The sequence below is a fragment of the Hirundo rustica genome, chromosome 12 (assembly GCF_015227805.2).
Source record: "Hirundo rustica isolate bHirRus1 chromosome 12, bHirRus1.pri.v3, whole genome shotgun sequence".
Taxonomy (NCBI): Eukaryota; Metazoa; Chordata; class Aves; order Passeriformes; family Hirundinidae; genus Hirundo; species Hirundo rustica.
The window spans coordinates 8,667,756-8,729,018 of NC_053461.1; the positions used below are offsets into that span (position 1 = coordinate 8,667,756).

Below are 61,263 nucleotides of genomic sequence, written 5' to 3' on the forward strand. Positions count from 1 at the left end.
GCAGCGCTTTGTCACTGCTGTGGAACCGGGGCAATGGCAAGCGCCCAGGGCCATTCAGCCCCAGAGCCTGAGTAAGCAATAAGCCCATGGCCAAGATGTGATTCAGCCACCTTGGGTGAACTCAGCTCCTCTATCACATTGTGCTGCTGAACACCTGGATGTAAATAATTATTTTCTTAATGAATTCTGTGAATTCTGCAAAAGTCAAGGCCACCAGAACAAGTGTGAGGGGTGGGAGGGGGCTGTGTGTGTGACCAGCACAGGGAATGGTGAGAAGGGGTCAGCTTGCCTACAAGGTGCTGGGTGGTGGTGAGGAAAGGTACAATGTGCTTCTGCATCCTCTCCATGACTGCAACTCCTGGCCAAGTGAAACTATAGGTAGAAACAGGCAATACAGGCAAGCTGCCCTTTACAGCAGGATCCATCCTGCAGCTTTCCAGGTGTGGTCACTCACTGCCTGTCCCAGGGACAGAACACTGGTCCCAGTCTCAGGCAAGACTGATGGGTGCTGGAGGGCAAGGTGGTGCATGGTGCCCTCAAAGGCAAAGCAGCAGGTGGCTGTCATCCCTCAGTTACCCCCAGCCCTCCTCAGGGGGTGACTGGGTGCTGTTAGAATGTCCCTCCCCCTGACTGGAAACACAGGCTTGTGGTGCTGACAGCTTCCTGAGGTACCCGGATCTGTACATACGTCTGAAACTCCCCATCAGCTTCTTGGCTCTTTTTAAGAGAAGAAACATTGTTCTTTTAGAAATATAGAAATTTGCTGTTAATTGCTTAGTTACTGTTTCTACTAAAGGAGTTTATTTAAAAAAAATGCTGGAGTTTTATGTGATAAAACCCAGAAAAACTTGTTCGGTATCTATATGGTTTCTCATGCCACAGATTGCTGTTTGCAAAGGATTTATATGGCTATTAAAATCTAGTGATTTAAGCAGTCCATAGTGCAATGGCTGTTTTTTTCCTTTCAAGAAGGTGGTGGCTGTGGTGTGGGATGATACAGGGGTCTTGCTCTGCTGCTTCTTTCCTCCCCATATTTCTGGGAGATGCAGGTTTTGGCTCAAGGAATATTTTTTAATGGAAAGAAAGATGTTGAAGACCCAGAAGGCTCAAGTCTCATTTCTTCAATGACAACACACATTTTCCTTTTCTTCATTTTATTAGAAGGACGTGGCACCAAAGACTCAAGAAGGAAAATAAAACCTTGAGAGGCAAGGGAATTAGATTTTAAGCACCAAGATTCCTCCTAAAACCCTTGCAAGCATGTTAAATACTAATTTCAACTATAATTTCAAGTCTTACTGAATTTGTACACTGTGCTAGGAATAGCATTACATCAATTTACAGGCAAAAGTATTTGCATTTCTCCTTTCCCCAGCAGCTGCATTGTTTGCCAGAGGAGCTGCAAGGGGGGCTGAGAAGCATCTTCTTGGCTTCTGATTCCCCTGCCCATGCCCTGCCACTGCTCCACTGCTGCAGTGATGCATGCATCAAGGTGACCCTATTAATGCTCACAGCACAGAGGTGGGAGGTGGCTTCGCCTACCTGGTAGGGGCGGAGGTTGGGGTGGTTCAAGGAATCTGCATCATGTGTTGCAGCCTCTAGTAGTTCAGCAATAAAACCCCTCAGATCTATATTGAAGGGCCCCCAGACTGGCCCCACAGCAGCTGAGCCTATTGGAGAGGAAGGGATGTAAGCTACCTGCTCCTGCAAACACACCTGGCTGCTGCTCCCATTAACCCTCATTTCCTGCTGCCAGCCAGAAAATCCCCACACCAAACAAGGCATGCTCCCTTGGTTATGGCTGCTGTCCCCCTGGCACTGAGTCCCCAGTGAGCCCTGGTCACCCTCCAGGTACAGTGTCTCTAGGCTGGTTACGGAGCTTGGAAAGGGGCAGAGGCTTCGGCTCCTCCTGGTGGGTTTTTGTGTCTTGAGGGCAGAACTGATGGAACCATAAGGAAACTACTGGATCCCAGTTGTGGCAAACCCAGGTACAGGGAACCTGCACATAGCTTGAGCATCTTTGCATGTCAGGAGGGTGGAGGTGTATTTTTGGTTTGTTGCCTCATGTATAAGTATTGCTTTCCCCGTAACCACATGGCTAAACCAGGTCTGTGCTGGGGCTGGGCTGGGTGGTGAGGCTCATGGAGGTAAAGCTTCCCATAGAAGCTTAACGAGCAGTAGGCCCTTGTTGTGGATCTTGATTAGGCTGTTGTAACTGTATCCTGAAAAGAGGCTCCAAAATGCAACAGTGCTGTTTTGAAATAAATCTAATACTGCCTCTGAGCAAGCTATTTTGCTGCTGAGCATCCAAGTCTGTGGTGGTACTGTCTCCTGGAGTGTCACTGGGAGCAGGAGGGAGAGAGCTGATGGCAGCCAAGTAGTTGGGTACTTGGTGTGTGCCCAGCTGGTGCTGAAAGGAAAAATGTGATAACTTTGAAACATGGACCTTCAGGGTAAGCTGGGCTATGTCCTGTTCCACACAGCTGCAGACAGATGCTTGTCTGAAGTGAAAAAGCATCTTTCTCCCTTTTTTCCCCAGCAAAGGGGAATTAATATTTGCTGCCCTGTGGGAGGGTTTCACCAGCACAGGCCTGCACAGAGCATCCTCTGAAGGGCAGAGTGATGCTCAGGAGGTCTGGCAGTATGGTATGGGTGCTGTCGTGGGTGTTCCTCACTCTGGCAGGCCACCATTCAGCTGAACCTTCCCCTGACCCAATGTGTGTTGCAGTCCTCTTAGATGCATTATTCTTCTCACGGAAGCCTGCATGAGAGTGCCCTGGAGGATGACTCCCGTCGCCCACTGCAGCCCCAAACCCCTGTCCCTGTAGTCATGGAGTAAGTGCTGCCCGTGGCTACCTTGTGACATGACGAAGGTCCCCTGTCAGGACCCTCCAGCTGAGACTTGCAGCAAATGCAAGAAAAAACACACAGGATCTGGCAGGGAGTTCGGGTTTGGTTATTTTTCCTTCTAGGAGGCCGTTTTCCGAACAGGAGCCTCTTGGGGCCGGTTTGGGATTGCTCATTAAGCACTTGCTGAACCGCTAGTAGTCGGTGACTTCTGCCTACCATTCCCTGCCCGACAGCGCTGCCTGTCTGCTGCCTCTGCCCGCGGCTCCAGACAGGGAGAGCAAACCTCCGTTTTCCTTTCATATGGGGAAGGCAGGCTCCTAGACTGATAGCAATCTTGCTAAGGCTGTTTCACTATATCCTGGAAAGAGGCTTCAAAACACAAAAAAGATCTAATACTGCCTCTGAGCAAGCTGTTTTGCTGCTGAGCATCCAGGTCTGTGGTGGGACAAAAGTGGTAGAAAATAGCCATGAGCAGCATGCTCTGACAAGGTGAGAAGGGCTCTGGCAGTTGCCAGGAGTCAGGAACACAGCAGCCGGTGGCATCTCACCCCTCTCAGAACCCCATTCTTTCCCAGAAACCTCTGTTTCGCTCTGGAGAGCAGGACCAACACCCAGCCCCGGTGTGCTGCTCTATTGATTTTGTTTTGTTGTTTTCTGGGAAAGCTGCACAGAAGCACTGGATGAGTGGGGAGGTTTCTGGCAACAGCACTGGGATTTGTGCTTCCATGTGGGTTTGCACAGCATTCTTGGCCCTGGGCTCTGGCAACCTCTGTGAAGGTGACCTGCATTCCTGGGTGAATAACAAAAAGTCCTCTCAAAGGACAGGCACATTCAGCTGCAGGGGAGGCTTCAGTCAGGTCTGCCATGACCTCTGCCACCCATTGGGAATGCCCAGGAGGGCTTGCGTACCAGCTTGGTGTCTGTGCACTGAAGGAACAGCCAGTGCTGCTCCAAAGCCATTTCATGGGATAGTAGTAAAGTAGAGCTGGGAGAAATCTTCAGACACCATCCGGGCCATCCCTAGATCCTCTCGTACATGAGCCATGGATGTTCTCACTGGTCTTAGACACCCCACCACAGTTTCCCAGGAGCTGATGGGCTCAGAGGGCATCCTAATGAATAACCTGAAACTGTCGAAGTTTAAGCTTATTACTTCTCCTATTCCCATTGGATGCTGGCAGAGTGTTCACAGCTCCTTGCAGCTCCCTCTTTCGTGTTCAGAGATCTCCTGTGTTCAGAATAAAATCCCGCAGGCTTTGCCGGCTGCTCTTGTACCTGGAGGGTTAATGCAGGCAGCTGGGCACGAGATCTGGGCTTACACTTTGCTGGCTTCGAACAGGGGGTATCTTGCAACCGTGTTTTAAGGGCAAACATCCCTGTCAGTTTAGTTTAAAAGAAATAGTAACAATAACAACCCCTCTACCATCCCCCACCCCAAATGAGGTGGCTCAGCCTATGAGCCACCATATGTCCTATGAGTCATCCTTTCCTTCGACCTTGATCCCCCAGCCTACTTTTGCACAATGGTTATTCATACCTGGAAGCAGAATACTGCATAAGTCTTTCCAAAACAGCATCCTCCTTTGCCCATCCACCCCCCCCCCTCCCCCTGGTTTTTTTTTTTTTTGGTGGTGTTTTTTTTTTTTTTTTTTTTTTTTTTTGCCAAGATCATCTGTATTCTACCACACCCCTCCAGCACATCCCCTCGGGGCAGTCTCATCTGAGCCACTGATGGAGCTGTGGGAATCTCCCTCTGCCTCCTCCCCCTTCCACAGGGAACCACAGGTAACTAATGGAAAGAGTTTTGCTGCATGTTTTGCAGCTATTTGCAGATTCAGTGAATCTTGAATATTTTTCCAGCGGGAATGACAGAGTCTTGCTAAGCAAAAACCTCACTAAAGAAACACTGTCCTTGCTGCTCTCTCTGCTTCTGGGGCCTGTTGCCCTATTGCAAAAGAAAATTGATTTGGACATGACTAATTCTTGTTATTGACCACCCCGACTGTTTCTAGGTGCTTTGTACTTCTGTTCCCAAGCTGTTCAGGGATGCCATGGGGATCAGATCCAATGCCTGGAACATATTTGCCTTAGCATAAATAACCCATGGTGGTGTCCATGAGGTTGGGAAATATTTGGAATCCTGCCTTTGACCCTGTAGGCAGGAGAGGTCACTGGCTTGTTTGCAGATCCAGGTGAAGGCTGGAGGACGTGGAGCTGCTTAGGACCATGGGTGTTGAGGATGGGGACCCCTGAGTACAAAATCACCTGTGAGGTCCCCATTCTCAACACCCGTGGCATCCTAAATTTCAACATCCCAGCTCTCCAGCAGTTGTGGCGAGATGGCACCAGGTGGCAGCAAGGGACAAGCACGGGGAGATGTGCAGCGCTCTGAGGGGAGCAGAGAGACCTGCAATGCTGCACCCCCTGCTCCAAACTGCACCCAGATGGGGTCCAGCTCGTTGCTTGGGGCTGATGTCCGGGCAAAGTCTAGTCTCTCTCCGTGAGAGCTGGGTCCTCCATGCGTCCACAAGCCATGTGTAACCTGTCCAAGGGCAAAGCCCAGCATTCCTGTCTCACGCTTGGAACTGGGTGCTCTTGGGGTCAAATTCTCTCCTAACATAAGATGACCAGACTTGGAGGTTTAAGGGCAAGTCATCCCTGCAAGGAGTTAAATAATTAACCTGTTTTGCTAGAGCCTCAATTTGGCCTGCAAGCAAACTCCTCTGTGCTCCTGGGGATGCTGTCACCACCTCACAAATGTTGGTCTTGGGAGAGGGGTGATGTGAGGGATGTGGAAGAAGAAAACTAGGTGGTGCTGGGCCAGGCCACCACTAACAGAGGGATGGGAGAGGGATGTGGGATGGAAGTAGTGTCAGTTCATGTATCCCATTCTAGGGGGGCTGGAGGAGATGGGGGTGATGTATCTACCCCCTTTGTCCCTGGAGAAATTATGTCAGGCCTCCCATCCCACATGGCTCAGGAGAGCCTACGCAGCATTCTCCTCTCCTCTCTGCATCTCTCTTCAGAATTCACTCCCCTGCCAGTAGTTCCTATCTGAGCAGCCAGGGATCTGTGGTCAGAAGGGCTCCTGCAATTTTCCCTGCAGTGCTCAAGAGCTACTGACCTGGATTCAGTAAGTGGGAGACACACCTGCCCACAGGTTACCTGGCAGTATTCTCTGTCTCAGTGCCTGACTTTGGTTTAGCTGTGTTTGAAGCCTGAGCAGGCGGCTCTGGGTGGAGGCCAGTGTGGTGCCAGCACACAGAAATGGGATCAACAGCTTCTTCCTGTTGTGCAACTGCTGCACAGCCCACACAGAGAATTTTTGAGAGATTTGTCAGCGTTTTTGTTTTTTTCAGTTAATATTTATTTGCTTGTTTTGGGTCTTGCTTTCACAAACAAGGAATTTAAATAGTACAGGCTGAGAGGGGGCACAAACCTTGCCTAGCCTGCCCTGAAGTGCTGTGTCCTGCTCCAGGAGCTCCCTGTGCCCACCCCAGCTGCCCTCACCTGCCCAGCCCTGGCTTCCCCTGAGCACAACTCCCCAGTCCCACTGGCTGTGGAGCTGTGATTCTGGCACAAACATTATATACAGTTTTGCCTGGCAGCCCGCACGTGTTTCTGCTCTTAGGTAATAGTTCAGTCCAAGGTATGAGCCCACTCATCCAACCCCTACACACACAGGGTTCTGGGCCTTAGGTACTAACACCTCTGCTTCAGACCTTGTGCTGGAGACAAGGGATAGCTGATCTCATCCCACTTGTGTAGCGCCGCATGTGAGCCCTGCCCGTGGGGCTTCAGGCTCCTGGCTGGACAGGACTGAGATGTGAGCTCCACTGTGCTCTGAAACCTGCAAAATGCTACTTCTTTATTCCCCACTTCCAGTTTGGTCCTCTCCTCGCTGGTCCTGGGGTGAAGCTGGGGAGAGGAGTAAGGCACAGCACTGTGCTCTAACCAGCATCTTTCTAGCAAGACCCATATTTACTGGATTTCAGGCATTTTCTCTGTGTGTACCCCCGATCTTACTGTGTTTCTGTTTGTGGTTTCCAGAGCAGGCACAGGGATGCAGGGTGTAGGCATTGAGCTTCCTGAGCTGAAGCTGTGTGTGATGTGTACGGGGAAAGCAGGGAAAAGTTGCAAAACCCAGGGGCCAGAGCAAAAGATGTGCAGCTGACATGCTGTCCATAGTTCAGAGGACATCAGGGCATGGGCAGCATTTGGAAAAACAGTCCCTGGAGAGGTTGCTAATGCTGGCAGGAGCCTGGCATCCTGGCCCTTGAGGGATGAAGCCCACATGTTCAATGTGCCATCCCTGGGCTGGGGTGCTCTGTCACCAGTGGGAGGTAGGGCAACCCCCTCCCCAACTATGTGCTAGGCACCAAGAGCTGGTGGCCTCACCAGCTGTGGAGAGGGACCTCTTTGTGGCTGGCACTGAGGGGCTGTGAGATGGGGTAGGTGCTCTCCTTGGCCTCTTGCTGTTGGGTGGGTGCCATGGGGAAGGAGTGCTCTCCCCTCACTGCCTCGAGCCCTTCCCACCAGTGAAAGGCAGCTCCTGGGAGGTGTCCATGGCTGGGTTGGGAACGGTGGATCAGATGAGGCAGTGAGTATCTGTCTGCAAAAACTTTTTCAGGCTGTTATTTAGGTCATCCGTAGGGTCCCCAGGAGCCAGGTGACTGTGCCCTCATGCTGGGCATGCCACAAACCAAACACTTGTCACTTGACTTCACCACAGCCCTGGGACACTCTGGGTTTGCCTTTAATTGAGTGGGCAAGGTGCCTGCCAAAGATCAGCTCGGGGTCAGTTCCAGATCTCCTGGGTGCAATCCTGTGCCAGGCAGGGAAGCAGGGAGCCTGATATCTTGCCCTGATGACCGAGGGAGGCTGGTGTGCAAAAGGCCACCAAGGCTGACAGGCAGTGTGCCCAGGCACCACCCTCCTGCCTGCTCAGGGCTACACAGGAGGGATCATGTATTTAAAACTCTGTGTGTCAGCACTGGGGCTGTGAGTTGCTCCTACACCCTGGAAAGTTATTGACAGTGCCAGTGGGTTCAGCTGCAGTTATTCACATTGCTTCAAGAAACTGAGGGATCCCCAGGCAATGGAGCAAACTACTGCAGTGGCATCAGCCAGCTCCTGGGATGGGAACATCACACTGCTCTGGAGAGGACAAACCCTGTCTTGGTTTTGAAAGACAGTTGTCTGTCAGGGAAAACTAGAGCGTCTCTTGGAATGGAGAATGTAAACCCCCTTCCATCTAAATTATTAGAATTTTGCAATTAGGGGCTTTCAAGGCAAAGATATGGGAATAGGAGTAACAGTTCTTTACTAGGAATATTAAAAAAAAAATAATATATATATATTATATATATGTATATATACACAACTGTAGTAGTAAAAAAAACAAAAACAAAAGCAACAAACACAACAAACAAAACAACAACAACAACACAAAAAACCCAAACAAACAAACAAACAAACAAACAAACAAAAACAACAAAAAAAACCACACAAAACCAAGCAAACAAAAAACCACCACCAACCAAGCAAGGAAGCAAACAAAGATCCTGGAAAAAAACCCTGACAGAGTCAGGGATACGACCTGGCACCCTGGTGGTCAGGGTGTTGGAAGCAGTCCAAATAAGTCCTCCTGGAGTAATGGATGTGGTTTTGTGGAGTAGAGATGGTCCTGTAGAAAGTCCAGTGGTGACAAGATGGATCCAGTCTTCCTCCGGGAATCCAGTGTAAAAACAGGATCCCTTGTGTCCTTCAGTCCCAGTTTTTATCTAGCTAGGAACAGCTGGCTCCTCCCCCACTGTGTGGAGCATCTCTCAATGGGATGATGGAATGTGTCATGTCATTGGTGGGCCCTAATGGCCCATTATCAGAAGATGTCCCCTGGAGGATGGAGGATGGAAAGAGATAACAAACACTGCCACACCTGGTTTTAATGGCTGGGCCATTATCAGAAGGCATCCTCCTCCCTCCCCCCTGGAGTAAGGAGGATAACACATCTCCCAAAAAACGGCTTTTAACAGATGAAATAGAATACCCATTTTTAGGTTACATAATCGAAGACAAACCCTTAGGGAGATGAGTATGAGAGTAGCCCTGGAAGGTGCCAGCCTCTCAGTGGTGGTGCTGGGAGGGACTGAAAGAGTAGCAAAAACCTTTGTACAGTCCTATCTGTGTTTTCCCCATTATAAAGAGCACAGAAAGTTTTCTTGGTAAGAGCTGCCATAAATCAAAAGCTGAACCACAACCAGGATCTCTCCTGAGATGTGCCCTTGAGTCCCAGACGGCAGGGATGAGATGTGACACTGATGTTACTCTGCAGCATGTTTGTGGTCCAAGTTTGGTCCCACCATACTCACACCTCTCCTTGTGCGGAGGTCAGCAGGTGTCCTGTCCCCTTCCCTTTCTTGGGAACAAGGTTGGTGTTGGTGGTGAGAGCAGGGCCTTGCTGTTTCCCTCCCAGATACCAGCAGCAATGAGGTTCTCAGAGCTCCTTTGGGGAAATCAGAAGTTGATTGTGTAAAATTTAGTCATCAGGGTGGGGATCAGCCTCCTGGGACCATTACTGCAGTTGGAGTTACTCTTCCAACTTTGTCACCAGTGGGAGCTGGTTCCCCATTTCCAGGCTCTGAGCCACCTCCCATCCTTAATGATCACCATTTCCTTCAGAAATATGCCCAAAAGTAATTCCAGATCCTATGCCAGAGCTGACAACACCCAAGACCTGGTGCTGGACACCCATCCCCTTGCAGCCCTGCCTTCAGGGTGTGCCTTCAGCATGACCAAATTTTGACCATTAAACTTCTCCAAGCGCTTGAAAAGCAATCCCGTTGCCACAGGCTGGGCTGACTGGCACCATGTGGTGTTACAATTGCCCAGAAATTGCCTTTTTGAAACTTTTATTTGCAACTGTCTGCTTCTTTACCCTGTCTCAGCTGTAGGGCTGGCAGCGTATTAAGACAGGTCACTGCCTGGGGCAGTTGTTTCTTAAATCATTTTAGATGTGTCCAAACCTAGTCACATCATCACCTCTGCATATAAAATCCAAGAGCAAATATAAGATATTATGGCATTACAGGCCATAATATCACAACAGCCTGTGGGATGAGTCTGGCCTGACCTGTGGCATCCTCTTTCTTCTCCCAGACCCTGGCCTGCTGGGACCCTGCGTCCCCGGGTTCATGCAGGGAGCTGAAGCAAAGGGAATATGCAGCCACAGAGAAGCTGTCTGCCCCGCTTCCTAAGTTGTGGTTTCACTGGAGCATTTTAGAGAACATGGTGACTCCATGAGCTTTCCCAATAGAAAAAGCCTCTCTTGCTTTGGTTTTTCCTGGTGGTTCTCTCTGCTCAATGCCGTCTTACAGGGTGAGTTAGTATTTTTGATATTTTTAGATGCCTCTCAGCCAATGTCAGGACTCTGTAATTAAAGGAACTGTTCTGGTAGCTGGATGTTGCCAAGCTGGAGCTCTTGGTTTGAAACTGCCTTACCAGAAGTACGTGCAGTACCAGCATCCTATCCCAGTGAGGGGATGGCCATGCTGGGAGGAACAGGATGCTTTGGGCACCTGGCCACCCTGTCAGGAGGGATGGAGGGGCTTGAGAGGCACAGATGTGGTGGGCTCTGTTTTTTTTTGAGACCTGAGATTCTGGAGCTGTGCTATTGCTCCCTCGATGAAGGTGGCAGGTAGGGTGGCACAATGGAGACCAGTGCATCAAAGCCTCTTCTACTGCATCCTCTGTGCCCTCATTGTGTCCGGAGTGTGTACCTTCTCCAACCCCACCATTGGGGTCACTTGTCCCAGAACCTGACTGTGCCTCGACAGGTTAGGCAGTGCCTGTCTGAGCCAGCAAAGGCTATTCCCTTCACAAGCTGAGAGATAAACCTGAAAATAACTTTATTATCTTCCACTTGATCCAAATCAACATCAGTCCCAGCTATAAATAGCCATGCATATATCGAGGTGGGTTGCAGGGTGTAGAGCACGATGGGGGCACTGTCCCCTGTTGGGTGCTGACCCCACTGCAAGGGGACGTCTCTGCACCAGGCTGCAAAGTTGCTGCTTTGGCCCGACCATGCTGGCCATGCTGAGGAGGGCTGTGCCCCCAAGGTAGCTGCAGGCCAATAGGTGCAGAGGCTTTGTGCCATTGAAAAACAGGTCCCAGAAATAGCTTCATAAACACTACCCCATGTACCCTCTCTGACATGGAGCCTTGCCCAACGCATTACTCAAAAATCCTCTGGCACCATTACAGCTGCAGGGCCTGGCCCAGAGGGGTTGCTGTGTGGGTCTTACCCAGCTTCCTCCTGCCCATGATCTCACTCACACTGATGTGCTGTGCTGTGCCATGCTGTGCCATCCAGGGTTTGCTGCCGTCCCTGCGGTGCTCCACGGTTGCCAGGGCTGGGCTCCTGATACCCTATAATTTAATACTTTTGCCCCAGAATTTACTGCTCCCCTGTGCCATCCTTCCCCATCCTCAGGGAGCTGTGCATTCTCCCAGCTTCAAATGCGGAGGATTTTTGGGATGGAGGCAGCAAAAGAAACTGTCTGAGGGGAACATGGTAGGGCTGGGTGGGTCAGTGAAGCGGGTGGGCAACTAACTGGGCATTTGGCATAGAAACCTGTGGTGTTCCCTCCAGGTTAGGAAGAAATTGTTACACTGGTTAACCTCTTGTCTTAGCCAATTGGAACAGCCAAACTGGGACAAATCCCTTCTTTTTCAACTGCATGTGCTTGCTGGGAAGGGGTGCCATCCCCTCACAGCATGGCCATCTGTCCTAATACACATCACCGGGCTGTGATGCCAAGCTGGCACATTTTACCCCAGCTCCAAGGTGTAGTTTCCTCTGGCCTGGCTGGGTGATGCCTATGGCAGCGGCAGCCACATGTCTGCCCACCTGTCTTTCTCCCCAGCTTCTCCAGATTGGGAAACATCTCTCGTGGCATGCTAAGTGAGGGAAAAGATGCAGTGATTTGCAGTGTACCAGTTGGGAACCTGGCCCTTGTCCTGGCACCAGCAGGCATGTGTAACAGCAGTGCAGGGACAGAGCAGGCTGGTTCTGCACCAACTGCTGTGCCACTGGTCAGTAGGTTTGGAAACTAGAAATGTAGGTGCTGATGTTGGAGTGATACTCCAACTTGGGGCTGTTTTGGGGCTCAGGGTCACAAGCAGCCCTTTGCAGTCTTTGAAGAAGTGGCAGGGCAGGGAGCCCACAGTGTCTCCAGTGCATCATGCTGGGCTCCGGCCAATGCCCTTGTGCTCGCTTCTCTGAGCATTCAAATTAACCACCAACATCAAAGAGGATGGGCGTTAAAAAAAGAGAGGAGAGGTTTTGTTTACTTTAATCAAAAATAATTTGTGGCAACGCATCTTCTTCCAAGGCAAACAGTGCGGGAGCCTGTCCATGCTAATTTGGGAAACGGAAAGGGAGTTAAATAAAAACATGAATGTCTGACAGAGAAACAACTGGTCTTGAGCACCAAAATAGAGCCAGGGATGCCAGCTGGAGCTGGAGGAGCTGGGGCAGGCCTGAGAGGGAGGGGTGAAATCCAGGGCAGCAGAAGGGAGGAAACCTGCTGTGCTCCAACGTTGTGCAATAAAGGATAATACACTCTGTGCTGAGCCTTGCGCCAGCAGCCAGGTGCAACCTGCATCCTGGGTGGGCATGGCTGGGCTGCTTGCAGGGAGGAGATCTATTTATGTGCTATACAAGGGGTTTATATGTTGTGTGTCTGCCCACTGTGCTCAGGACTGAAGCTTGGGACCCAAATGGGCCATGTATGGAGACACACAGACCCCCCCAAACTCATGTGTGTGGCCATAATTGCAGGAAGAGAATTGTCACCTCCCACCACTCTCATGATACCCTAAATGGCTGTTGTCCCCAGCATGGATGTTGGCACTGGTAACGTGTCACCACCCTCTGTAGCAGTAACTTGGGGATCGACACACCCTGGGGATCCCCTTGCAAAGACTGCAGGAGGATGTGTGGTGGTGATGCCCCTGGCCTGGCAGCAGACATGGTGTGGGAAGGGGTCCAGGTGCTGCTGCTGCAGGACATCCCCTTCAGCTGTGTTTCTGCTGCAGGTCTTTTGTGTGCCCCAGGCAGGGAGGGCCTGAGGCAATGCTGCTGCATGGTGCAGAGCAGGCAGCCAAGCTGCAGCAGAGGTGGCTCCAGCTCCCCATGCTGCCAGGTGAGGTGGCAGAAAGTGCCACCTCCAGCTGATGCTGAGCATCACCACAAGGCTCCTGAAAGGCCTCTGGCGTGCCACCGTGCCGCTGGCATCTGCCTACGGAAGGGTGACCACAAGGAGCCGGATATGAAAACCAGCTGCTTTAGTGAGCACGGTGATGTGTTTGGGCAGCGGGGAGGAGTGTGCAACATCCATACCTGCTTGTGGGAACGGCACGGGCTGTCCTGAGCTGCAAACCTGTTCTGGCAAGTTTCCATATGCTCTCAGGGAGACCTGGGAAATGCTCCTCGTGGCACCTCTACCAGGAGCTGAGGGGCTTCCCAGTGCTGCAAGACACTGACAGAAGTCCCTGCAGTGTATTAAAGAGGATTGGACCCAATCGAGCCTGCTGGGGTAGGACAGGGATGGGGAACCAGCCAGCAGGTTTTCTGAGGCTGCTTCTGTGTGGCTGCTGGCACATTCTCCATTAGATACGATGCTTGATGTTGCTCAGCTCCAGCCCCATTGCAGCTTTCCTGTGGTCAAAAGCAACTAAAATTTTGCCTCTGGGCTCAGCACTTAATAACATGATGGTCAGCAGGACAAAATAACTTTGCATGGTGGGACACCAGGGTACCAGCACCAAGGGCCACAGAAGCCCCATGTCATCAAGCACTAGAAATTGTTGTTTCTGAATGAATGGTGGAGCTGAGCCTTGGCTGTGCAGGGACGGGGGTCCATCTGGTGAAAGGGTTTTGAGCTACAGAGGACGTGTCTTGACTTCAGCCCTGTGTTTACCAGCAGAAATGTGCTGCCTTGACAGTCAGCACCTGTCAGTCAGACCTTCCTTGTTCAGGATATTCTACATTGGCATGGTTTGGCTTCACATCCTCACCTGTTTTCTGCAGAGTGGGGAATGTCTTACCTCTCAGAAAGGGATTAATTGCTTGACTATATTTTTAGTAGTGTCTGAAATTATCTGAAACTGGAGCAAAGGGGAATGTGGCACCGGGGAGGTCAGAACCCCAGGGATAGCTGGCTCAGCTGCACCCTGGTAAGCATCCAGCTGGAGCTGCAGGAGCAGATAGCGAGGAATACAGAAGCATATACAATACCCAAAGCAAACAGAGCTACCCAGAAACCCCAGATCTGCGCCTCTGTGAATGACAGGGCTGGATGGCTCTGGGGACGGCTGGCACAGGTCAGTACTTCAAAGAAAGCACATGTACATCTGGCCATGCCAGCTTCTTAAAATAACCAGATAGCAAGTCTGTTTAATGCAAGGAGAGTAAAACCAAGGCAGATTTTCACTTTCTCTTTGGCACAGTCCTGAAGTAGAGGGCTTCAGGAGAGCTGTGCAGACATACCAGCCAAGCTGCAGCAGTGCCTCACCAGTCTCATCACAGACAGGCATTTTTCAAGGCTAAACCACATACACTGCCCTGATGGCTGCCCATGCCTGTGTCACCCCAGCCTACTCCTCTGGGGTGAATATATGCTGATGTCATTGTTAGTAATATGACACATGGGCATTTTCCCTAAGGGCATTTCTTTGAGAAATTGGACTGAGGAATACCTTCCACTAAGTACAGTTAATTGCTAACAGGAGCAGGGAGTTGAGGAGTGCCAGCCCTGAAGCATAGAAGTGGAGCAGGGGGGAAGGAAGGAACCAAGGTAATTTGGTATTCCCTTCCCATCCAGGTAAATTTGTAACATTTTCAAAAAATAAGGGACTCAGCCCTACCTGGCTGCCCAGGACAGAGGACCGTGGAGCAGCTTCCTGTGAGAAGGCATTGGCTGGCTCCAGCATCCGATGGCTGTGGAGGGGGAGCATTGCAGGAATTTTTCCTGGAAAATAATTACATGTTTGACTCAATTGCCCTGAAAGAAGCAAGAACAGCCTGGTCCACACTGAGCTGCACAGCAGGGAGGTGATGTCACATCTGTTGGGATCACGAGCCTGTATGGGACACCACTGCCTCCCTCTGCATCAGCACAGTGGGATGTCTCATAAACCACAATTAAATGGTCCCTGCGTAGCCCGCTTTCAGGGCCTGCAGGACCCCACGCCGGGAAGAGTTGTGAATATGCTGGGACAGAGGTCTTGGGTTTTGCTCTGTGCATCACCAGCCCAGGGGAGTGACTTTTCCGTGGTTTCTCCCCAGAACTTTGGCAGCTGACAGCCAATTTCGTCTGTTCCCCCTCCCTGCTGTGCCCTGGATCCTGTGAGGGTGGTGGTAGATGTCCTGGGGGCCCAGGCAGTGGGCCTTGCTTCTCTAGGGTTTTCTTCCCCTGTGGTTTCTGCAGAGGGCTGAAGGCTTTGAATTGCTGAAACCAGCACAGTTGAACCCACAACTTCCTCCCACCCAGTTGTGTATACAAGAGAATACTGGTGTGGCAACATGGGCAGTTGCCTCCTCTCCCCTGCAAGAGCCCTTGCCCCTGGGCTGGGAAAGGTTTTTTTCCTCAGGCATATTATAATTCATTAATTAGGTAGTGAACATTGTGGGCTGAGGTTTGGTTTTCACCCACTGTGGTGTCAAATGGAGGTCAGGCTCTTGGCTCATCCCCTGCCTTCTTTTAAGGGCTATGCTGATGGCAGAAGGGCATCTCTGCTGCCTGCCCTGTACTTGGCATGGGCAGGTGTTGGGGCCTGGCACTGGCATGCATGGTATGATTGACTGTGGTGCAGCAGCTGCTCCTTGTGGTCTCAAGGGTGGGGAAAGAACACAGAGGGTCTCCAGGACATCCCCCAGCATTCCAGTTCAAGGCAGGGGGAACTGTACAGAGGTTGGGGTGACCCCAGCATCAGCCCATGGGGTGTTCCCATTTTTGCCAGGTGAAGGATGTGGCACATGCTGTTAGCTGGCAGGATGGCAGTGCTGGCTGCAACCCCTCCCTGATCCCAGCATGCCTACAGCTATTTTTACAACCCAGAAACACTGCCAATGCCATGAGTTAGCAAAAGTTTTGGCATTAACTAGAGCATCTTCCTCATGACCTGGAAAGGTTCAAGGAACCAAGGGCTGGTGCTCATTAGTTCTTGTGGACTCTGATTGCAGCCAGACTCTACCGTGGGATGCAACATGGTGAAATCCATGCAGAGCCACCCCAGCCTGGATGGAGGAGATCCATCCGCCCCATGAAGGCTCATTGCATCTCTGCCAGTGTATCCAGTCCTCCTGAAGCTCTCCCCTCGCCTTTTAAAGTGCTTTTCTCATTTGCTACACTGTTATTTTGTTCTGAAAGAACTTCTGGAGATTGCTTTGTGCTCATCTTACTGGGAAGAAGCAGAGCCACCCTTCTGTTCTCCTTGCTCTCTGGCGTAAGGAGGCTTTCTTTTCCCCTTTTATTTTAGCACTTTGATGTCATCATAATTTATTTTTGCAGAAGAGTTGTTTTCATGGTAAAATGGAAATGTTTCTCATGGATGGCTTTAGAATGAAAGGCTGAGTGAGTAGCTAAAAATAGCATAATGTGAGCCTTTGGCTTCACATTATGAGTGACTGGGCTGGGCAGGGGCTGCTTTCTGAGCTGGCGAGAGGACTTGGTGGTCCCCAGGGCTGTGTTCAAGGAGATCCTTGCCAGTGGTTAACCTTTGCTTCCCTGGAGTACATGGCTGGTTCACCAGCCAAGCTCAGGATTGCTTTTCTCTGGTGCTAACCTTGGTTATGCTGCATTAGGGGCAGACATCTCCCTCTCCTGAGATGTGGTCCTCCAGATATGTCTCCTCTCCTTGTGTGAGCTCTTGATGGCTGGATGAGGACACAGAATCCCCACAGGAACCTTGCAAATGGCATGGGTGCACAAGGCAGGGCTAATCAGGAGAGGCTGAAGCCTCCAGCTTCTCCCCACCTCCATAAAGGAGAAAGTCAGGAGCTGATGAGTAGGATGAAGCTAAAGAACTGTAACTGAATAGCTGGGTCTTTCCAGCCCCTGCCTCTCTCCCCAGGGGTGCATCGAGGGCTGCCGCTGTGGGAGTTGGATGTGTCCTGAGCAGGATGTGGCTGTCAGCCTTTATCTACTGGAAGTAATACTGCTGGGGAGAGCTCTCCCAGTAATGTCTCTCATTACATGAACTGACTGCCCCACTAGGAGGAAAGTTCATTCCTGTTTATCCTGTTGACTCATCTTGCCTTTCATCTTCTCTCTCAGATGTAGCTTATTATACGGTGCTATAAATAGGATTTGCTTCTGATTACATTGTGCCCAGCTCTTACCATTTCTTGCCCAGGCGTGATGTCAGCAGAGAGCCTCCTAGCATGGTGGTGTAACATTTTGTTATGGCTCTGGGAACGGGAGTGGGTGGATGAGCTTGTCTGGGACTGTCTCCTCCTTTTATTTTTGATGGCAATAGCTCTGAGGGTGCCTCTGACCAAATCTCATCACAGTATCCCTTTCTGCTGCTCACTCACACCTCTTCTGTCTTCCAAGCGCTGACCCCAAAATCCCACTGCTGTGTGCCAGGCCCCACTGCCTGGCTCCCAGTGTCCTGGAACTGCAGAGCAGAACCGTTCAGGCTGTGACCTTGCTTATAGTAGCTGTGAGCAGCTAGGCAGCATGACAGATCCATGTCCCAATGGACAGTGACAATGCAGTGACTTGGTGTCCCGTGCTTCAGCTGCATATTAGCAGAATCCAGCATATTTCCTGAGTGTTATTTCAGAGCCTTGTAAGTGTGTCATGACTGGCAGGAAGACCATCTTAGAAGCTTTTTTGCTGTGTAGGTGCACCAAGTAACGCTGCAGCCATCTCTGACGAGGAGGGGCCAGGCTGACTGGTCTGGCACAGCAACACTCCCAGGAAGCATCAGCACATTGCTCAAAAGCATTTGATATAAATAGACGGGCAGCTCAAACTGAAAGCTGTAATCGTGTATGTGCCAACATGAGATGGAAATGGGTAAACACAGGTGGCTGCTGTGTCCACCAAATGCAGTTCAATGACACCACCAGCATCTCACAAGTGTGGCCCAGTGACATAAATATCCTCAGCATGGCTGTGAGGCGGGGAGCAGGATGAGCAAAGCCCGCAGCTCCGATAGGATGAGAGAGTCAGCAGAGATTATGGGGCCTTTGGCCTCCTTGTCCTCCATACAAATCCACACCTGGGAAGTTAAGGACATTGAAAATTATGTCAGGGGGCTGACCTTGACAGCAAGCACTGTGGTGCCAGGGATGTATGCTTGGTAGCAGTCTCTTGCAGAGCTTGGGGGCTGGTGGTACAGCTCCCAGCCTGAGGCACACTGAAATCAGCTTTTTACTGAGAAATTACTTTCAGCTGCATGCAGGCAGGGTTAAATTGCAGATGAAAGTCAAATATTTATGTCATTCAAATTAGCATAGTTATCTTCCAGGTTGGGAAATCTTGAGCACTGATTCCTACATTGAACATAAACGCTGGCAAACTGCTGGCTTTGCCCTGCTCTGGTCTTGCTGTGGAGACCATGGACCAGCTAGCCTTGTTTTCAGTGCTGTCTTTGTGGGATACTGGTTCCCTGTGGTTTTTTGATGTCAATCACAGTGGGTGAAAGTTCTGGGGTGTACTGCCAGGATTTTAAGGCCAGGAAGAACAATGATCTTCATTAACTGGATGTGTTCCATAATAGAGACTATTGTGACTTTCACATTCCTTGGTCATCATTTGGGTGGTTAATTACCCTTGCTCTTAAGTAAACAGATAATTATGCCTTATTGAAGAGAGGATGTTGAAGAGACAAAAGATGGGATATGGGCTCTGCTTATCTCAACTACAGTAGCTTCTCATGGACCTGCCATGCAGGAAGAGGGCAGATGGCTAATATACTAAGAATGATGCTGCATCTCCAGGCCATGGGCCACCACTGAAGCTCTGCCTTGAACCTCCTATGACACTTTGAGAAGCCTGTCTCTGTACCTAGACAATCTAGGGTGATTTTTGATGAATCTGCATGACTCAGTGAATAGGGAATTGATCACTTGCCAGCAGGGCTGGTGTCACCAGCCAATGTGAGAGAAATTTGATGGGAACAACAAGTACTTGTTGAGGTGCTGGCACTGGAAGGAAGTGCCCTGGTGAGAGCCCTGGGAAAGAGGCTGGGACTGGAGAGCCTGGGTTTCCCAGCAGATTTAGGCAGCAGGATCTGGGCAGCCTCAAGATGGTAGAAGCAGAAAACCTTATTGCTCTTATGACTACTGTGCCATTATTCCTAGTTTTGCTTTGCATTGATGGTCATAGACTTACTCGTTTTAACTGAGATGCTGGAAACTGCTCCAGTGATAAGAAGTCTGTCAGGACAGAGGTGTGTAAGCTCATGCTGTGATTTCCCCACTTCACCCTTTCCAAAGCCCTCAGTGAAAAGAAAGACAGGAAAATGAAGAACCACAAATTCACACTTTGAAGAACTTCTCTGTTCACCTAAAATAAGGGGCAAAAGAGCCTGAGTGTGTTTTCCCATCCTCCCCAAGGCAGCCCACAAGAGTGAGGCTACCTTGAAGCTGCCCAAGCAGAGATGCAGGATTTGGGACAGTACAGGGGGTTAAGGAAAACTCTCCTGGATGGGTACCTGCATGTGACATAGGTGGTCTGTCTGTGATGTTGATTTGCTGTGGATTGCTTCTATGGTGCCAACCACAGCAGGGTAGTGCAAGCTGTGCTCCAAAAACCTTTGGATAAGGCAAATAGGACTGGAGCTGCTCTGAGAGGGCTGCAGCCCTGGCTGAGGTACACAAACTGTGTCCTTGTGGGGTGACGTGATAAGAGGTGACAACAATCCCTGCCAATTGTCAGCAGAGGTGTGCCACAGGCTTCACAAGCAAGCATGAAGTGAGTCTCTTGTCATCTTCCCAAGGATGGGAAAGCCACTGCCAGCCCCTTTGGCTCTCCATGGCTCCCAGCACATGTGCACACCACCAGCCTTGTGCCTTCCCACTGGCAGAGAGCCAAGCCACTTACAATGAGGGTACCAAAACACAGCATCCAGGAGGATTTTGCAGGCTCTTTCATTAACCTTGGCCCAGATACAGTTTGGTTTAATAATCCCTGCACAGATTGCCCAGATCAGGGAAGCATTTGCCTCATCTCTGAGATGAGAGACAGAGAAAATCATCAGGTATATTTTTTTCAGAAAACTTCATCATCTCTATGACCCATCTGACAGATTGGCCTAGGAAGGGGGGCAGCTGCCCTGTTCCATGCCAGACACAGCTCATATTCCTCCCATCTCAGGCACAGTTGCTGTGTTACTCAGCTTATGAAGCCTACCCTACTTTGGATGAGCCCATAGCATCTTTGATTTTGAGGTCAGTGACAGCTGCTGGCAAGCCTGCACGCCCTTATGCTGTGTTTACTTTTTAAGCAGCTCAATAAATACAAAGCTAACAGCTTCCTTGGGCTGCTTTAACTGTTTCACTATTCCTGCAGAGGAACTCAGTATGAATTGGGATAGGGCTCACAGCCTTCATATAGCTGTGGTTTTGCACTGGATGAGGCTTCATTTCTTCTGCTTAATTCTGGGTTTGATTATTGAGCCCTCAACAACTTAAGAGAAGACTGGGGGGACTTCATCATGATCTACAGCTTCCTCTCGAGAGGAAGCAGAAGGGCAGGCACTGATCTCTTCTCTATGATGACAGTGACAGAACCCAAGGGAATGGCATGCAACTGTGTCAGGTGAGGTTTAGCTTGGATATTAGGAAAAGGTTCTTCACCCTGAGGGTGATTGGGCACTGGAACAGGATCCCCGGGGAAGTAATGGCACCAAAGCTGCCAGAGATCACAAAGTGCCCAGTGCTCTTGGGCACATAGTGTCACTTTCTGGAGTTGTCCTGTGCAGGATCAGAAGTTGGACGCAATGACCCTTGTGGGTCCCTTCCTCAGAGATATTCTATTATTCTATGAATTTGTGATAATGGCTTTATGCTGGGCTCACACATAATCTGTAATCTCCTGTTACTCCTTTTCCTTTGAGAGATGGAGAGGATCTTTGCAACTTGCTGATGACCTTCCATAGCCTCTGCCCTTTGGGGGATGCTGAGCTTTTCTGGTGAGGTGTTTGCCCCATGCCATCAACAATGCACCCCTTGCCAACCCTGCTCTGGGCAGAGGCACCATGATATACCCTCCAGTCTTCTCCATTGGCCAACCCCTCCTGCTGCCTTGCTGGGAAAGCCTTAGCCCTGTGGTGACAGGCAGCTGGAGAGCAGCAGGAGGCCAGCAAGATATCATCTCTTTTCTGGGAGAACATGCTGTTCCCTTCTGTGAATGACTCAGGAGGAAAGAATTTAACTCAGAATGTCCCCCTTAAGAGCTCCAGCCCTTGTTCTGGCCAGATGCTTCTGGGAGAGGGATTTTGGCCAGCCAGGATGCAGAAGGAGGGCAGAGGGTGATTTTAAGGATGAGATGCCCCTGGGTAAGGGTGCTGAGAGCTTGGGTCCCCTTATTTCCTGATTTCTGCTAATGGCTCTGGCACAGATTTCTGTAGCTGGCTTACCAGGGAAGCTCTGAGATGGAGAGGTGGGAAGGAGAGAGGTTGAAACCTCTTGTAGCTCAGGCAGCCGGTGCAGGGCCCCAGAGGTGCTGGTACACATGGTGACAGCGTCAGCGTGCCTGGAAAGGCATGCCAAGCATTTGCAGCCTCTCTGGCATGCCAAGGGCTTGATGGAGATCCCTTGTTCCTCCTTGCTGTCCCAGGTCTGTATCACTTGCCCTAGGCAAGCTGCCCACAGCTGTCCACCCAGGGGCTGCAGGGACCTCCACGTCCGCTTTGCAAAGAGGTGTCAGATGAAGCTTCCTCTTTGTCATGTGACTGCTTGTGCCATCTTACAGGCTGAGCCACGCTTCCACATGGCTGGTCACCGCATGAACTGCTCTTGCCCAAAAGCACAAGCCAGTTGACAGGCTGAAAATCATGACTTCCCTGCCATAGCAGCTCTTTCTTCTACTTGCTCCAGAGCCATTATGTTCTTGTTTTGGCTCAGCAGTGGTCTGGGTTCTGTGAACAGCTGGCATAATTAGTGCTTTTGGTGCCACTTGCTCATCATGGGCATTGAAACCCTTTGCAAATTTCTCTGTAAGAAGTAGATCAGCATAAACGTCCTCTTTGGGAAGAGGAGAAGCACAGAGGATTAATTAACTTGCTTGGTATTGCCCAGCTGGCAATGGCAGTGATGTCAGAAAGCATACCCCGGTCCTGAGGGAAGCGGGGTTTCTTGCAGCAGGGTGCTCCTCCTCCCTGCTGAACACGATTGAGTGGCTCCATCCAGCAGCTGGCTAGTGCAGCCTGGTTGTCTGCTGGCTGAGTGATAAAGGTCCCATCCTTAAAAGCTTACAGCTCACAGTTGCTGATGCCTGGTTGTTTGTAGCCGCTGCCTGTTTCAAAGCAGCAGACGCTGGCAGAGATGTAACCAGGTACTAAAAATAGCTTGAGGAAGAGTTCCTGAAGCAGCATGAGAAATTGCAGGAAAGGGTTACATGAGAGGACTGAATTCACAAGAAATTGCATTTTCAATCAGTGCTCATTCAGTCTATCCACCTGGCATTGCCTGGAGTGCTGCTGCTGCAGAGGCAATGGGCCAGGAGCATTTGCTGCTGCCAGCTCCCTGTGTCCTGAAGACCTGATGGAGCATGTTCATCCCCATCCTTCCCAACTCTCACATGGGTCTTCTGGTTTGCATTCTTATCCATGGAGAGCTGATGGGGAAAGCCAGTGAAAAAAACCATAGCTGCTGGGTGGTAGGGAAGGACTGTGAGTCTTCAGCAAGGGACAGGAGGATGCAAGTCACAGCCACAGATACACGTTACAGCATTTTTTTTGGGACTGGTCTGCTAATGAGTGAAGCAATCTGCTTGGGAAGCCCCCATGAACTGACTGTGGAATCTGCAGTAGTTCAGCCCATTCTTCCACAGCACCCATCACATGAGGCTGAGCTTCTCTCCATGGCCATAGCCTCAAGAGGACTCGGAGTTCTGGAGTTCATAGCCAGGGAGCCAACCTGCCCTGCAGTACTGTGGGCTCTGCCTTCAGTACCATCAGCTCTTCAGGGGGAACAAATCCATTGTAGGGAAGGATTTTGCTCTTCCATGACTAAAGAGATTTAGATTTATTTTCCTATGTTTTCCCCTTCAAGGTGGGATGAAAATGCTTATTTGGCAAATCTAAAAGGTACAGGAGGTTATGTTCTTGCTTCCAACAGTATCATTTCATCCTTGATGGCTGCAGTAACGTACATGACTGCTCAGGGGGAAACCAACAGGAGGAGCAGGCAAGGGGAAGGAACAGGAGGAAACCCACATCCGAGCTCCTGCACAGGAGATAAAATGCAAGAGCAATGGGTGGACTGCCTCTGGGGGAGCACTGAAGGGTGGAAGGGAAAAGGAGGGAGGCTTTGGTTCCTGCAGTGCTGGAGCATCTGCAGCCTGAGCCTGTGGTTATTTGGTTTCTGCAAGTTTGACAGGCCGAGGAGAGAGCTGCTGGTGAGTCTGTGCTGTCACAAGCTGGACCCACACTTGATTTCTGTGAGGAAGGAGGTATTGCAGACAACACCTGGCCCATCTGCAGCAAGATGGATTGTGGTGAGTGGGACATCAGAAGCACTTTCCTTCCTGCACAAAAGGCACCCTGTGATGTGTGAAATACAGACAATCCCCTCTCAGTTGCTATTTCTGCTACCTTCTGTTTCTCTCATTTGACTTACTGGTGTAAAATCTTGCAAGCATTAAGTCTGTTGAACGGGGATGAGAAGTTTTAACCATTTCTTTACCTGAGGGACTCAATGATGGATGTCTACAGCTGCTGAGACAAAGCTTTTGACCGTCTCTTGCCGGCAGACACCTCCCAAAAGGTTTGCCAAGACCAGTCCTAACCCCACAAAAGTGGGAGCAGGATTTGTGGTGAATCTCTGGGCAAAACCAGGCTGTACAAAGTGGCTGCAGAAGTGAAAATGGCATTCAAAGGCCAGGGGTGGCAGGTTTAAAGCAGCTGAAGGACAAGCTTATTTTGATTGATGTTTATATCTGACTAACTTACCCCTGCCCTAAACAGTCTGCACTGCTGTGCTGCACTGAGCAGTGCGGGTGACATTTCAGCAGTACCAGGTGGGTAGGTGTGGTGGGGCATGCATTTGCAGGACACCAGCCAAAGCCCAGTATCACCCAGCTTGGGAAGTTCCCAAAATGTTCACTGGAGGAGTTTCAGCTCTTAGTCATGCTACCGTGAATGCTGGGGAGGTGGCCGTGTTTTGCTGAAGGCAAAATCATGAAATTGTGACCATATAGAGGGCAGAGGGGCAAGGTCTGGGTACCCCAATCAAGACTGAGGTTTCAGGCCAAAGCCTGAAGCAGAAAGCGCAATCCCAGACACAGGGATCTGGCCCTAAGCACCCCCATGATAAATGTAAGTATTCCACAAATAATAATACAAATGGAAATAATTAGTCCAGCCTGCTGGAATGGCCCTTGTACTACTGCCTGGCCCTGTGGGATGGACAAAGGAACAGAAGGACTTATTCACCAAGAGTGCCTAAGAAAGGCTCAGAGAAGGAGAATCAGCCAGTGAAGCTGAAGGAGATCAGGCTCTGGGGATGGGGCTGCCTCAGCCTATGAGCGCAAGAGGAAACTGAAACTGCCAGCTCTCTCTGGCTGCAGCTGCAGCTGAGATGGTTGCCCATGGAACACTGAGGGAGGCAGGAGTAAGGAGCTGAACCAAACCTTTCTGTATTTGGGTTTTCACTGTGGCTGCAGTCTGCTGCACCAGCCTGACAAATTCCCAGTACAGCCTCCCAATAGTGCAGGAAGATGATGTGTGGGTGATGTCACTGTGCCAGGGTGGCCATGGCTGTGTACCTCCAGTGTTACCAGTGCCCACCAGGAGCTGGGGTCCTGTCTGTATATTTGAAGGCTTTACCTTGCCCAGCAGGAAAACTTAGAAAAGATTGTATGGAAAAAACCCTCTGGCCTCTCCTAACTTTTGGGAACTTGCTATCTCTGTACTGGGTTTTTTCTGTATTTTTTGGCAAGTTGTTTCATCCTACAATAGCACATGAATTCTGCCATGACAGCTGATCACTAGTGTAATAAATAAACAAGCCAAATTCCGTAAATCAAAATTTAGAATTTTATTTCGAGACTTAAATTCAGTCTCTAACAGCCACAATTAAAAGGAACAGCGTCGAACCCCGGGTTTCGGCACTGGGTGAACACAGAAAAGGACTCTATCGCTCCATATCTGTCCTGTTCACAAAGTGTGTCCCGAGCCGCTGGTTTTTATACAGTCTTTTGCTGAGAGTGGAAGGCGACCGTAGTGCTTTTGCTTCTCAGTCGCCTCATTAGGTATTCATGTTCAGGTCTCCGGTCAGTTGAATAGGTTCTCGAAGTAAAACAATGTCATGATTGCTGGGTCCGGAGATGGTTTTGGTAATGTTAAACTGGGCCGGAACAGATAAGATATCTATCTTCTCTTAATCACTGGGTCGTTACAGATCCATCTCCGGGGGAGACACAGTCTATCTCATCATCTTTCCCATTCTTTGAGTTATTGGTTATCCTGAGGCTTTTCCTGGAAGGGGCCCTCCTTGTCTTTCAACCCTCGTGTCCCCCTCTTACAGTTCAGTTTTTTTTTTTTTTAACCCCAAATACATTTTAGGTTTTACAGAGCTTAATTCCAACCGAACGCAAATTAACTTTATATTACATATCACAATAACTAACGCGAATTAACTTTAGGTCACATATCACACTAGGTAGGAGTCCCACTGGAGAGTTATGGCCTGGGCAGACAGGACTGGTGAAGGGAGGGCAGTGAGGGGACACTGCTGTAAACGGCATTTTGTTTTCAGGAGGCCAAGCTGGATCTCTGTTAGCAGCCCATGGGCACTGTTTCCAGAGTGCTGCATGGCAGATGGGCAAGTCAAGCTTTTTGAGGCTGGGGATCTAATCTGAAACCCACAGGAGTGGATTTGGGAGTGGGTTTGTCAAGAGTCCTTGTTCTCTCAAGAGGCTGGAGATCTCCTGTGTCAGGCCAGGTAGTGGTTTGCATGTGTCATTGGCTTGGAGGCAGCTCTTTGTTGCTGCCCTCTTTTCTGCTTGCACTCCTTTCTCTTCCCCAGGCAGCAGAGCATGCTGCAGCAGGACATGGGTAAAAACAGCCAGTGCAGACTCCTGCAGAAACCCAACAAGCGCAGGCAGCTGGGCTGTGACATTCAGTCCCTTCCCAGTAGTGCACTGCTGCTGGCCCCATTACCAACACAGAGGGCTCACAGGTGCTCCCTGCTTGCCTGAAGCACAGCCAACAAATTAAACCTTAAACCATAAATTACAGATGTTTTTTTGCCTGTGGTTCCTGGGTCTGGTCAGATCAGCTTAAAGGAACTTGGGGTGGAGAAAATCCTTTCCATTAATCACAGTCTTTTTCAGGAAAGCACTGATCTTTCACCTACAATCCCTCACACCTTGCCTGGTGGAGCAGCAGCTGTCAGCTCTCCATCCCTGTAGCTCTTGAGAAATTGCAGAGCTGTACTTCTATCCAGTAAACAAAGTCCAGTTGTGTTTGTCTTATGTGATCCATTGTTGGGGGTTAAGTTTTCCTGTGGAATTTCCCGCCCCCCCCCAATAAATTGCTAGGAGACTAAATACTGATAGTTAAAGGATGCTTAACCCGTACAAAAGGAGTGGATCACTTAGTTTAGCGGGAGGAAAAGGCTCCCGGGAGCTGAGGGTGGTGGTTCTTTTTCGGCTCTCGGTTTTCTGGGAGGATGGTTGGGCGACTGGTAGCTGTGTGGATTTCCACGGTGTGAAAAGTGCATATTATATGGCTCTATGCAAGATATTTACTATATGTATTATGTTGTATTGATTGTTAATGTTGTATTAATAGTTTGATAGTATGGTAAATGTAGTTTTGTAGTTAAAATGTAGTTTTTATGTACCAACCACAGGAAAACGTAAATCTTTTAGAGAAAAAAAATTTACTACTTCCTTATCAGAAGAGACCAACTCCTCCTGCCTCGCTCAGCCCTGTGGACGCCATAGAGATTAAAAGAAAAAAAAGTGATACTAACCAGAGACAATTCTTTGTTTGAATGGAATTTATGCATCATGTATGAAATGTATGAATATTCAACAGGCTATTGCTTTTAAGAGATAATCCTTTGTTAACAGGGGTCCTTCTCCGGAGCTTTTTTGCTCGGGGAGGCACCCAGACGTCTGTAACTTTGTTTTTATTGTCTCGTATTGTCCTAACTCTAATTGTTCAATTTTTTTTTACTCTAATTCTATTTTTATAACCATCTTATTTACTATTAAACTTTCAAAATTTTAAAAACAAGTGATTAGCGTTTTTTCACAACGGTTAATGAAGGGGTTCGGTCCTGAGAATTCTATCATCTGTTGGAGCGCCCAGGAATTCGGAGTTTTTTGCCTGCCCTGCTGGATTTTGGGTCAGCTTGGGTCCAGCCGCCACAGCTTCTCCAGCACTGCTCATTTTGCCTGCCAGGACACCCCCCTGCCTGCTGGGGACAACCCACCATTTCCAGCCATCAGTGCCGGAGGTTCCACTGTTTCAGTTTGGTGCTCTTGGGGTCCCAAGAGATCAGACTGCCCGGGACTTGTGAGACAAAGCCCCTCGGGGTTCTTGGTTCTGTTTTATTATTATTATAATTGCTATTGTTTTTTGTCTGTCCTGTTATATTTACTAGTAAAGGACTGTTATTCCTTTCCCCATGGCTCTGATTGAAAAGTTTTTTTTTCAAATCTTTCGAATTATAATAACACGGAGGGAAGGAATTGGAATTCCCCATTCCTAGAGAGGCCCTGCCTCTCCCTAGCAGATACCTGTCTTTTCAAACCAAGACACCCATCCATCAATATAACTGCTCAGGAGTAACAGAAAGTGCCTGGCAAGGGAGAGGACTGCCCAGAGGATGACTGAACTGCTGGGGCTTTGCTGGCTTTGCTGCTGCCCCATGCCAAAACCCCCCAACGCATTGTTGTCCTTCTTCTCCTAACTCCATTCTCATAATTACTATTTTTGACATTGAGAGGACTGAGGATAGAGCATGGAATCTCTTTCTGTGCAAGACACCTTTAAAGCATGATGTTTCCCTGCTACTTCATAAAGCACTGTCCTCCTTTAGTGGCCTGGCTTTTTTAGTCCTGAATAAGACACATCCTCTGATGAAATGTTTTGCAAGTAAGCAATAACTAGAACCATGTGCATTAATTTGAGCTACCACAGGCATGTAAAAATGGCACAGACCACACCATGCAGACAAAGCACGGGATTAAGATTGTTGGTGAGGAATATGTAAGTTAGATCATTGTACTGGGTTGAAACTGGGTTGGTGAGAAGTGGTTGAATTTTGTGAGGTTTATAATTATTTGATTCAGGGTCTTTGTTTTCATATAAATGAAATTTTGCAACCCTCCCGCAGTAAGAATAATACTGAATTAGTGAACTTTATAACAGTCCACTGCTCCCTGTAAAAGGTTCAATTCTTAGCTGCTTAGCAAGGAAGAGGAAAAAATAAAAATGCATTAACTTTATGCTGGAATGTGTGTCCTCTGGATTCTGGATTTGACAGCCCAAGATGGAGAAGCTTACTCTGCTGCTTCCTGTATTGTACCAGTTTGATAAATAACAGGAAGTGCTTGTTCTTTTTAACTGTCAGTCTGACACTTAATTGTACATATATGTATATATACACAGTGTACACAAGGGAGAGTAAGGTGTTTGTGGATTCAGAATGTTTGTTGCCTATTTGTTTTTTGTTTTTGTGAATGTTTTTGGCAGTGGGAGAAACTGCCTGCATGAGCAGATCCTCAGTGTCCTAAATGCATCTCCTTTGTCTTGGTGAGGAGGGTTGCGTTGCATTGCTATTGCAGTGACGCCTGCATCTAAAGCACCTTACGTTGGTCTCATGCCATTGCTCAGGGGAAAATGTTCTCAGGAAGTGCTGCAGGGTCACCTGGACTGCCATGCAGCCAAAGGACCAGCCTTCCTTCTGTATCTGGGAGCACAGCTAGTTGCAGGTTCATTCGGGACCTGATAGGATGGGGGGCTGGAAGTTCAGGAAGTGACTCAAGGAGGTCTGCAGGCGTAAACAGTGTGGGAATGAAAGGCTTGCCAAGATAAACTTGATGCTGACATCCTATTACAGGCAGGAACTGTATCAGGGAAGCTGATCGTGGAGGAGGTAGAAGATGCCAAGTAACTCAAATAGCCTGGAATTACTCCCCTGCTAATTAAGAGGAATGCAAAGAAATGCAGTGAGGAGTGAGGCTTGAGGAAACCTATTGCTGCTGTGAGCTTGTGGGAGTATTCCCAGCCTCTGAAGGGATCATACAGCCACCCATTGGGGAAGGGTACCACAGTCACCTCAAATCCCCTCTCCCTGTGGTAAGGGAACATATATCAGATGAGAGCCCTGGGCTAGCTCTGGACTTGCAAACATAGATTAAAACTAGTAGCATGTATCAATAACCTCCAGTAATAACTGCCAGTCAGATTTCTTCAGTAAATTATAGACTTGCTCTCTCAAGACCAGCTTCAGCCCAAAGAGGCACAGATTTGAAGCAAAATTTTTAAATATCCAAGGGAAGTAATTGGGTTTAAATGGTGAGAGACACACACAAAACCAGATTTTATAACAAGGTAATCATGATGGCACCAGCCAGATAAATGAGAACACTCCCACCAAGCAGACCTGCTTGGCTTTGACTGTCAGCCTGATGAACAAGAGGCATATTTTTTGCAGTGAGAACCACGGAGTATAATTGTCTCTTACACAAGACTCTAGTCATGCTTTTACTTTAGAACAATTAGAAACCAGAGATCTCTTGCCCTCTATATCTCTTTGGTGAACCAATGCTCACCTCTCCAAACTAAGGAGCTATTCCTGATCCGGAGAAGCCTGAGGCCCACACATAGGCAGACATTCGGGAAGCAGAAGTGGGAGGTTTGAGCAAGATGCCCTGTTGCAGCCGTGCCTTGGCAGCTCTAGAAAGGCTGGGTCCCTTCTAGAGAGAAAGGATGCATGTTGTTGGGTGTGTTGTGCAGAAGTGTGGTGGCCTGTGTGGCTTTTAGCTCTGACCTTTATTTAAATGAAATGCAGAGTAATTTGTATCTTAGTGGAGGGGTTCTGTCTCATTAGTGTGATTAAATAGATGGCAGAGCATTACTAAGTTCATTGTCAGAGAAACTGTTGCTTAGTAATTTAAACCACAATTATCTCGTTATTATTTTTTCTGTATAATGATGGTGGCTCTGTAGTTACCTGCAGTTCATGGCCTTGCATTCAAACCTTGATGACTGTGATTGGATTTTGAACACCAGGCAGTGGCCCGAAAAAGTCATCAATGGTAAAGTTGAGTGAGGGGACCCTCCAGGACTTTCAGCTGCGTTTGCCTGATATTTTTGGTGCATAGGAACAGAAGCATAGGATGTGCGGTGAGCTCAGGCATACAGCCCTACGAGCCTCCTGGTTTCCAGGGCTCTGCAGATGCTCTGCCTCCTCCGCGGGCGACCTGTGATGGACCCCTGCAGCCATGCCCTGGGCCCGTCCGAACTGATGGCATGTGTCGCACACCAAAGTACAAATGGTTTTCAAGCAGGCACTGAGGGGAAGTTACGGAGAGCCCTGTCCACGGCTGCTGCGGCCTGCGGAGGTGGAATCCACAACTCAGGGATGCGAACGGGACAGGCTCCAGCCTGCGAGTCCCAGGGTGGTGCCTCCAAGCTTGGGGCCACCACCAGCTGCCCAGCGCTGCCCGCTCGGATGGAGGTTGTACCCTGTGTTTGCCGAGCGGAGGGGAGGCACGGCCCGCTGGGAGACCCAGAGGGGTCGCTTGTACCCGCGGCCCCGCTCCCCCGCCGGCCGCTGCCCGTGTTTCCCTTAGAAGAAGCACCTGGTCACGCCGAGATGCAGTGGAAGACCAAAGCAGCGCCAGCCTCGACACTCCTGCCCCCCTCCCCTAGCAACAGCGGCGCCGGCGACGCCCAATCAGCGCGCGGCGGTGCACGCCCAGCCAATGGAGAGGCGGGCGGGAGGGCGGGGCGCGCCGGAGCGAGGAGGGCCGGCCACGCGTCGCGCCGCCATCTTGACGTCTGAGGAACAAAAGCGCTGAGGCCGCCGCCGGCGCCGGCCCGGCACCAGGTAACAGGCGCGTGCCTCTCCCCCCGCGTCTGCTCCTGCCCCCGGGGCGGCCGCCGCTGAGGGGGCAGCTGCAGCCCCGCCCGCCCGCAGATCGGTGCCTTGCGAGGTGGAGATTGGCGGCTGCCCGGAGGGGATGATTGGTGGTGCCTAGGAGCATTGCCGGACTTAGCGGGCAGGGAGGGTGGGGCTCTGGCCTGGAGTCGCCCGGGGGATGCGGGTGTAGCCGGGGTGGGGGACGGTGGTGACAGCGTTCGCGGAGCATCCCCGTCCTCACAGCGCTTCTTGCGCTCTCCGCAGGGCTTGTGGTATGGGGGCTGCCGGCCGCGTTGGCCCGGGTTCGGCGCGGGGGGGGCTCGCAGCTGTATCTGCAATAACCCCGGGGCTAGTGGTCGCTTCACGCTGTTACTCAGCAGTTCTGTGACTCGTCAGACGTTGTCCGTTTTGCCCGGGTGATGGGTGTGCTGCTGCTCTGACGGCTGCTTGGTACGCTCGGTAATTGTTCTAAATGAAAAACGGGTGCAGCGGGCTGTGTTGCATAAGCGGATGTGATGCTCAAGAATACCCTTTTTCTCTGTAAACTGGAAGTTCTGGGTGATGCCTTGTTAAGAACTGGTTTGAGGATCACGGTTTTGTTAACGTGACTTGCGAGCTGCAGACAGTTTAAACAAAAACACGGTTGAGGCTTTGGAAATAGGCATCCAAATTAAGAAAATAAATGTTATCGTTGTTGATAGAGTAACAGCTTCTTGGTAGTTATACCCTGATGTGCCCTTGGCCTTAATTCCACTGTGAAAAGTACGTATGTTTAACACTGATATCTTTCCTGATATATGCTGACATTTATTCACCCTCTGCTTCCCCCCCCTTCCTTTTTTTTTTTTTTTTTTGACATAGTGTCCTACATGTCCCATATACTCAGGTGTTTTAGAAATGCATCCAGTGCCCCTGTCCTTTTTGTGAACATCTAAGGAGACAGTTCTGATTCAAGTAATGTAATTATAATTTTGCTTTAATATTTGGTTCTGGAATATTGATGGTTTAACTTCTTAGCCAGGTGACGTATTATTGGTCATTACTCAACATGCAGCACTGAAATGGTAGTAGAACAGTTCAGATCCGACACTTGAGGGTAATAAAGTCAGGGTTGTTTTGGCCAAAAATTTGCCTCTTTGCTCATTATTTTTCTCATACATAACACAAAACTGACTTGTAAAATTTTCTTTTAAGTTGAATTCATTTGTGTTTTCAAGGCTTACTGGTAGCATTAAGGGATGGAAACTGGGCTTATGTACACGTGCATCCACACATAAATATGTGTGTTTTAAAAATGAACTGATTAATTTGTTTACTTTCGCTGATTTAGCATCTTCCAGATTGCTGTTACTTTTTTTTTTTTTTCTTTAGTAAGTAAGGAAGAACCCAGTGATTTTATTGCCAGCATTCAGGAAAATTTATTTTTTAAAAATTATTTTAAGTGTTCAGAAGTGTCTCCTGCTTAAGGATGTGGGAAGGATTACAGCCATTCACATGTACTTGTTTGTAAGAAATTCCAGACATTAAACTTGGCTGTGTAGCTTTTCAAAAAATTACATTCATTTAATTGAAAAACTGGTTTTCTGTCTTTGATATTTATACCTTTCTGAAGTAACAGTCTGTTATCTTGTCTATGGTACTTCAGTTATACAAGCAATGGAAGCTTTATGTTGCTGTTTCTTTTGGAGGTAAGGTAGATCAGAGCTGTCATTACCATGTGATATGGTAGTTTGGAAGCAGCTGGAAAACTGGACAGTGGTCAGTCATATGAATCCTAGGCTTTGAACTCTCAAAAATTCTTTCCCTACCAGTTCCTTTGAATGAAGATTTAACATTTGTCAGTCATGAGGTTTTGAAAAACCAGGATGAGAAAAGATGTTAAAGAACCTCTTTGCTGCCTGTCAGTGATTTGGCTTCCATCCAGATCACTGGTATTGGTGTAGTTTTAGTTGTTCTCCAGTCAGCTGGGGAGTGTGAGGCTATTTTGGGGATGTTTTTTCTTTTGAAGGTTGAGGAAGGGTGCAAACTTCGAGGTACTGAGGGTGTCTCAGTCTGTCAGCAGTGATGACACTCAAATGTCTGCCCTTTTGGTTTAGCTGGAGGCGGGGAAATGTGTGCTGTCAGGTTGGCTGTGAAAGATCTACTTTGCTAGTGATGTACAATATCCTTGTGGAATTTACCTACAGGGATAAATTAAATAGAAACCATTCTTTAGAAATCTCTAGTTCTTTACTGTCTGAATATTTTAAGTGAATTGAATTAGATAAAATCTAGGGAAATTCTGGAGTAACTGGTATTAAATGTCAATTCTTTTCAGTGATTTTTAATTTGATGGCCTTTAGAAAGTGGGAGGTAGCTGAGGTATTTCATTGAGAGGTCAGGAGTGCTGCTCCTGCAGCTGCATTAATGCATGTCTGAATTTGAGAGCAGGTCCAGGACCAGAACAGATAAAACAAGTGTCTCCTTTCTAACATACGTGGTGCTAGCCTTCTTGAGAAGCTTTGCTTCCAGTGGGAAAGGCTGGGGCAAAGGCTGGTTTTTGAAGTGAAACGAGATTTGATGTGGTTTTTGATGCAAAGCTGAGGTATAGGTTCTTCCTGCCGCACGCTTGCTGAAGCCCAGAACTTGTTTAATGAGTAGGACCATATTCCAAAAGTTCACATACTGCATCCAAAGACTGAAAGCACAGAAACTGAGGTGCAGCTAAGATTTTTTATCTTGTGTGCGGTATTTACTGCTCTGGTTGTACCCAAAGTGTGGGGGTAAAAGCCAAATATAGGGCAGTTTGAAGCTTTCTTAAGCTGACATTTTGCATTCATAGTAATTCTTGTTTATCTAGTGAGCATGGGCTAGAACCATTATCTGAAAGCTGTTAGGGTTTTACACTGACGTGTGGAAAAACCTTGCCGCCTCTCATTCAGTTCATCCACTTACCGGCTGTTGAATTTGCTGATGCTTAGCTCCTCCCTGTTGGCAAGAAGCTGCTGTTGGTCTCCAGGCAACACAGGTCCGGCTGAGCATCTCTGCCTTGCTTGAAGAGATGAAAATTTTCCATTGCAGGGAGAGGATTTTTCCTCTTGCTAATTCTTTTATCTGGCTTTCTGTCTTGCCCAAGGTCATTGCATCTTTGAAACAATACAGGGATAGTTCACAAATATCAGGAGGTAATATTTTAAGAGTTTTAAGGTATAACTGCAGATATGTGTTTGTGTAATTTTTGTTAGAAATATCTCATTAGAATGTTAATTTTGAGCCTGCCATAAAACTTATTTTATTGCAAAATAGTTCTTTCTTTCCCCCTTCTGCAAAAAGCTGTATGACATTGTATTACTTGCTGCAAGCAGCTAGAAATTTCTCCTGCAAAATCTGAAGTACTGGAAGGCGTAATAGAAACTAAATTGCTTGTTCAGGTGAAGGTCTGTCATTGGTTGTGTTTAATCAGGTGTTCAGAGCTTGAAATCTGAAATCCTCTGCAAATTCTTGGCTTGTGTGGCACAAAGCCATTGCAGCTCTGACTGTCTCTGAAAGACAGGCTGCATCAGAATAAGGGAATGATAATCTTCATGATGGGTACAGAACATACCACTCTGCTGTTACCAGCTATCAACATGCAGCCTTTGACCTTCTGTCTGGATTGCTCCTGCATGTGGAGGATTCTCTGTAGGAGACAGCTGGAACCAGTTACTGCCCAGTTTTGCATTTTTACTGGAAAAAGAAAGGATTACTCATAAAATGGTTTTGACCACTGAGAGTCTTGCTTTGCGTGTGTGCTATGATGGATGGTAGGACATGATGGATTGTAGGGCAAGCAGTGGCACGGGCAGTACCTGGTTTGGAGCTGAGTACGTGCTCATCAGCCAGTTAAGAGCCCAAACAGACCAAAGAACTACTGAATTCACACAGTAGCCATTCAGCTGTACTGCCTCTCTTGGTCCCTCTCTTCTGTCCTGCTGTGCTGGCATCCAGAAGGTTGGAAGGAACTGAAAAAAAAAAAAAACCACATTCATTGGGATGACTTGTTTAAGCTGGTTGTTGAGACTTAAAATTAACAGAATCAAGGACATAAGGTACAATTATTGAGGTTGTTTTTCATTAGGAAAAGTAAGGGTTTGGAGAGTTTATGCCAAGGTCTGTATTAGAATGAGCACAACAAAAATGGTTCTATTTTCTTGAAGCACAGAGGGCTTTAAGCATACCCAAACAGCTGTGCAGTGCCGTGATGCAGAAATTTTCCACACTGCTTGAAACCTTATCAGGAATTTTGGGTGCTGCTTAATTTCATGCTTATTGAAGATGACCTCTTTTCTTTTGACATTTCTTCTGTTCCTTTTTCATATCTTTTTCCAGAAAAACGGCACTTTATTTGCTGTGTGCTTTGGATGTATGAAGACAGTGTAATGGCAATTGATTTTTTTTTTTTTTTGATGACGTAATTTAGTTTAAAGAGGTTACAGGAATGAGAAGTGAAACCGACTGACATGATAGGCATAATCTTGATCTTTCTAAGGTGTTAGCACTTTCAGAATGCTGGTTCAATTTAATAAGAGATACGAGGTTAAATTGATGGGTAGGTGTGATCATACTAATATAACTGTCATTGCAACTGGGAATCTGTTCAAGATACCTTAGGAAAATTGGTTCTGGCTGAATAGGGCCAGTCAGTTTTCTGAAGGGACATCTGTGAGTATTAAAGTTGAGGGTATAGTTGTAGATAACCATGACCAAAGTTACATAAGAAAAATTTAAAAGTTGTATTATTTCCTACAGGGGGGAACAGAATGATCAGGTGTGTGATTTGGAATTTGTGGAGATAGATAAGTAGTCTCTTGAGGATGAAGGTAGATCAAGTAGATGCTGATAGAGCTACAGTGAATTGCCTGGTGAGAGGATGACTGACTTCAAGTTTTGCATTTAAACAAAGCCTTTGACATATTTAAACCTAAGTGCTGAATTGTGATTATGTTTTAAAGTGCAAATAATGCTTTAACGTCACTATGTGCAAAATTTGCTTTCAAAAAATGCTTTTTTCATAAGCTTGACTTCTTGAAATATTTTTCCCCCTCTTAGTGTGTTGTTTTTTGGCAAAGCAGAACTGTGGATGGTGGTGCTTTGTTGTGGAATTTTGAAGAGAAAATAGGTTTTTGGCTGTCATCCTGTCTGAGTCTTCCCTTTTGGTGAGTAATGGTTTCTCTTTAAAGACAGTTGTGCAGTCCACACTTGCTGGCTGCTATAAAAATTGCCTTTAAAGCAACACATATTTTTAAGGGAACAAGACATACTCCAGCTGTGTCCCGTTGCCTGGGCTATTTAAACTAGCTAGCTCTTGCATATCATTAAATGTATTTCAGCCTCCTGCAGGGATAAGAGCAGTACAGCTAAGCTCCTGATGAAGCTTCCTTTTCTAGATTATTGAAATTGATAAGTTTTTTTTTTTTTTTAAGTGGTTTTGTGTTGCTGTTTGAATATGTAAACTGTATGAGATTAAAATGGATTAGTTCTTTGGCAGTGATTATTATGCTAAGCCTGTAATTGGCCCCAGACGATTTAAGAGATCACTGAACAATGAAGCCTGAAATGCATAAATAATTTTTTAGGCATTTTTAAGTACTCTGCAGGTGTACTTGTACAAAAGGTACTTTTCCTGGGAAGAAACTGTTCTTGAAGTGAGTTGCATTTACCAGGGGAAACAGTCTAGATTTTTTTCCCTTGGTTTTGTTGGGCCGCATGAGAGTCTGTCTTGTAAGACTTCTCTCCTGTCCTTACTTGCTCTTGTCCAGTCTGCTGAAGTTAAACAAGAAGCACATGGAAATTATTCTACAGTATCTTTTGCATTTGAACCTCTATAATTGCACTAGCAACCCTGCAGGGAGCTATGTGTTCAAGGTCTTAGGTCTCAGTTACTTTCAGCTCTTTGGGGAAAGAGCCTGTGGAGGTCACTGGGTCTTACAAACTCTTCCCTTTAAGATACAAATCTGGGTTGTGTTCTCTGAACTGAGATGTGTTTGCAGTAATTGGAGATGTTTTGAAACATAAATACAGTTCTGAAATATATATTAAATGCCTCTCATTAATGTGAGCTGTTCTGGAGCAAAAACTTCATTTATCTTGGTCAGCAGAAGTATTCTTGAAACCTACATTTATAGAACTACAGTTAAAAATGGGGATAGGCATTCCAAAACACGATGACTATCTTCTTCTGGGCTACTTTTCAATCATTTTTCCACATAAAGGGACTAAAATTCTTTTGAGGGGTATTGATGGTATAAGTGAATTTACATATAATTGAGAAGAATGAAATAGGCAGTTGTGCATTTAGGGTACAATTCTTCCTATAATAATTTATTTGTTAATGATCTTTGCTGTACATCCCTTTGGAAGTTGCTCAAGGAGTGGATTTTAGGATCTAGGCATCAAAGCTTTAATTTAACAATCTTGTCCATTGAGCCCCTAGTGCTTATGGTATAAAAAGTTGGGATTTCTAAAGGAATTACATGGAGAGAAAATCTTAGTGTAGTTAAATGAGAGTGAACTTTGAAGGGGACTTGACACTTGTCCTATATAGACATTATTTTTCTTATCATATATGACAAATGGATCACAACTGAAGGGCTGGTCAAAGATTCCATGTTCTTTTATTGAGTGACTCAAAATACAATTCCCAGACTGCTAAATTCATGGTAATGAGAAAGGCATAGCCTTGGATTTATTTTAATCTTAATGCTGGAATTTCTTCAGGGTGTTGGTGTCTTGAATAATACTTTCATGTGTGTAATCCCCACAATTTAGCTCTTGCTGTCATATTTTCAGAAGATTAAAGGCTGAGTGCTATTTTGGTTTCTCCACAACAAAGGGTGGTAGTCCTTTTGTAGCAACTGGTGATTTTGGCTGCTGATGCCAGGATACCGTTTTAAGACGGATCAGTTCCTAAATAGGAAGTTTAAGTAGCTTAGTTTTGGTGGTTCAGGTTTCCTTAGTTTCCATGCCTTTTTTTGTTGTTGTTGTTGGTTTTGTTTTGTTTTTGTTGGAAAAGAGACTGGTTCTTCAGCTACACAATCCCTGAAAAAACTACATGGGTCAGAATTTCATGCTCTTTTCTGTCTGAATATGCGTTGTAACTTGGCTTTATTTTAGTTCTAGGGAGATAAAATAGCCCCTTTACTAGAGAGGTAAAACTGGCATTTTTCCAGAACTTTGTGTATGTGGGTGTTAAGATTACAGATAACAAATAGTGTAGAGAAAGCTGAAAGCTGTTGCTTTTTTTAGATGTTGAAATATAATTGCACTGGGCACAGAACCTCCCTGCTGAATTTTAAGAAATTGCAGCTGAGGGGCTGCTGTGCAGGCTTATGTAAAAAAGCTAGAAGATCTTGGAGATGGCCTTGGTGACTTGTCTGGCTTTCCTAGACAAAAGGATTGGGGGACTGAGTTTCTCATAATAATGTAGACCTGATTTAAGGAAGATAGGAATAATAATTGTGCATGAGGAATTATAGTCATAGAACATTATGCAACTTCAGATTGGTTTGTGTGTAGTTTGCTCCCTTCGTATCTTAGCCTAATGTTTCACTTTTCTTAGTATTGTCTGTTAAAGCCGTATTCAAAAGTCTTTTTGGTATAGGAGGTGGCTCTGCAGCTATGGTGTTAAATGTACAGGTATAAATACATGTCTTATAACCTCTGTGGCGGTGTTTATGTCTGTGTTTGGGTTATATTTAAAGGAAGACAAAATTAGAACTCCATGTTTAGGACTAAAAGGAGATAGGATAAACATGTCACTAGTCAAAAAAAATGTTTTGCATTGAAAGAGAGCATCTTTATACATTTTTCAGCATCTCACTGCGTGGTCTTTCATTTTTGTATTACAGGCAAAATTCTTAGTGGATAGAAAAGGCTTGATGCTTTGGTTACAAGAAAGGATATCTCAGGGTGCTGTCTTACACTCCTGAGAAACAACAGAAGGGGACTTTAATGTAGCACTTTTGAGTCTTTTGCCATTGTAGATGCTGTTGGACTGTCCCTTTCCTTTCAGAGTGGAAGAAGTATCTAGAGGAGTAGTACCTTTAGGTGTGATACAGCTGCCATCCTCAGAAGAAGCTAGGGCATTTCAGGGTATTTTTCGCCAGTTTGAAAGCAGAAAAATGTGTTCTTCCTTGGTGGGAATCTTTTGTTTGCTAATGTTAAATGTATGCTAATGTTTTGAAAGCTGATGTTAAAAACAGAATTAGCCATCTATGTTGATGGGCCAAGACTGCTGTGGAGTCATCAGGCTCCCAAAGGGTTTTGCAAACGTGTTTTGTAGGAATTTTGTGCATGAGTTCACGTATAATTCTGGGTTTCTAGAATCCATATGTTATACATGATTAAGTAAATTATGATCCTTGTGGGTCCTTCCTGACTCAGAAAATTCTGTGGACACATAATTTTCTGTGGACAACCAGTACGCTTTTGCAGTACATGGCCCTTAATTTGTGAAATTAATCCAAGGCATTAGTTCCCTTATTTATCTTGAGACATTACTCGATTTTTTCTAAACTGCTGTAGCAATGTAGTGCTGCAATTACCAGCCATTTAGTAAAGATAAGTTAAAAAAAAAAAAAAGGCATATCAATATTTTTAAGAAGCAGGTGGCTTCTTTTATTGGTCTAGCCCAAACATACGACATGCAACAAGAAAAATTTCCTCTTTCTTGGCTTTTTTTGTGTCTGTAGGTGGTCATGATAGATGTGCCACTACAGTGTCTGACTCCCAGCACCCTCATGATTTACCACTAAAGGTATAGTAAAAGTGTTTCTGCTTCCGAAGGGAAAGCGTGCCTAGACCAGATATGTAGGTCTGAAGGAATTGGTTACTCTTGAGTTTGCAGGTGTTCTGCTGAGTATTTTTACAAAGCATCGTGTTTGCTCATCCCTGAGTACAAGTCGTGTAACTTAAAGATTATTATATTGATTGATTTGCTGCAAAAGAGCTTAAATGACCTTGCGTAGAAAAGTACAGCTCAGCATCATTTCGTCATCACAACCACCTGTTTCAAGTTATGCTTAATGAAAAAGGTTTTCCTCCCCTTGTCTTTCTTTTAAAGAAAGACTAGTATTTCCTCCCCCTTGGTGTTATGACACTGTCCCTCTATGCCTCATGGTGTTGAAGACCATTGTCTGCTTTATTAAATTTGAATTATTTACTGCTTATAATAATTTCTTGTCTATAAACAAAAGAGCTCTGAGAAGTGACAATGTCAGTGCACTTTTCTACCAAAGATAAACTTTTCCCTCCAAACTGGTTAAGTGTTTGCTTTTTGTAATCATGTAGAATTTAGGGCTGCTCTTAAGACTTTTCACAAACTAGGATTCATACAAATACTTTATAATGTGGGCTCTGCATTTCTGTCTCAATGATTTAAAAACTATAAACTATAGCTTTTACTATTTAGTTATAATAATTCTATTGCAGATACAGATGGCTTCAAAAACTACCCTAGTGTGGGATTTGCATTATATGTAGGGTATAATGCATCCCCAAATTCAGGAATTGATTAAAACAGTTGTGATAAATTAATGCAGAGCTCATTTTTCTGTTAAGAATTAGAAACTTTTAAAATAAAAGGCTTGCTCTCTAATCTGATGCAATTAATTTTTAAAATGTGTTTCTGATACTGTTCTAAGGCAGCTGACTGGACATTAGAGGATATGAGTATCTACATTTTAATCTTAAGAACTTCTGAGAACAGAACACATCAGAGTAACTTCAGTTCCTGAGCCAAGCAGTAGCTAGAGTGTGAATGTTAGAAGCAAATAATTACTAATGTTGCTCTGGGCATATTTGCTAATAAAACAGTGTTTTGTGTGGAGGAATGGCATTGATTTTCATCAGAATTATTCACAAACTGTGCAACACCTTTGAACCTGAGCATGTTTAACATACCTAATGCTTTTAATACTCTAAAGTTACATCCCCTGCTTTCTTTGATATAAGGAATGTACCTTGCTATTTGTAAAGTACCACATTACTAGTAACGGAATAAGTAGTTCAGTCATATGAGGACTTGTAAAATTCCTGTAACCATTCTTGGTTTATAGGTGTATTATTGTAGGCTCTTGTAATGTGTTTATCCTGCTTCAGTTGTGAAAGATCATTCTCTTTGAGCAATATAAAGGCTTACTAACTCAGACCACAAGTACCTCTTCACTGTTGTGCATGAAACAGGTGGTGGGGTGGGCACTTAAAAACATACTGTGTGTTTTCCACCTTGTTATTTGCATCTTCCTGTGTCCATTCTCGGCTTTGTTGTTTCTTCCTGAATGTTCTTTGTGCTGAAGCAGCTTTCTCTTTGACTGATCTAATAGGTCACTGATACTCTTCTCTCCTGTTGGCTGACTGTGCCATTCCTCTCTTTCCTTGTATATTGGTTTTGCGCAGCCTGGTTTTGGTAGCGGGGGGACTACAAAGATGGCTCCTGTGAGGAGCTGCTGGAAGCTTCCACCATGTGCAGCAGAGCCAATCTCTGATGGCTTCGAAGATGGACATGGTGCTGGCCAAAATTTGGCCAATGAGAGAGGTTGGTAACACCTCTGTGATGACATATTTAAGAAGGAAATCAAAACAAAGTCAGAGTTTTTGCTCCTAATCAGAGAAGAGGAGGAGGTGAGAACATGTAAGGGAAACAACATGGCAACACCAAGGTCAGTGGAGAAGGAGGAGGAGGAGCTGCTCCAGGCATTAGAGCTGAGGCTCCTCTGCAGGCTATGGTGAAGCAGGTTGTCCACCTGCAGCCCATGGGGATCCCCAGGGAATCCAGAAATCCACCTGCAGCCCGTAGGGGAGTTGCCCATGCTGAAGCAGGTGGATGCCTGGAGGAGGCTGTGATCCAGTGGGAGACCTGCTGGAGAGAGGGGGCCTTTGCTTCCCGGTTGGAGCAGACTGTGATTGGAGGACTGCACCCCATGGAAAGAGAAACCTGAGTCACAGCAGTTTTGGGAGGACTGTCTACCTGTAGAGGGAATTCATGTTGCAGCAGGTAGACCTGCTGCTCTCAAGAGTGGATCCATGTGCTGGAGAAGTTCATGGAGAACTGTCACCCATGGGAGGCACCCCACAGTCTCACAGGGGAAGGATTCCTCTTCTGGAGCAGTGGAAGAAAATCTCAGTCATGAACTGACCCAAAAACCCCCATGCCCTGTCTCCCTATGTTGTTGGTGGGAAGGAGGGGAGGGGCTGGGGGGAGAAAGTGTTTTAAGGGTTTATTTTACTTCTTATTATTCTGCTCTCATTCTGTTACTAATAAATTCATTTTGCAACCTTAAGTTGAGCCTGTTTTGCCTTTGCAGTGTTTCTCCCAGTACTTATCTCAACTTCTGAAGCCTTCATTAATTTTTGTTTTCTCTCCTCTGCCCAGCTGTGGCAGGGGAGGCTGAACGAGGGACTCTTATAGCTGCCTGGCATTTTGCCACTGTCCAACCACGACACCTTGGAACCTTGGGAAGGGGCTTTGCTTTGTCTGCCTCAGCACCCTGCAGCAGCTCTGCTCTGCAGATCTCTACCCTGTCAGCTTCCTCTGCTCCCCAGTGAACTGAGAAAAAAGAACAGACAGCAAGCTTAGCTGCCTTGCTATTTCTGTCCCTATAAAGCTGATTTATGGCTGTGTGGAGTTGAAGATGCTAACCATTCAAAATAAAAAGCCTGCACTAGAGAGAACCCAGTTTAACAGATTTAACAGAAGGGCAGCTCTGCATCAGTAGTTCTACCATTACAAAGTTTTGGCAGGAGATGTGTTATTTTAGGTTGTTATGGAGGAAGAAGCTGCTGCTTAATTGAGAGCTTTGCTCTCCAGAGGGTGTGTTCATTAATGCAGTTACGTGTGGGACTATGTTGAGAATCTGTAATGACATGAAGTACCTTCCAAAGATTGCCATCATCTAAGATTAATATTAAAAGCCTGAAAACGTGAATTCATTGCAATATTCTTTTGATGGTCATTGTCACACGATAGGGATAAGATGCCTATAATTGTCACTTCTGGTTTGCAGGCTTGGGTTTTATACATCTTTTGCTGCTTACTGTAGGAATGACATTGCTCAAGCTAATGTTACTTTATCTAGGCATGTTTGTTTGCTCCTTCAAGTTATGTCAGGTTTTTCTCTTAAAATGCTTGACATGTGAAGGGTTTTTTGAATCTGCTTTTTTGGCTGATGTTTGAACAAAAACTCTTAGTCAAGGGACTTAAAAGTGTGTAGGAGGAAAAGGGCAGGGTACCATGAGCCTGCATTTGCTGTCTGGGAAGATTGCCTAAATACAGCTGTTCTGGGCTCTTTCTTCCCTAGAGAGCATTGAGAACAAACTGGGTGTAGAATCAGAGGAAAGGCAGTGAAGAACTGCATTGTGCTTGTGCTGGTCAACATCAGTGGCTCTTGAAACTGTTGGTCTTTGGTCAAAGCTTTTATTTGTAAGGAACTGCAACCAGTTTGGCATATTGTGAGGCTGTTTATGAAATGAAGGTATTTATAAATGAAACAGTGCAAAGTGTCTCTGATGGGCATTACAGTTATGTTCCAGGCCCTGTTAATCTAAATGGCAAAATTCCAAATATCAAGGAGATCCAAAATGACAGACAAATCCAAATGGTTAGTAATGGTAATGTTAAGGCATGCCGCAGAAAAAACATGGGTGAAAACAGACTGATTTTATTAGGTAAACAGTGCTTCTTGAATGACTAAAATATATTAATTGACCAAAGTGAAAACTAAAGCCTCATTGAAACCTAAATTGTTGACAAGATTATGTGGTCTTGCTGCTATCTTCTTGAGCACTGTTACTATGTTCAAATCATACCTGTTTTAAGTTCATAAAAAGGCATTAAGTTGCCTTGCACAATTAAGGAGTTTGGCTAACGGCTTTACAATAAGGAACTCGTTGATGATGATCCATTCAGTAGTCCTTGCACACAGTTTCTGCTACAGAGCTGTATTGATAGAGCTTTTTCAGCAAGGATTTGTACTACAAAAATTCAGTTGCAGAAATGGAACATGGGGAAGTTGCGCTGTAGTTCTTGGAAGATAAAAACAGAAGAAGAGCTTACTAATGCAGGCACAGTAAACTATCTTCATTTGTGTGAGCCTCCCCCTTTATTTCTGGTAGATTAGCATTTGTCTTGTGGTAGTGCTGACTGGGTACACTGTGTTTGACTTCATACAAATGCTTCTAACATTTTTCTCAAAAAACCCCCACCCCTATCTAAATACTGCATCCTTTATAGTGACTTATAAAATAATTAGTGTAATATCAGAGTACTAAAAAACTTGCTTTCTTTTTCCTTGAATGGGAAGTTACACTATGTGATGTGCTGCCAGATCTTACTTGTTCAAGAAAGGGTGAATTAGAATGAGTACTCCTGTCCCATTCTGTGCTTGGCAGCTCCATTGCTGAGTGCATGGGATGATCTGTGTACGGGTATTGTCCAGACCACTTGGGCATCCATGAAAGCAAACCAGTTGAACTGCTACTAATGAGCTCCCTGAAGATGTGTTGGGTAAACAAGGTGTACATTATTTGTGTTGGAGGTGATGTTGGCTAGAGTCACTTCTATGGCGTAAATATCTTCAAGACTTAACTCCTAATGCAACTGTAACGTAGGAGGTCTGGGACAGATTTAAGTGTTTGAGGTTAAAGGACGTTGCAAGGTACTTTCTTAGTCTGAATTGCTGCAGTTGGCAATCGGTGTCTCTGTATCAGGGTAATTAGGAAGGCAGCCACAAAATGTTGGTGCTGTTTTGGAAAAAGTGGCTCTTGTACTGCTGCTGTTCTGCAGGGCTGTTAAGTATGGCTGTGCAATATAAAGGTCTGGTACTGCAAGATCATGTACATGTGTTACCACACCTCCAGTGAAACCTGGCACACTTCTGGCTTTTCCTTCAGAAATTCCAGAAGACTGGAGGCATTATTGGCTCTAGAAAATCCTAATCAAAACTCAAGAGTAAAATTACTGGTGCAGTATACAGATTGATACTTACAATTTCTGTAGGAGAAAATGCAAATAATTCACAGAGTTTGCTCAAGAGCTAATGTAGCTTGTCAAGTGTGTGTTTGGAGACAACTCCAAGTGTGTTTTACGTGTTCTGGTAAGTCAGCTTTTAGGTGAGCCTTAGTGAAGAGCAGTGTGACTCTGCATGGAGTGGGGTCTACTGTGGGGAGCCATGGAGAAATAAATCTGTGACTCTGGAGCAATAACAGCACTCCCTTCTGACTGCAGCAGCTGAAGAGATACATTGGATTGCCCAGGACTTGGGGACAGGCCATAGTTACCTGCCTTTTCTGCACTGTCTGGGCAATAGGGGGTTGCTCAGCTTGGTGCAACTGGGTAGGTTTTTTTGAAGTGGCTTGTGTTTGGGGTATAACTGGGAGGCTTTTATATGTGTGTCTCTGAGTTGTAAAATTGTTGATGCTGAGGTACGTGAGAAAAATCTATGGTGATGCAGTAGCTGCATTAGAAAAAAATACTAGGAAATGAAAAGTAGTACAAAGAGAAATTAAAGTTTATTGATGCTGCTCTAATCTTAATAATATAGGTTATCAGAAGACAGTATTGTTTCTGGGAATACTATTCCAGATTGGGGGGGGGGGGGGATATGTTTTGTCAAATAAGGCGCTTGGAAGAAAGGGGGGAGGGGGGGAAGACAACACCAGAAAGCCTCACCAACAAAAACACATGCAGCTCTTTTTGACCTGTTAACCTTAGTTGCAGGTAAACATTCCAGGACCTGGAGTTCATTCAGTTGATCGATCTGTTGTTTCTTTAAGCAGTTTAGTTGCTTAATTCAATTAATGCTCTTATGTCCAGGACATGCTGTAGGCATCTGTCGTTCTGCTAGCACCGCTGCTTTAAGCCTGCAGGCCTCTGCTTTTCCAGTTAATGTAAAGCTGTTAAATATCTAAGGAGGACAAATAAAAATAGACCTGTGACCTAGAACACTTTGTAGTCTCTTTGAATTAAGTGCATTATTGTTCGTGTAACTATCTTCAGGCAAAAGTAGCATGAGGTTGTTTATAGCTGCAAAAAGTTAATCATTAAAGTTTTGGTCTAAAATTAGAGTAACTCGGCTTAAAACGTTACTGGGAGGCAGAGAACAAGACAGTCATGTTTTGGTTTTCAGCGTCGCTCCTTTAATTGTTTTATGAAGTGCAGGTTGCATGAAGCTGGCGTCTGGCCAGAACCGAGCAGTGTGCGGTCACAGGGTACAGAAGCAGATCCTTTGGATGCAGCTGGCACAGCCTTCTGCTGCAATGTATGAAAAATAAGGTTCTTGGAAGATGGCACATTAGCATTATGGCTTGCCTTTGAGGAGCTTGTATCTGTGTAATATTTTCGGTATCTGACGTGTTACTGTGAATGAACCGGTGAAACACGCGTCCCACCCTGGACGTCGGTTGGTTGTTGTCCTTGCCTGGAAGGGAGGAATTGTACATTCGGTGTTAATTCCCGGGTTCTTGGGCTGGCCTGCGGTAGGAGGAAGGGGTATCGTTGGGGGGCGCTGGCACGCCTGTCTCCGCCGTCGGGCGCGGTTGGCGGCGGAACTCGCCAGGGTGGCCGCGGCGGGGTTTCATTTGCGGAAGTGGCGAGCGACGCTGCCGCAGCGCTCCTTCTGCCACTGCGCGCGCGCGCGTCGCGCTCTGGCCACCCCGCGAAGCTTCCCATTGGCTGCGGCTCTGCGGGGGCGTGTCCACCAGAGCCTCCCTGGCTGCGCCCCGCTCTCGCCCGCAGTCGGCCCAGTCCAGATCGAGGGCGCCGGGCGCTCGGTTGTACTCGGCCTCGCTTCGCTCCGCTCTCGCGCTGCTCAGGCCACAGCGTGCGCGGACATTGATGATCGCCGCTCTCTTGTGTTTGCCTTAACAGACTTTTGAGTCCGAGTAAACACCTGCTGATCTCTGAGGCTTCAGGCTCTGATCTGCCTTCGCTATTGCTGCTGTCTTCTGTCTAATGTGCTACAAGGATGAGCCCAGCATTTGGAGCAATGGAAGTGGAGCACTATTCCAAAGGAGTCCTGCTCGAGCCTTTTGTCCACCAAGTTGGAGGACACTCCTGTGTCCTCCGGTTTAATGACACGACCATCTGTAAACCTCTTATTCAGAGAGAACACCAGTTCTATGAGACTCTCCCAACAGAAATGCGAAAATTCACTCCACAATATGAAGGTAAGTTACCAAACCTTTGAATGGGGTTGAAGCCGGCTTTTCGTTTCTGTTAATGCAAGTGTGCTGTGCTCTCTGTTCTCTCTGAAATCTCTTCTGTGTGGAAGAGATTTTAGGGTTTTTTTTTCATGTATTTTGATGTTGTCTGAGGCAGGCTGTGGAGATGCAGGGTGGAAATGCTTGCCAGGTTGGTGTTTGGGCTGACTAACAGCATTAGAGTAGAGCAACTCTGCTGGTGATAGCCCATATATCTCCCTTGGGCACAGGTAAGTATCTAACAGCTTGAGAACATTTTCAGTAATTAATCTGTTGCGCTTTTGTTGTTGTTGCTGCCACTTGTTTAAAGTTTGTTTACAAAGGATTTGATAAGGATAGGTAATAGTGTTTTGTGTAAGCTTAGTTGTGGTCTCTTGTGCTTTGATTTCTTCTCTGACTTTCATTTCGACTGCAGTTAGGTACATGCCAGTAAGGGTGTCTTGTTAAATACTTGCAGTGTTATTTCTGCCATTAAGGAAATGAAAATTCATGGTATTTAAGGTAGGCAAGGATCAAGTAGCTGTGATGAGGCTGAGTCAGAAGTTATGTAGGAGTGGAAATTCCAGTTCTCCTAAGAATTGCACTAGTTAACAGAAATACTTCTTTTTCTTTTGCCTATTCCATCAACTGCTTCCTGATGATTAATAAATATGTCTGAAACACTTTTAAAATGGAATTGCTTTTTACAGCATGTTGATTTTAACAACCATGATGGTGATGAAGTTTTGTGTTCTGTTTGTGAAAGTGATGGATGACTTCAGTGATGTTTCAGAGTTAATATTCTCTGCTCATATGCAGAGACTTTTCTGCCATGTGTAATTACAAGTTCTGTTGGACTGGAAGAAAAATCTGATCTTTGAATGATACTTTTCAAAATGTAATAGAATAATTGTACTAGTGTATATGGCTTTCTGGGAAGTATGGGAGGAGGGATTTAGAGGGAAGGGGCCTCACTTGGTCCACTTCTGTTTTTTTCTTCCAGAGTAAAGGCAAAGAAGCCATTTGTTAGCTGGCTCCCCTGCCCTTTTTCACATTGTCTTTTCCTTTGTGACAGCATCATAGTCAGAGTTTCTGCACTCCCTGCTCAGCCACTGCAGGTCGGGGAGCTGCCTGCCCAGCCTGGGAATTCCAGTCTTTCACCGATACCTCTCCCCTAGCTAGTGATGAGCTGCAAGAACTGTGCAGACTGATCTGAAACAGAGGACTGGAAAACAATTTAAAAACAATTCAGATCATTGTTATGGCTTCTCCATTAACCCCTGAGCCTTATTCATATAGCACTGGGCACATCTGTCAGTGCTCCACTAAGACTCTTAAAATGCAATGCAGTGCTCTAGAGGCTCCTGAGGGGAGGATGAGGAGAAAAAATGCTTTTGAGGTTCACCATGTTTCTGTACTGCAAACAGATTTGCTTTGTATTGCATTTTTGTTACTTATTCCACAAGATTGCTGCATAACCAGTATCAATAAAATATATTCCAAAACATAGAAGAAAATGTATAATTAAATATGGTGATTCTAAGTGGAAGCTTTTGGACTAATTTCGGTTGAAATGTGACATTTCCCTTGTTTTGCTCTCCTTGCACATCTTTCCCTCGGGGATCTATAAACGAAATATTGCTTGGATAAGTGCATTTTGCTTAGCAGTAATGCAAAATTTGAAAAGTTGTTGGTGTGAATTTTTTTTTTGTGCAGGCCACTTTTCACTGCAAGATGTTAACAAATACTTCACATCTCACTTAGAATCAGACCAGTCAGATTTTTTTTTTTCATCAATAAAATTTTATTAATTGAAATTGTGTCCTGTTATTATTTGAGTATTACTTTAATGCCTCAGAGAGAAAATGTATCATTGTTGTGCCAGTATGATAAACTGTCTTTTGTGAGGTGTCATTTTTGTCTAGCTTTTTTGATATTTGTTAGGTTGGCAGATGAGGTTTGGCCTGTGGCAAGATAGAAACTAAGGACTGGGGTAAGAGAAAAAAACAAAGCTGCTGTATTTTTAGTGTAAAAGAATGTGTTCGAAAAGGCTTACTTGTTACTTGAGCTCTTCCTAACTGTCTGGGTCCTTTTTCTCTTCAGGTGTGGTATCAGTGAGCTTTGAAGAGGATGAAGATGGAAATCTATGTCTAATAGCATATCCATTAAATGGGGACCACGATAACTTAGAAAACTTAGATAACTCTGACTGTGAACCCAAAAGTAAGCTATTGCGGTGGACTAACAAAAAGACAATGTTGTTAGAAAATGAGAAGATATCTAAGGAATGGGTCCGGCAGCACAGGAAAGAGGAAAAAATCAAAAAGTAAGTTTGACTTTTAGCTGTCAAATTCTGGTCTCTAGATTTCCAGAGAATTCTCCAGAACTTTAGCTTTCATTTTCTTTTCTTTTCTTGTTTCATTTGGTTTTTTTTCCTGACCTCTTCAGTGGAGACATGTTCACTAGTGAAACTAGTATGTCCTTAGCCATCAGTAAAGGTTAAGTTTAGTATTTTCATTTTTTTCCTGCTGTGGTCAGTTGAAACAGGTTTCCCAAAGTTCTTTTTGAAGCTTCAGAAAGAGAAAAAAAGCACAAACCAAACAAACCCAGCCACAAAAAAGCATTCCCACAAACAAACAAACACATTCACCACCCGCAGAAGAATAGTAGTTTAAAAAACAAGAACCCTGAACATATTTAAGTGCTACTATATATGGCATATTTTATTAAGAATCCTGCTTTATCCCTGCTAGTAACATTTTCGCCCTTGTTCCTGTTTTGCCCTAATTCCTATTAATTATGCCCACCATAAACTGTGAACTGTGATGTGTTTTGCTGAAAACAGTGACCTTAGCAAAGTATAAACCTTAAGGTGCATCACTACCTCTTGCATTTCTTCATAGACATCATGCTCACAGGTAAAGGATATATAAGTAGAATTACTATATATTATGTAATATTTGGCTATATGCTTATTTATAGTGTTATGGAAGTGGCTTTGTAATGGTTGAAATACTACTCATAGGCATCTTGTTTACATGTACAGAGAGGAAAATAAAGCTTTTGCTTGCTGTTAATGAAGGTGAGCAAAATAGGTTTTAAAGTTAAGTCCATTGATAATCCCTCTTCAAGATCTTATTTTTCCTTTTGATCTGTAATTTGCTACTTTGTTCTGTTTTTCTAGTCACAAACTGGAGGAAGAATTTGAGTGGCTGAAGAAATCTGAAGTCTTGTATTACACTGTAGAGAAAAAAGGAAATGTCAGTTCTCAGTTTAAACACCATAATCCTTGGAGCATGAAATGTCACCAGCAACAGTTACAGCGGATGAAGGAAAATGCAAAGCACCGAAATCAATATAGTATCCTTTCCTGAAAATACCTCATAACAGTGGAATGAGTAGGGCTCTGCCTTTTATTTCTTGAACATTCCAGATAAGAGTACAGATGAGGCTTAATTGCAGTTTGGAGAGACTCTGAAGCTGTGATATATTTGGCATCTTTGAAGGGTTTGCCAGCACATTCTAGAAATGGGCTTTTCCAGCACGTAACAAACTACCTAAGCTAGGAAATTCAGAGAACTGAATTAAAATAATTAAAATCTTCATATTATGGGTTAGTGGACAGGTTTTACAGCATATTGTGTTTGGTGTCTTCCACAAGAGCAGTTTCTAGTGAGAGTTTTCAAAGGAGATGAGTTCTGACACTTTTTATTACTGTTTTGATATTGGTGATCTAAAAAACCAGTGTCCTCTTCCTCTTTTCATCAGTTTCTTAAATATAGAGGATGTTCCAGTGCTTGGGGTGTCTGTTCTAGTAGCTTCTTTTTAATGAGCTTTAAGAAACGTTGCTTATGAACAGTCATGTAGGATTGGAGCATGAGAAACGAAAAAACTGACTGAATCTATGAAGACTGAAGCACATTGGTTTTGTGCTGTGGAACCATATGAACTCATCTCCACCCTCAGCATTCTGTCGAAAAATGATCTTGCTGTAGGCTTAAATGCAGCTGATACATCCTGCAAAAGTAGTGGTATCCAAATACTGAGGAAACACAATTTCTCGTGTGAGGAATTTTGGTGATGGTTTACTGAAACATCTGTGACTAATAAATTAGCAAAGTGACAGGATTTTTTATCTGTTACCCTCACCATTTCACTGTAGATTATTATTCAGTGGCCTAAGAAGTGTGACACAGCAATAATACAGATACTTTGAAGTTGTAAAGATGGTATGAAAATGCTTCACTGGTTTTGAATGGTAATACAAACACACAAAATACTCACTTCACAGAAAAAAACCCCTGTTGCTAGACAGGAAATACTTCATAATTCAAAGTCAGCTACCATGTTATATTTCTGTACAATCCTGACTGCTTTTGGTTTTCACTTAATGTGGAAATTCACTAGTCTCTCAAGACCAGTAAAACTGGAACTGGCTTAAAACAGAGTGAGCATCTTAAGCTTATGTAACTGTAACTTTTCTAGATTACTTTATACTAGGCTTGTTTTGGATATGCTTAAAGTTAAGAGTGAGGCACTATAAAATTGGTGGTAATGTTTTTAAAAGCTGTATTACTCATCGTGAGGCTTGTTCCTTAACTGATCAGAATTCATTTTGCTGGAGAACCTGACGTCTCGGTATGAGGTTCCATGCGTGCTGGACCTGAAGATGGGGACCCGGCAGCATGGCGATGACGCGTCCGAGGAGAAAAAGGCGAATCAGATCCGCAAGTGTCAGCAGAGCACCTCGGCTGTGATTGGAGTGCGAGTCTGTGGCATGCAGGTGAGAAGAGAACTCATCATGTGTGGCCAACAGTCTTGCACCTATTTCCATTAGTGAAGTTTTGGGTTTATGTAGCCATCTCACAAGTTGTTACCCTTGAGCTGCTGTGCTTTGTTTCCTTTACATAGGGGAGTGAGGATTATGAGCATCACTGATCAGTTGGAGGTGGCAGCATCTGCAGGAGCAACCTGTACCCATGCTCTGCATCAGTGACTGCAGGCTCTGAACACACAAACAGCCTCCTGCACCATATCAACAGTTCAAAACTGTTAAAATTACTGATTCAATTAACATTTCAGGATAGCATAGGGAACAGTTACAGGAGGGACCAGTTACATGCATTTTGAATTAAGCATGTGGAAATTTGTCAAAATGTTAAGAAGCAGTCAGTTCTGTTCTGCAACTTTGAAAAGCCACAGGTCTTTCACTGCTTGAAGTAGACTTGTTACAAAGTGCAGGCAAGAAGTGCTTGGTAAATGTGATAAGACTTGTTGCCAGATGAGGAGACATTGTGTGGACTTTCACCTGAATTTTTTTGTTTACTTGTTTCTGTATTCCTGGAGTGACAAATGGGAAACAACATGTTTGTGTTTGAGTTTTTTTCCTGAAGCTTTTCTCCTCCCAGTAGATTCCAGGAATGCTAGCAGTGTTTGCTAGAACTTGTTCCACAACAGAACTGTTGGCATGTGTAATGTTTAGCTCACTGTTCAACTTCAGAGAAAAACATGAGGCAGAAATGAAAGTGTGGGAGCTACATTTGTAACCACAGCGTGCTGGGATTTGAGCAGGGTATGGCCATTGTTCACTTTCCAATGTTGACCTGTGCTGGAAAACAGAGAATCTTTGGAAGCACCTGCTATCCTTTCTTGATCCAGATGTTTAAGCATTGTTGAACTATCAGTTGTATAGACCACTCTCCTATGCCTTCCAGCAAGAGGGCATTTTCCTGCCGAAGCACCTATAGCTTCTTCAAATACAGATGATTATGGGGTACACCTTAGTTTTGTATAGGAATGTTTGCTGTCACTCAGATCTCAGCATGCTGAGAATCAACTGGTGCATCCTAGAGCAGAGGCAGGTAATGAGCTGAATGAGTGGCTGTGGTACAAGTTGTAGCTTGGCTTTGGAGATCTTGGCTGCAGCTTTCCTAATCTCACTTAAAGTTCTTGTTCTTATATTCTGGGTGGAAAAGCTCAAATCTAAATTGAAGGAATTTTCCACTTCCTGTAAGTTGCACAGGCACTACTGGATCTGTTGATAGCAATTTCTATAATGGTGCAAGAGCAGTTTTAGAGAGTAGTATGTCATCTTGTAAAAGCTTTCAGGAGTGTGCTTTTTTAGTTTTTGATTTATTTTTTATTTTTGTCCCCTCAAGGCTTTGGTGTCAGTGTACCAGCAGTTTTAACTATTCCTTTTTTATTGTCTTGGGTTTGTATATGCAGGTCTACCAGGCAGGCACTGGCCAGCTGATGTTCATGAATAAATACCATGGAAGAAAACTCTCAGTCCAAGGATTCAAAGAAGCACTTTACCAGTTCTTTCATAACGGCAAATACCTGCGCAGGGAACTCTTTGAGTCCGTTATTAAAAAACTTACTGAACTCAAGTCTGTGCTGGAGAAACAGGAGTCCTATCGCTTCTATTCAAGCTCCTTGCTGATCATATATGATGGAAAGGAAAGGCAGGAAGTTGCCGTTGACTCAGATCCAGAGGACCTAGAGGACCTTTCAGAAGAATCTTCAGATGAGTCAGCAGGAGCTTATGCCTACAAACCAACTGCCAGTACTGTTGATGTCCGCATGATAGACTTTGCCCACACAACCTGCAAGCACTATGGAGAAGATAGTGTGGTGCATGAGGGCCAAGACACAGGTTACGTTTTTGGACTCCAGAATTTAATAGATATTATTAAAGAAATAAGAGATGAAAGTAGTGAATAAACAGCATGAATGCACATCAGTAGAAAGCACTATTGTGACTCTTTGTATTCCAAAATTATTGGCCACTTTCTGGTGGTAGGCATCTTTACAGGCTCTGCAGAGATGGTCCTGTCAGAGTCAGCCTGTCAGAGTCAGACTTGTTCAGAGGGCATTTACTTACATTGGTGCTGGACCTAGCACTGGCAAAACTTGGTATCCTTATTTATTTTAACTTTCTTAAACATTCCATGTTTGATTACTCAGATACCTCTGTTACCCCTGTGTGTATATGTTCCAATAAAATTCTTTTTGTTCGTTGTAAGTGAGGCTTCTGTTGTTGCTGGTGACTGAGGAGGAGAGGAAGCTTATGTCTCTGATGTAATGCAGAAGCAGTGTATGAACAGCAAGGCTTACCTGCCTCATGAGACCACCTGTGGGATAGCATGTCTGTCCTGGATTTCCTCTCAAGAGTGATGAGCAAGCCCTGCAGAGCCATTGAGCTGGCAGGGCCCAGGCTGAGACAACAGGGCCTATGTAGATGGGGTAAAGACAGCTTCCGAGAGGCCTCCAGAGGTCCGTTCCAGCCAGAATGAGGACTGATCAGTGAGAACGTGCTCTTGAAATGAACAACCTATTTCTTTTTCCCAGATCTTGTAACTAGATCTTATGCTGTGTAACCTATTTCTAGAGAGCTATAGATGTTACTTAATCTAAGCTGAGGCAAAATGTGCAAAATTTGTACAGGAATAGCCGCAACAACAGCAACAAGGGCAGAGCTGCCAAGCCTGAAAAGTACCTTAAGCAGCTTAAAATCTTGGAACAAACTGACAGGAAGGGAAGCATCAGAAAGTGAGAGGGTAGTGAGTAGCTGAAATAACAGAGTAACTAAAACAACGGTTCTGTTAAGAGGAGCATTTATCTAACCATTTTTAGATACAGGACTTCTCCCCTTGAGAGGTTTGTACGTTGTCATGGTAGTGCAAGGGAAAAATGGGTGTGGAAGTGCTGAGGTAAGACTGGAGAGGTTCTTGTTACAGATAATCAGAATGAAGGAGTCAGTTTGTGCAGAAGAGTCAGGTGACTCATCTTGGCCCATACCTTGCCTGCAGGCTTGCTTAGGAGAGGGGAGGTGGGGTGTGATAGCAAGGCTGCAGACGTGCTTGTACAAGGCCACCCTCTTCAGATGGCTGTAGCCTGATAGCTTCAGTTTCATATTCCCCAGGAGGTGCTATCGAGTTCTGATCAAAGTCTGTCTGATCACTCTCCTCTGCTCCTTTGTACTTTTTAAGTAAGTTTTTTACCTTTTGTTTGTAGGTGGGGGGTGTTTGTTTGGGTTTGTGCTGTTCCACAGTGTTCAGGCACTAACTAATGTTGATTTTAAACAGGTATTTTTACATCTTGCAGGCACCTCAGTATTTTATGCCAGTACATGGGCTATTGTCCCTGGAGATGGGCTTGTCCAGCCTGAACAGGCCGTGTTGCTTCTGGGTGAGACTCTGGTGGTGAGTGCAGCTGACAGGGCCCTGTGAACCACTCCTGGCAGTGGCTACAAAAAGCCTTGGGCAAGGGGAGAGGATGGAGCTACTTACTCTTATAGCATCTCAACTGCAAAACGCCTTCAGCATTGATGAGCAGCGCTCCTGTCTATTTTTCCCAAGATGTGTCCAGCACAAGGAGAGGGGCCAAGGCTGCAAGGTGATACTTCCCTTTCAGTTCTCCACTTTAGGCTGTGATGTCTGCTTCTAAGGAGCTAATGAGGAGTCTCTTGGCAGACACTGTAGTTGCCTATCATTGCTGCTGGTTAGGAATAAGCCTCCCTGTGCAGATTCATCTGATACATGATTTGACTTAGTAGTCTGCATTAGAAATTAGCAGGGATAAAGTCCCCTAATGTACTTGTGTTACATAGAAACTCTGGAAGGAATTCATAAAATCCAATGAGAACAATTGCATTTACTCTGAATGCAAGCTGCCTCTAGACCAGGCCTGCAGACACAGCCCTGGGTACAGGCAGAGAACTGCAGAAACACTGCCAGTGAGGTAAGCTTGGTCTAGACATGGTTTCAGCAGTATGGTGTCAGCAGCCAGACCTGGAGCACTGGGGGGGGGTCCATATAGAATAATAGAAAGCCTCAGGTGCAGCTGGTGCTGCTGTAGGAAGGTGGTGGGACCTGCCCCTGTGGGCTCAAGCCAGCACTGCTAAAATCCTTTTGCCAGTATTGTCTGAGGATTAAGAGATGCTGTGCCAGGGCTCCAAAGCAACAAACCTAGGGAGCTTCCTGGGCTGCAGCATCTGGGAGTGGGGAAGCAGGAACAGAGAAGACCTTTTTTGTTAGTTACTTTGAGGTACGTAACAGCAAAACATCAGGAGGAAAAAATCCCTTCCTTGTGCCACATCCTTGAAGGTTATAAAAGGGGCAACCTGTGTGCAAGTACATCTCAATGGCAATACTGTCTGGCAAAGTTCAAGGGCACGTTTCTTTTCCTTTCACGCTGATCTCCACACCTCCCTCCGAGCAATTCCTTGTTTGTGGAAAGGCAATTGGGTAACTGCCAACATGCTGGGGTGGGAATGGAGTTCCCAGAGTCCCTGTAAATGGCTCCCCAGCCCTGTGTCTGGCCTTCTTGGAGGACAGAAATGGGATGAGCAGGGGTTGGGGAGGATGTTTGTGGTCACCTGCCTGTTGGACGATGGCAAAGGACAGTGTGATGGAATAATGGGAAAGCAGCAGTTGCACTCAGGAATAGACTTGAGGGGTTTTATGTTCCTGTGCATGCTCTGAAGATGGCTCCCTGCATGGCTCCTGGACTGTGAGCTTCCCTCTGTGCTAGTTGTGCCAGCAAGACCACTGGGAAAGGGGCAGCTGGGTTGGTTCCCTTGTGTCCTGGGGAGTCCTGCACCATGGGAGAGGGACCTCCACTGAGCAGCCCTGGTGCTGGGATGAGGGACAGGAGCTGGGACAGCCTACGCCCTGACAGGGACCCCGCATTCTGTAATTTCTGCAGCCTCTGCTCCGTGGAGGACAACGCTCAGTGCACGTCCCTGTTCCTCAAGGCTACCCTGTCTGATCTCTTTCCTGTCTATTTCCTGATGCTTGGAGAAGACCCACCTTTTCCTGCCAGCTCTGCCTTAGCAGGTCCATTGCCCAGGGTGGCTGCAGTGCGCTGGGCCTGACACTGCACCGGTGGCTTTGCAGGGGCTGGGTGAGGGACAGCATGTGGTCCAGCCTGGCTGGGTCCAGGCCCCATGGCACCTGCTCCTGCTTTCCAGTGGCTGCCCCTGGAGGATGCTGCACCAGCCCCAGGCTTGTGGGGAGCTTGCCTTACATAAATATGTCACTTCTAGCCTAAAACTGGGGTGGCTGACGGGAACTGCCATGCACCAACTGGCTAGAGATGAAACACATGCCCACAGCTGGCACCAGTTCCTCCAGTGAATTGAGCTCTGCTTTGCTGGCAGGGGACAGGGGTTGGGGGGGTGAGTGGTGCTCTGTGGATCTGCCAGGTTGTTTTGGTGCGTGGCCTCCCTGGCACTGGGGCTGGGCAGGGCAAAAGCAAGAAGAGGCAGGGGAAAGCCCCTGGCCTTGCTGGAGGAGAGGGCACCTTTGTCCCTGCACTGTCCCCACCCTGTGCTGCTGCCTCTTGAGTAGCTGCTGGACTTCTTCCCCTGAGCTGGGTCTGTGCCAGTGGGGAGAGACAAACAAATGCCTTTTATGGTGTGAGAACAAAGTATTTCCTTGTGGCCAAGCAGTGACATCTCACAGGGAAGCAGCCCGAAGTTGCTGTGTTTGCTGCCCCGGGGAGAAGGGTTCACTCTGTGGCCTGCAAAGGGCTCAGACCTGAGCCACTGGGGACACAGTGGTTCTGGGCAGAAGAACCCTGTGCCCTGTTGCCCCTGAGGCACCCAGTACTGGAGACAGCTATATGTGCTATATGTGGCCCAGCAGCTGTGCCTTCCTTGTTTCTAATGGTGATGGGCTTAAGGTTGTGTAACTAGAGACTAACAAAACTGGTGATGCTGTAGTGGGGCTAGGGGCCACTGTCTGTCCATCCTGTGTATAGATCCATTCTTGGCATAGGGTGAGGGTCTTGCACTGCCCTGTGGCAATCTTCAAAGTTGCCCAAGCCTTGGATTCATGTAGGGCAGGGCACAGGAGGCAGGAAATGAATGGCCTGTGTCTTTGGCTGGAAGCAAAGCCATCTTCCTCCAATTGTATGGAAATGAAGGTTGTCTAAGGGGCCTCCCACTGCCCTCTGTTGCCTGGCCTTTGTTCGAAGCTTGTAATTCAGATGCCCGAAGGAGAGCAGAGCAAACCCTGGAGATAGCCCCCACCAGGCTGAGCACCCTGTTCCATCAGTGCGGATCCCCATCCCAGCGTCCCTCACCTGCTCACCAGCGCCTGCTGCACTCAGCCACCAGCCCAGAGCTCCCTCTCGTGGAAAGGCTGTAAGCAGGGCCATGGTCCCTGTCCCTTCTGCCCCACAAACTATATGGACAGCAAAGGGCGACACTGGCAGCAGCCTCACATGGTGGAGGCTAGTGCCTGCCATGCTGGGCTGCCAGCTCCGGATGAGATGATGGGCTGTCTTCTCTTTCTTGAGTTTTCACTATAGCAGTGTCCCCACCAGCTGAGTGAGCTGTGACAGGCTGCATTGGCCCGTGGAATCTTTTCAATTTCTTTGAAAGAGAAGCAGAGGAGCTCCTGCAGCCCACAGAGGCAGGATCCACTGCTGCACCCTAAGCAACCCCTTGTTTTGCAGCCCTTTCCACATGCTGGCAAGGGGCTCATCAGGTCTGGACACAAAAAGAGTTTAACAAAGAACAGGGAGCTGTTGTGTGAAGCCAAAGAGCTTGTTTTCCTGAAGAGAAGCTACAGGGCACAGGATGGGCTGTGTGCTGCTTGCCTTGTAACCTGCAATGCCTCAATTCTTCCCTCAGCATCCCCCGGCCCCCCCCTCCACCATCCCTCAACTCTCCCGACCTTCTGTCTTCTTCATTTCTAGGAAGTACAGCTGTTGGCAGGCACTGACTGCTCCTTCCTCTGGCCACAGGATGGGTCTGGGCCCCAGCCAGCCCCAGCTTTGTGCAGGACAGGTTGTGCAAGGAGCCTGGCAGGCACCTCGGCCCCGCAGGCAGGCGAAACAGAGCAACCCACTGCCCCGGCAGCTTCGACTTCTCCACTTGATGTGCTCTACGGGGAAGCAGCTGCCAAAAGAGCAGCCCCTCGCTGGTTTTTTCAGGCTCAGCACAGATCACTGTGTTCCTTACAAGTGACAGGAGCAGGGCTTGTTCCTGCTGGCTGGAGTACCCTTCCCAGCTTACTGGCAGGCAGCACTGGTTTGGGGGCTTCTCCTGTAAGGTAGCAGATGTAGTTGGAGAGGTGAGATCCTCTGGAAGCAATACTGATGTATGCAAGCGGGGGTCCAATTTACAGCTTTTAATGTGGCAGGAGGCAGGGCTGTCAGCACACTGGGAAATAGAGACATGCCCAAGAGGTATTCCAATGCCTGGCCATCCTGACCATGGACACCCCCAGCCCCTGCAGGACACACTAAAGGCACTGTTCCCCAGAGCTGTGGGCCTGGGGTCCTCACAACACCTCACATCCCTATGACTTTTCACCCAGAGAGAGCTGGTGGGAGTGCAATAATATTTGCATACCTAAAAGTAGAGCGATTGATCCCACTGCTGTTTTGCAACATGTTGACGAGCAGATGGTGCAGAATTATATAAGTGTATGTGGAGCTGGCAAGTTTGTGTTCCAATCATATGAACGCTGTTGTGCAACGCTTCCCCTCTGCAGCTCTGGAGGAAAACAGTAGTGTGGGGGCTGCATGCATGCACTGAGCCCTTCACAGCTTGCAGTGATCCCAGTCCCCGAGGTTTTGAGGGCAAGGGATGCAAGTGTTATGTCCTGAGGTCTCAAGTTCAGCTTTAAAAGTCAGCTGCAAGTGACGCAGCAGGAGCCTTGTTCATTGCCCCTCCCTATCCAATATAAATCACCTGGCACTTGCAATGCAAAGCTGATTCATCAGCAGCAGGAATTTGTCCTGGGCTCTGCATTCTACCCAGGTGCAAAAGGATTTGCAGGGGCTGTTGTCTGGCAGAGCTGTGATGCTGTGCTGAGCAGAGGAAGAGATTGGGGCGCTGCTGCTGCTCTGCATGTGGGAGTGATGGGTGCCTGCATCCCACTCACCTGCCTCTGCCTGGCAGCATAGCCTGTGCTGCTGACTTCATGGAAACAAAGTGCCGTTATTCCAGCACAAACAGCTGGGCTCATGCCAGGGAGTGGCTATGGCTCGCCTGGAGTGGGGACGCAGTGGCAGGGTGAACACTGCAGCCAAACCGGGCAGGGGACAAGCAAGCAGAGAATCGTGTTCCTGTGGGATATGGGTGGTGTCAAGAATAATGACACCACAAGCGGGAAGGTTTTCTCTCCTGCAGTGGTGGTCCTTGGTTGCCCAGCCCTTGCCCACCATCATGCTGCTCCCTGCTGGGCATCTGGAAGGGACTGTGACCAAGCAGAAAGTCCAGACCTGAAGGGCTCCTGAAGGATTCAGCTCCAATTACACCTCACAGTTCCCAGTCGAAGCACCCTGCTCGTTTTCTAGCCTGAGTGTGCCCAACTTCAGCTCACTGCAGTGATTCCCAGTACTCGCTGCAGTGGAGGAATCTAGGCAACCGCTCACTCCCACTCCATCCTCCATCCCTGCTTAACCAGGATCAGCCAGAATTATCTCACTGCCAGTGCTGGGAAAACTGGGGACCTGAGTGGGTTGTGCTGGGAGCAGGCAGGGGGTTGTGGCCACTGCAAGCCTGTTTTTTATTGTATTACCACTGGTTGGATTGGGTGGTGAATGGTTTCCGGATGAATTAAAATCTCCAACTGTGAGCAGGGATCTGTGGACTATTCCATCTCTGCATCCCAGCAGGATGGCAAGGGTGGGGAGGATGGGTGAGCAGGGGTCTTTGTGGAGGGCTTGGCTGCAGAGTATGTACTAGTCCCACTGGGATGCTGTAACCAGGTCCCCACCCACCCTGCTCCTAGGCTGTCTGTGCTGGCTTTGCTAGGTGGAAAATTTGTCTTGTTCCAAGGTCAGCATGGAGAAAGCCCTGGCTGGGGAAGAGGGAGGGGGGATAATGCCCTGCAGGGCTGCCATCCACTTCCCCAGCA

The 61,263-nt window shown here is 46.7% G+C and overlaps 2 protein-coding genes across 6 annotated transcripts in view; both read left to right on the forward strand.

Moving 5' to 3' along the window:
* Positions 1–934, forward strand: part of ABHD6 (abhydrolase domain containing 6, acylglycerol lipase) — a 15,075-nt gene extending 14,141 nt beyond the window's left edge. For all 3 annotated transcript variants that reach the window (XM_040076424.2, XM_040076426.2, XM_040076423.1), the window contains exon 10: positions 1–934. This exon is cut by the window's left edge and continues 879 nt beyond it. The gene's annotated coding sequence lies outside the window, so the exon portion shown is untranslated.
* Positions 935–31,068: 30,134 nt separating this feature from the next.
* IP6K2 (inositol hexakisphosphate kinase 2) lies at positions 31,069–54,410 on the forward strand. 3 transcript variants are annotated; one of them, XM_040076262.1, is made up of 6 exons: positions 31,069–31,162; positions 47,076–47,374; positions 49,490–49,712; positions 50,571–50,746; positions 51,994–52,169; positions 53,612–54,410. In XM_040076262.1, exons 2-6 carry the CDS (start codon positions 47,173–47,175, stop codon positions 54,107–54,109), a joined length of 1,275 nt encoding a protein of 424 aa, XP_039932196.1. In that variant the 5' UTR covers positions 31,069–31,162; positions 47,076–47,172; the 3' UTR covers positions 54,110–54,410. The 3 variants fall into 3 exon arrangements, with proteins under 3 accessions (XP_039932196.1, XP_039932199.1, XP_039932198.1); XM_040076265.2 differs by lacking the exon at positions 31,069–31,162 and adding an exon at positions 39,909–39,968; XM_040076264.2 differs by lacking the exon at positions 31,069–31,162 and having other exon boundaries at positions 46,943–47,374.
* The last annotated feature ends 6,853 nt before the right edge of the window (positions 54,411–61,263 follow it).

Coding starts and splice junctions, on each gene's coding strand:
- IP6K2 (XM_040076262.1), top strand. CDS start 47,173: ATGAGCCCAGCATTTGGAGCAATGGAAGTGGAGCACTATTCCAAAGGA. Junction 49,713..50,570: donor AAAGAGGAAAAAATCAAAAA/GTAAGTTTGACT, acceptor CTGTTTTTCTAG/TCACAAACTGGAGGAAGAAT. Junction 52,170..53,611: donor TGCGAGTCTGTGGCATGCAG/GTGAGAAGAGAA, acceptor TTGTATATGCAG/GTCTACCAGGCAGGCACTGG.